Source organism: Saccopteryx leptura, chromosome 11 (genome assembly GCF_036850995.1).
Source record: "Saccopteryx leptura isolate mSacLep1 chromosome 11, mSacLep1_pri_phased_curated, whole genome shotgun sequence".
Taxonomy (NCBI): domain Eukaryota; kingdom Metazoa; phylum Chordata; class Mammalia; order Chiroptera; family Emballonuridae; genus Saccopteryx; species Saccopteryx leptura.
This window is the reverse complement of record NC_089513.1, coordinates 3705990-3776770: the sequence shown is the minus strand read 5'-3', so window position 1 is coordinate 3776770 and position 70781 is coordinate 3705990. Positions and strand designations below refer to the sequence as shown.

General features: G+C 50.8%; 2 protein-coding genes across 4 annotated transcripts; one reads left to right on the top strand and one right to left on the bottom strand.

Moving 5' to 3' along the window:
• Nucleotides 1-23676: 23676 nt before the first annotated feature.
• Nucleotides 23677-62951, bottom strand: FBXO15 (F-box protein 15). 3 transcript variants are annotated; one of them, XM_066352354.1, is made up of 11 exons: nucleotides 62823-62951; nucleotides 58577-58687; nucleotides 55728-55832; nucleotides 51771-52013; nucleotides 51227-51436; nucleotides 49993-50055; nucleotides 46681-46807; nucleotides 45249-45331; nucleotides 44181-44323; nucleotides 28766-28887; nucleotides 23677-24063 (listed from the first exon to the last, which is right to left on the bottom strand). In XM_066352354.1, the coding sequence occupies exons 2-11, from the start codon at nucleotides 58588-58590 to the stop codon at nucleotides 23794-23796; spliced, it is 1380 nt and encodes a 459-aa protein (XP_066208451.1). In that variant the 5' UTR covers nucleotides 58591-58687; nucleotides 62823-62951; the 3' UTR covers nucleotides 23677-23793. The 3 variants fall into 3 exon arrangements, with proteins under 3 accessions (XP_066208451.1, XP_066208450.1, XP_066208452.1); XM_066352353.1 differs by having other exon boundaries at nucleotides 62719-62932; XM_066352355.1 differs by lacking the exon at nucleotides 49993-50055 and having other exon boundaries at nucleotides 62719-62932.
• Nucleotides 62952-63040: 89 nt separating this feature from the next.
• On the top strand, nucleotides 63041-68194 carry TIMM21 (translocase of inner mitochondrial membrane 21). Its single transcript, XM_066352356.1, has 6 exons — nucleotides 63041-63585; nucleotides 65316-65378; nucleotides 65475-65572; nucleotides 67316-67389; nucleotides 67475-67580; nucleotides 67727-68194. Exons 1-6 carry the CDS (start codon nucleotides 63294-63296, stop codon nucleotides 67820-67822), a joined length of 729 nt encoding a protein of 242 aa, XP_066208453.1. The 5' UTR covers nucleotides 63041-63293; the 3' UTR covers nucleotides 67823-68194.
• The last annotated feature ends 2587 nt before the right edge of the window (nucleotides 68195-70781 follow it).

The following is a 70781-nucleotide window of genomic DNA, read 5'->3' as shown; positions in this document are numbered from 1 at the left end:
AGGAAGCCCCTTTGGTTACCCTCTCCATGGGCTTCAGTCTCTCTTGTTGCCTCCTTAGCGCTCGGCGCTGCCTGCACCACAGTGTCTCTCTTCTTCCCATCTGCAGGTGTGTGGCCGGGGCGACAGGGGACACGTGAAACACAGTGTTTCTGTCCCCAAGAGCCTTCAGGTCAACTCCACCAAGCAGCTGACAGCATTTATACTGAGAGCCTACTATGTCCCGAGCCCCTGTGAGGAGGCAGGCTCAGTTTCTGTCCCCAGGTTCACGTGTTAGAGGGGAAGGTGAACCATACACGTGGAAACAAGCAGAGACACAACAAGGAACAATGAGTGTGAACCACTTGGAGTGTCTGGCAGCGGACAGCACACGCCCTGACGTCCCATGAATTACCACCCAGGGAGGTCCACCCTGAAGGTCTTGGCCAGCAGGGCACCAGCGCCCGGTGGGTGGGAGCACATTTCAGGAGTCTCTCTTCCCTTATGAACACGATTAAGGAAACAGAAGGCTGAGATCCCTCCATTATCCTCAGTGAGAGTCACAGCCACCTCGCCTCCTGTCCTGTTCTCCGTCTTTCGCCGCAGAGGCTGCGTGCGGACTGAGAGTCAAGGTACTGCGTCTGCACGGGGCTCCCAACCCTGAGTCCATGACACTTGCTTGAATATGGCTCCGCCTCACCACAGGCCGATGAGGAGTATCAGCCCCTCTTCCAATCACTCAGTTTCATTTCCGAGAGAGAGGTCCCATGGAGCTGGCTGCCCACAAAGCAATCATTTCTTTCAGGGCCATTAAGGAGTTTCCATTAAAAGAAATAGACCAAGCAGACATCATTTTTCTAGGATGAAAAGGGGAACTGTCATGCCATGTGGCTACAGGGGCACCCGTGGGCATAGGTGGAAGGGATTCCAACATCCCCAGGCTGCCTTTGCAGGGGAAACCACTGTCATACTCAAAGCCAAGGTCTGAGCCCAGGGGCTTTGGATGCCGAGTCCAGACCTGTCCAGTCACGCAAGTCAAACAGTGCCTACTCTCCCTCCAGACAGCCTCCCCATTCCCCTCACTCAACTAAGTGACCAGTTCCTTGGACAACATCTATTTGGTGCCCATGAGTCGGCATTGCGCTAGGCACAGGAGACCCAGAGACAAAGTAGACATGCAGGTCTTCTGTGTTCCAGTGGAAAGGGTTGGTTCATGATGACATAAGCAAATAAGAACAAGACCATGTCACTAACGACAGGGTTGGCAAAGCAAGGGGTCCTCAGAGTGTCATGGGGTGTGGGTGGACTCCTCAGGTGGGGGTTTGGGGTCACCTCTATGGGTGTGCTGCTTGCAGGGATCTGAGCAGCCACCTAAGAAGACCATATGTGGACCTTGGAAGGGACATCCCACGCAGGGGTCCATCCATCTTTCGCCTCCACTCCCCCAAAGGCCTGGTGGAACTGTGAGGTTGGAAAAGTGAGACCCCAAACAAGGTCACCTTCACCTTGCCACACGATGGTGCGAGCAGTCCTGGTTTATGCCTGTGGTGGTAAGACAATGTTAATATGGACCCCCACACAGATGCTCAGTCCCTCCTCGGCCCGGTGTGCCTTGTTCTAGGCCTGTCTCTACCCTCCCCCTCCCCTACACCGGTCCTCCAGAGGTGACCTCAGAGAGGGTCTGGTTCCACATCTAGGCTACTGGGACTAGTCTCGCAACAAACGGGGAGCGCTAATAATACCTCCTGAAGATCCTGATTTTAATTCTTTGGAATAAGTGTCCCAGAAGTGGGGTTGCTGGCCCATGTGGTAGTTCACATGGTATCTAAAAGGGTCAGGTTTATCGAAGGGAAGAGCAGAATGGTGGCAGCTAAGGGTGGGGGAGGGGCACTGGGGAGTTGCTGATGGATGGGTATAAAGCCTCAGTCAAGCAAGAAGATGGAGTTCCAGGGACCCTAAACAGCACACCCCTACTGTCAACCATAAGGTATGTGCTCTTACCAGAACAAAATAAAATTTAAAGGAAAAAAAGAAAGGATTGGACAACTAACTCATGCAGAGGTGTTGGTACCAGTAATGACAAAGCCATTTACCGCGTAGATGCACTTGTACGAACACCAAGGAGGGGCTCTCGAGAAGTGGAACGGGAGGGCCGCAGCACGGACCTGGCACTCCTTCAAACCCCTGACAACGTCCCTCCCGCCAGCAGAAGCATCCCCAGCAGAGGCTCAATCAATGGACATTATCCCTGCTGACAAGGAGCCCCATCACACAGCCTCTTTTTTTTTTTTTTTTTTTTTTTCTGTATTTTTCTGAAGCCGGAAACGGGGAGAGACAGTCAGACAGACTCCCGCATGCGCCCGACCGGGATCCACCCGGCACACCCACCAGGGGGCGATGTTCTGCCCCTCCGGGGCATCGCTCTGTTGCGACCAGAGCCACTCTAGAGCCTGGGGCAGAGGCCGAGGAGCCATCCCCAGCGCCCGGGCCATCTTTGCTCCAGTGGAGCCTTGGCTGCGGGAGGGGAAGAGAGAGACAGAGAGGAAGGAGAGGGGGAGGGGTGGAGAAGCAGATGGGTGCCTCTCCTGTGTGCCCTGGCCGGGAATCGAACCCGAGACTTCTGTACACCAGGCCGACGCTCTACCGCTGAGCCAACTGGCCAGGGCCACACAGCCTCTTAATGGGAATTTACCCCAAGCCACCAAGAGTTTGAATTCTTTTTAAGTCAATCGGTCAGCTGGTCAGCAAGATTTCCTGCCCACCCACTCTGGGACACAGATGTTATCAGGCATGGTGTTTGACCAGTAAGCGGTTACGGACATGGAATCCACCGAAATGCATGGTGAATTTCAAGAAGCTACACTGTACCTACGTCCTGGGAATGAAACATGCTTCCGTGTGGTGTAGAAAATCTGCCTAATTTATTTATCTTTCCTTTCAGGGCAATTATAAGGAAGCAAACCTGTGTGAAGGCAGAGGGCTCGGGTCTAGAGGTAATTAATCAGACTTCACACTAAGGACAATAAAAGGCAGTAAATCCTCGACCAGACAAACTCAGTGTCAGGGAGCCTCAAAATTTATTCTAGCCTAAATCAGCAATGATTAAATCACAGTGGGATCTATTTTGAAAGACAGTGATTTTTCAGTACTGCGTGTTTTAGAGTATTCTGTTTCCCCTCAGCCTGAAACAAAGGACATGACTCCTTCCTTTTACTCCACAATAGTGCTTAGATTTCTCTTCCCCTCCACAGCTGACAGAGAGCTTTCCAGCCTGGGATACAACGTCTGCCTCCACCAAGCAAGCAAACGTCTTCTGTAACGACACTGCAAGAGAATAGACCTGATTTTGCAACCTCGAAACTTCCTGTGCATGGAATGAGGACCCAAAGAGCCATCTGCATAAGCAAAGCTGACAGAGGAATCATGAATGTAGCAAACCAGAAAAGCGGGGTACAACCCCTCATCTCCTCTCGATGGCCCCTCCTCGCCCCATTTCTGCGGGCCGACACCACCCCCATGCACAGGCGTGGAGGACGAGACTGGAAAGGAAAAGGAAGCAGGGCCTTGTGTCCTGACGGCCCATCCCCAGACCAAGAGATGACGGCGTTGCCGCGGCCTGTCGGCTCCCGTCTCGAGTCCGGGCATCCTCCCAAGCCCCCCTCCAGGATGTCGTCCCCGTGGTGCTACTGCCCCGGCAGCCTTGGTCACCGGCACAGTTCCAAAGGCAGCTGCTCAGCAAGCATGACTGAAGTCACACTCATTTTCACCTGATACACATGAACCGGAGACTAGCAGTCCCCACATCTCCGTGCGTACATTAAAGCAATGTGTCAATTCTCAGTTCATTTCATGTCGGCATGTCCATGAGACACATCGCACACGCTCATTACACGTGATGCCATGCACTCAGCATGGCCCGGGGTGCTCCCCCCCCCCCGCCAAAAATGTACACGCAATGACCCACTGCCACTCCACATATGTGCGTAAGGCCCGATTTGTGGTAATTAGGGGAATGACATTCTATCTAGTTCTATCAGAACCCCACGGAAATCCCTATTGTGCTCTTTAGATCTCTAATAGGTAGTAAATTTAAATAGTTCTTATTTTAGAATATGAGTTTAGTCATTCTCAACAAAGCTCGGTCCTTTTTATTAAAGTCTCAACATTAATAAGCCTCATTTCAGTACTGCTAACAGATGGACGCCTGGACCACGTGGGTTCTGACCTGTCGGCGGCAGTGGAGACAGTGAGCCCCAAAAGAGCAGCAGGTACCCAACAAGGCTGTTGTCCCTGGATTTAATATCATTACCGCTGCAGAGCGTGGCACTGAAGGCAGACCCCAGTGCGGAAAGACTCAGTGGAAAGCATATAAACCATGCAGTTCTCCTCAGATTGTCTTCAACATCCTATCTCCTTTGTCCAAAAGCACGTGCTAAGGCAAGGATGTCTGGTGACACATGAGAGGATACTAAAAGATGTATTTCATGGAAAGTTGTACAACTAGATATCTGAAATGACTTAAATACAACTCTTCTTAAAGACAGGAAATGACTACGGTTCATTAAAATAACTCTCCCCTGGGTGCAAGGATAGTTCAACATATGCAAATCAATGTCATCCCTCCCACTAAGAAAATGAAAAAAAGAATTATATGATCCAGCTCAATAGATGCAGAAAAAAAGCATTTGACAAAATTTAACATCCATTTGTGATCAACACTTAACAAATTAGGCATAGAAGGACCAAATCTCAACATCTGAAGGGCCATATAGACCAGTCCACAGCTAACATCATATCCAAAGATGAATGGTTGAAGGCTTTTCCTCTGTGATCAGGAATAAGACAAGGATGCCCGCTCTCACCATTCCTATTCAACATGGTCCTAGAAGTCCTAGTACTTACAGAGAGAGCAATCAGGCAAGAAAAATTTTAAAAAGGTATCAGAATTGGAAAGCAAGAAGTATAATTGTCTCTATTTGCAGATGATATGATTTTGTATCTAGAAAATCCTAAAGACTCCACCAAAACACCGCGACTGTGGTTACCAGATGCAGAGGCTGGGGGAGGGAATTGGAGGAATGTGGTCAGACGGTACAAACTCCCAGGTATGAGATAAATTCGTGCTAGGATGTAATGCGCGTGTGATGACTACAGCTAACACAGCAGTGTGACGTGTGGGAAAGTTAAGAGAGCAAATCCGCCAAGTCCTCATCACAGGGAATTGGTTTTCCTTTTCTTCTTCCTTCTCTCTTCATTGTGTCCATGTGAGAAAACGGATTTTAGCTCAACCCACTGTGTTAGTACGTTCACAATGTGTGTCAGGCAAACCATAGTGCAATATGCCTTCAACTTATACAGTGATGCATGTCAATTATCCCTCAATAAAACTGGGGGAGGGGGATCATTCCCTACAGTAATGTAGATAAACCATTTCGGACAAAAACATTTCATTTATTTATTTATTTATTTATTTATTGACAGAGACAGAGAGTGTCAGAGAGAGAAACAGATAGGGACAGACAGGAAGAGAGAGAAATGAGAAACATCAATTCTTCGTTGTGGCATCTTAGTTGTTTGTTGATTGCTTCTTCATTGATTGCTTTCTCATATGTGCCTTGAGAAAGCACATATGGGGTGGGGGGCTACAGCAGAGTGAGTGACTCCTTGCTCAAGCCAACAACCTTGGGCTCAAGCCAGTGACATTGGGCTCAAGCTAGCAACCTTTGACCTCAAGCCAGTGACCATGGGATCATGTCTATAATCCCATGCTCAAGCCAGCAACCCCCACACTCAAACTGGTGAGCCCGTGCTCAAGCTGGATGAGCCCACGCTCAAACAGGCAACCTCAGGGTTTTGAACCTGGGTCCTCCACATTCCAGTCCGACACTCTATCCACTGCGCCATGGCCTGGTTAGGCTAAATGCATTTTATTTTTTAAATGTCCAACAAAGAAGATCCTGCATACTATTTTTATAAGCTTCTGTAGCATTTAACAATCCTGCCTGGTTCTTCTGGTGGTAGTAATCAGAGTGGTGATGGTGGTGTTAGTAGTAACAATAGTACTTCTAATAGTAGTGATAATTGTAGCAGTAACAATAGAAGTAGTAATAGAATAGTGATAATAGTAGCAGTAACAGTAGCAGTCATAATAGCATAGTAGTAATAGTAGCATTAGAAGACCACCTGTCCAATTCACAGGCTGTACTGAGTGGCTCCATCACTGCACAGGTAACACCTGGGAAAGAAAACCTCTGTTCTCTGGCCAGGTCTACACAGACCTCAATAAACAGCACTTAGGGATAGAGACTGAAGGATTTCTCTCCAGGCAAGAAGTATTACATTAACAAAGAAATTTTTTTCTGTTTGAGCAAAGCCTGAGAGCAGAGAATCCCACGTCTGACCACCAGCCAAGCCCGGTCAAGCTGCAGAACCATGAGAAATAGTAACTAGTTGTTCTCCAGCAACTGATAACTAAGAGTTCATCCTCAGACAGCTCTGGGCGTGAGTGTATGTTTGTACCCATGCTCATAACCGTTTGTGCTCTGCTTTGCCCACTTTGCGTTTCCATTAACTCTTCACGTTCCCCTGTCGTGATTTTCTAATGGCCACACCCTTTCCCCCTATGGGTCCACATCGTAGTTACTGTGATGACTGTGATGATTCGTGTGGCTGGGAAGTTAGCTGACTTCCTCATTGGCATTCTTCCACAGGACATCCACAGCATCCACAGTGAGCATTCTTGCACACAAACCTGTCCACGAGTATCTTTCTCCATCCTTCGGATGAATCCGGAACATGTGATGAGAACACCCAAGGCTTAAATATGTTTTAAGGTTCTGGTTCAAACTGCCCTGAACAAAAACGGTCCGAGTTCCACTCCTGCTGAGAAAGGGGGTGCTCATCTCTGTGCCCCGGTCTCACTACACAGGAATGTTTTATTCTTCTCTTCCAGTCTGTTCGGTGACAACAGTGTCTCACTGCTGTTTTCATTTGCCTTCCGTTAACAGAGGGTTCGACCTTTGTCCGTGAGCATGAGAGGCCCACAGTGCCTCGCTCTGCTGCCTCCACCCATGTGATAACATCATCCATGGTGTAGTCTGACCGTCAAGGTGAAATGGACAATGCTCCCAGGAAAACTACATGGGGAGCGTATTTTTAACGCATGGATGACAGGAATAATATTTTAGTGGGGACTAAAGAGTTCTAATCCATTTTCCTGACAGACCAACCTCACAATCCATTGATTTCAAGTCACAGGGATGGATGATAAAATTTCCAGACCATTCGTACCTGCCACTTATATTTCTGACCTGTTTACAGGAAACTGTAAATCATTCTTGGGCAAACCATTAATTGGGAAAATACATTTCCATCTGATCAAACCCCTAAAACAACCATTTTTGTACTATGAACTTTTAGAATAGGAACTAATTCTCAAATTCCTCTTCTGCACAAGCTAATTTTTAATTAAATTAAATATGCTCAGCCATCAACAGACGTTGTAGGGGAAAGTTACGCTTGGCACTAAAGGCAAGAGATATTGTCAAGTAAAGAGCAGATCTGAGCAGAGGTCACTCGTGCGACATGCGAGGCAGAATTTTTTTAAATTACAATTCCATCAAAAATATTTCTCTAATTTTACCTCATTTGAAATATAATAGGCCCTGGCCAGCTGGCTCAGTGGATGGAGCAATGGCCCGGAGTATGGACATCCCAGGTCCGATCCCCAGTCAGGGCACGCAGGAGAAGTGACCATCTGCTTCTCCACCCCTTCCTCTCCCACTTCTCTCCCTCTTCCCATCCAGCAGCCATGGCTTGAATGGTTTGAATGTCGGCCCCAGGTGCTGAGCATAGCTTGTTGGTCTGAGGGTAGCCTCAGATGCTAAAAATAGCTCAGTTGATTCAAGCATCAGCCCCAGATGAGGTTACCAAGTAGATACCAGTCAGAGTACATGAGGAAGTCTGCCTCACTATCTTCTCTCCTCTCACTTAAAAATATATATATATGTGTGTGTGTGTGTATATATATATATATATATATATATATATATATATATATATACACACATATGTATATATCTTTATTATATGTGGCTTAAGTGTCTGTTTGTCACCGATAGCTTATTGGTTGCTTGCATAACTGTACTAGCCAATGGGGTGAAGTTGCCATGGCATTCAAATAGTCCCGCCTTCTGGCATGCCACCTCACAAATTGAGGTTAAACATTGGAGCAATTATTATGCTGTTAAGAAATCTTAACACCAGAAGGGGTCTTTGCAATGGTACAAGACTAGAGGTTCTCCAATTGAAAAATAATGTCATAATAGCTAAGTCTTTGGCTCCTCTAAAGGTGAAATACATGTCATTCCAAGAATTGATTTGGCTCCATCTCAAACAGGGTTGCCGTTTCAATTGAGACGTAGACAATTTCCTGTAAAACTTGCCTTTGCTATGACCATCAATAAGTCTCAGGGCCAAACACTTAAGCGTGTTGGCATTTTTTTACCTGAGCCTGCATTTGGACATGGTCAACTTTATGTTGCCTGTTCAAGAGTTTGTGAAAGAACGGACGTAAAATTAAAAATAATTGATGATCCTCTGCAAGGCAAGCTTAAAAATGATGGAAAGATCTACACAAGAAATGTTGTGTACAGAGAGATCTTTGACATGTGAATTAACATTTTATTATTTAAATCACCTTTATTTATTGAGCTTGCGGTGGCTCTTAAGAAATGTACCGCCAGTGGTTTCCTTCATTGCACTCTACTTTAAGCAATTAAGCAAGTAGAAGGGGGAAACCTCGTGGGGCACTAAGCAAACGGGCGTCCTCGCCGCCTGCCCTGGGTAATTCAGTTTGAATTAGCAGACACCTTTGCACAAATCATTTTAATTACAATTTATAATATCTAGAACAGCGGCCATTTTGTATGACCACCGGGCTTTCTAGTATGTACATATGTATATATATATATATATACTGACAACAGTATGTGTATATATACATGTATGTGTGTGTATATATATATATACTGACAAAATATATATATATATATATATATATATATATATATATATATATATGACTGTTGTCCCACAGACGGGTACCCTGCCCCGCTAGGGAGTCAGAGGTCCTTGGTCAGGACAGTCCTGGGCAGACACTGGGCATGTCTGTGACTCTCCTACTCCGGGCTTTCTTGGGCTTTTTATGCAGAAAGGGAGCAAGGGCAAGAACACACCAAGGCCCGGGAGAGGGGTTTTGACCCAGCTTGCTGAGTTCCAAGACTTAAAGGCACAAAAGTCCCCTGGCTCTGAGGCGAGTCCCAAGGGGGCTTAAAGATGAGGGTGGGCTTGCATGCCGAGGTGGGGACCCCAGGCTCCAGTTCAGACTCACCTGCCACCAGCCGAGCACCACAGAAAGGAGATAAAGAGTCACCCCACCCTCCCCACTACTGAGTTTATAAACCCCACACACACCCCCACTGAGAAAACCCACCCCCTCCTCCAGGGACACATTTCACTCAGGGACCTCCCGACTCTGGCCACACTGAGTTCTGGACCTTGGTTGGCACCACAGCATTGGTATTGGTGCCACCCGTCCTGGTGAGCGGGTGCAGGATGCACTCAAACCCCATCGGCAACACGGGGTGCAGGTCCTCCCTGGTGCTCCCATCCCTGGGTCTGCACGGACACTCCGCCAGCTACCCCCTGGACAGCAAGCCCGGGACATGTGAGGACGAAGAGCATGGGCACGGGGTTTGATCCCTGTATCCACGGATCCCCTCTGCTGTGCTGAGTCCCGAAGAGTCCCCAAAGAGCTCCCTGGGCCCCGAGTGTCTAGACGCTGCCTTGTTGCTCAGAGAGGACCTCAGTTAGGTGGGTCTGTCTGGGAGTGGCCCTGAGCACAGAGCAGACTGCCCCCTCCTCTGGGCACATCGCCGCAGACTGCACTCAGTGCCGCTGGCTGGAGAGGACCAGGGACTGCAGTGAGCATTCAGTAGCCCCGGGACAACTAACCCCAGGATCTGGATGGAGAGGAATGCTCCAGAAGACAGAGGCTAGCCCTCCGTGTCAGAGAGCCTGAGTGTCACACATGACCCCTGTTGTTCCGTCTCCTGTGTAAACGGGGAACAGCAATGCCCACACTGCAGGGAAGTGGTGAGGAGGAGATGACCACACGGTGTGAAGGCACCTACACACAGTTGCTGACGGTTCCTATTTTTCTATTTAGGTCTGTGCTGTGTTAATAATAAACAGAACACGGGTTTTTTAAGCTGCACAGTCAATCCAAACAGCAAGTTGTAGAATCTTCACAGAGAACAAAGGGGCAGTTTTTGACTCCTGTATAACTTAAAACAGATTGTGGGGGAAGAGGGGGGGAGTAGGCAGATTTTCAAAAGTTTCAAATATGTCAGCAACTAGAGAAAACTCTGAATCATCTCAAGGCTGTCAACTCTACAGCAATATCTAATTGCTCTAATTACTCGCTCCTATGGCGAGGCCCAGTTATCTTCAAAGGAAATGCTATCCTGTCCTGTGAACGGTTTACTAATAACAACTGTGTTCTTCCAAAATTGATGTGTAAGACAGAATTCAATTGGTTCAAAAAGATACAACTTCAGTGGTATCATTAGGTTGGAAATGTTCTGGTCGCAAAACGTCCATAATTGCTGTCATTCTCTGCCTTGTTGGAATCTGAAATTACACCGCTGACATCCCTTTTAAGCGACAGAAAGCACTTTCAACAGCCGAAACATTGCAGCGACGCCGGGTAGGTCTCCTTTGATTGGGGGTTTGTTGAGTGCAGCTGCAGCAGTTTCCTGAGTTAAGCTACGTTCTCCCCTGTTCTGGTTCCGGCTGGGACATTTCAGTCCCCATCGCTTTGATTGCAATATTGTCCACCAGACTGGGCTTGTGACTGAGTCACGTTATTAAGATGACACGCGTGCCTTTCCGAGGGCCGTTGGAAACCCACAGCCCTGACAGCGACTTGACTGCAGATGGGAAGTGGGAGGGGGGTGGAGGCCCTGGACCCCTTCCTGCTACAATTCAGCAACACGGATGCAGGCTGTGTGTCGTGTCCCACAGGCCGCACCGCTTCTCCAGGACCCTGCAAGTGACCGGGGGCGAGGTGGGGGGGTCACAGTGGCAGTACCCCCCCAGATGGAGTGCATACATGCTGGACAGCCATCGATCAGAGAAGCCAGGTGGAGGCCCAGGCACAGACAGACAGACAGACAGACGCAGGGCTCTTGTAGAAAGCAGAGCTGAGACGCCTGCTTTGCCCATGGCGTTCCCAGAACACCACCCGGGCTGTGTCAGGGTAGCTCTCAGAGACGCCTAGCAGGCCGCCAGTGTGGGCGCTGACCAGTGGTGGGCTCCAGGATTTGTTTTGCCCTAAATTTCAATTGAAAGTAAAAAAAAATACAATAAAAACCCACCTGGGTTAGATTGCGCTGGGTGCTGAGGAGGTCAGCGCACGTGGAGGTGAGGGCTTGCCTTGAGTGCAGCGAGCAGGGAGAGCCCATGGGGAGTCCGGTCTCCAACAGGAACGAGAAGCAGATGCACACGGGAGACAGGCTGCTTGGGGCAGGGCACACGGGGCATGGTCCAGCGCCCCCAGGCACATGGGCTGCTACCAGGAGCTACAAGATGTGTATGGTCACCACTGATCCCCACTCACCTAAAAGGGAGAACTGGGAAACCGTAGTTCCAAAGACGAGAGCCACCGCTGCCCGCCCCGCCACCACAGGGACAGCGTGTGGGCACAGGGACAGCAGAGGGAGGCCTGTCCTGTCGGGACTCTACAGTGACCAGGGACAGCAGAGGGAGGCCTGTCCTGTCGGGACTCTACAGTGACCAGGGACAGCAGAGGGAGGCCTGTCCTGTCGGGACTCTACAGTGACCAGGGACAGCAGAGGGAGACCTGTCCTGTCAGGACTCTACAGTGACCAGGGACAGCAGAGGGAGGCCTGTCCTGTCAGGACTCTACAATGACCAGGGACAGCAGAGGGAGGCCTGTCCTGTCAGGACTCTACAGTGACCCTCCCCAGGCTCTTGGCCGCTTAGGGTGTAACTGAACTAAGGCTTGAGTCACAGTCTTCCTTTAAAATTGGAATGTTCTTTCACGATCTCAACATATAATTCTCTCTTAGACTTGCTTGTTCTGGGTAACGTGAGGAGGACAAAGTTTGAAACCAGAAGACGTGGGCTCTGTGCCTGGCTTGATCACTGCCTGTGTGTGATGGAAATCACGTCATACCCTAAATGTCTGTTTTCTCCTTTTACGTAAAAGATGACAGTCATGTGTCTACTGTCCCTAGCGCTACCAACTGCCCAAGATAGACTTGGTTGAATGGAACTTGGTGTACAGCTCCATAACAACAGCGGACATCATGACACGTGACTTCATGTGTCGACTAGTCTGGGCATGGGTGCGAAGACAGCTGGTCAAACATGATTCTGGGGGTGTCTGAGGGTGTTTCTGGGTGAGAGGGACATTTGAATCAGGGCACTAAGAAAATTGCCCTCTCGAAGTAAGTGGGCCTCACCCAACCAGTTCAAGATCTGAAAAGAACAAAAAACTCACACACACACACACACACACACACACTCCAGCCAGACTACCTTCACACTGGCATGTGCTTCTCCTGCCTTCAGATTCAAACTGAAACATGAGCTTCTCCCGAGTCTCGAGCACATTGGGCCTGAACTAGAACAGCACCGTCAGCTCACCCGGGTCTCCAACTTGCCAATGACAGACCTAAGGACACATCAGCCTCCATAGTCACATGAGCCAACTCCTTCCACGTATGTGTACATCCTGTTGGCTCTGCTCTCTGGAAAGTCTGAATACAGGCACATTGCGCTGTGATTCTCCGTGTGCACTGGCTGTCTCCGTCAGACTGTGAGACCTATCATTGCAGGCAGGACTTTGCGTCTTTGTAAGCCTGACACAGCACAATACCTGGCCAGAGTTCAGTGCTCAGCAAACGTCAGGTGAATGAATGACCACCTTTCAGACTGGCCCTGTGGGCTGTCGGGCAGTATAAATAAAATACGTGTAAGTCCTTTGAAAACGGTTCAGCTCTATACAGAGATTAGCTATTTCTCCCTATTAGTCCCTAAATCCATTATTACTGGAGAAAATCAAATCAAATGAGGACTCACGTATTTCTAACCTCTCTCTGCTTCCCATTCATGTTGATGCATTTAAAATGTAATTGACGACTGCCTCGTGTGTGTAGTATTGTTCTTGGCACTGAGAACAAACGATGCAGACAAGGTCCCTGATCCCCCACTCTAGTTGGGATGGGGGGGAGTAACCAGGAAACAAGATGATGACCCCTAATAAGAAGACCAGGGAGAAAGCAACCAGGACCATCCTGGGAGCGGGAGCTCCGTGAAACCGCACCATCTTCCCCAGAGGAGGCCCCCCTTTCTGTGCTCTTCCACGGTCTTCTTAGTTCATTCCAGACTGCGTTCAGCAGACTCTGAGTTCACCCAGATTAACTTTCCGGAAACAGAATTATGAGCGCATTCTTCTTGTGCTTCAAAGCCTGTGTTCCGGCCCTGGCCGGTTGGCTCAGCGGTAGAGCGTCAGCCTGGTGTGCAGGGGACCCGGGTTCGATTCCCGGCCAGGGCACATGGGAGAAGCGCCCATTTGCTTCTCCACCCCCCTCCTTCCTCTCTGTCTCTCTCTTCCCCTCCCGCAGCCAAGGCTCCATTGGAGCAAAGATGGCCCGGGCGCTGGGGATGGCTCCTTGGCCTCTGCCCCAGGCGATGGAGTGGCTCTGGTCGCAACAGAGCAACGCCCTGGAGGGGCAGAGCATTGCCCCCTGGTGGGCAGAGTGTCGCCCCTGGTGGGCGTGCCGGGTGGATCCCGGTTGGGTGCATGCAGGAGTCTGTCTGACTGTCTCTCCCCGTTTCCAGCTTCAGAAAAATACAAAATAAATAAATAAATAAACAAAAAAAAACCTGTGTTCCCTTTTCTTACAAAGTGACGTTCAGACAACTTATTGGCAGCCAGGGCCTCCTGGGGTTTGGCCTGGGCCCGCCCACACCTGTCCCTGGAGTCACTTTCTGGTACGCCCACCCATGTTCTGTTTCTTCCACAAGCTATGCCCCCTCCAACCTCATGACTTTGCTCACTCCACCGCCCAAGACGTCCCTTCTTACTTCCTCTGACCTCCCTACCTGCCTGTCAGCACAGAGCCCATCTCTGAAGAGCCAGACTACGTGGACAATGGGTCTTCGGCGCATTTCATCGGCTATAAAAATATCAGTTCTATCCTTCCCAACTTGAAGGAAGCATCTGCACCTCCAAGTCCTACGGAGCTGGGTCCAAAACTCCCTGATGGCATTTCTCTGGCTCTGCCCGGTGTTGTCATTCCTTAGGAACATGTCACATCCTCCATCTGGACTATTAGCTCCTTTGGAGAACAAATTGTCTTATTCAACTATGTTTTTCCTGCAGTCCAGTACAAAACGGCGTCCAACAAGTACCTACAGCCTGGCTGAGCCTAGTGAGTACACAACAGCCTGGCCCACAACAACGAGGCCACCCCAACTTCTCTGTGTATTCCTGCTTCGACCACTGCTGCCACGTGGATAACAAGTCCCACACGGACATGTCCGTCACTCCTTATGGAATGTGCTCATAGGCAGTCAGCATGGAAGTGCTGGAAGTCAGAATAATTTCTTTTCACCAAGAGTGACCATTATGGTGACAATTCAGAAAATTATGCGCTGGGTGTAATTATGAACCCTTTCAAAAACAAAAATGAGTAATTTTAACGTTCTCTTTTACAGAACAGTCTAAGTCCTTGACTCTGGCATCTCTGCTACACAATGACCCCATAATAATGCTTCCTGGCAGGAGGACCCGCAAGGCCCTCGGTAGCATCTGGGTTTGGATGTCCTGCCGAGATGCTGAGACCGTCCCTCACCATCCGAGACATCTATTTGCTTCTCAAATATTAAATAGCAGTTATCTCCTTGACCTACATAAAGCAGGCGAGTGTTAGAGAACTTGCCAAGTGTGGGACAATGGGCTGCTGCCTTCTAGAGAGAGCAGTCGCTAAGGAGTCACCAATACCAATCGGCTACAGTGGCAAACAAATAACGGGTTTCATTCATCTGCTCATCAAGCTAATTGCATTTTTATTGGGCCTCTATTGCTTGCCAGACAGAGAGCGGATCAGTGTTGGGGGGGGGATAAGAGGCTCAGGCAACTGTCTGCCTCCGATGGGAGCATCGCCCTCCATCAAGCCATTGGGCGGGACCTCCAGCCGTGCCCGGACACAGAGGTGGCACAGGAGCCCACCTGGGTGACCACACACCCTGCTCCACTGCCGGCGGACGCAGTGCTTACCATAGCAAACGAAGATGAACGTAAAAGGGAAGCTTTGCGAGATTTAGCAAGCTCGTAGCACACAGTAGGTTAGATGTTTTCCAATAGTTTCACTTAAATTTCCATGGGTCTACCACAAGGGAGCCTCGTCCTGTTTCCAGACCTTTTCCTGAGAGCCCCACGCTGAGGCCAAGGCCCTCCACATGCATCTCTGACAGGAGTGTGGCAAGAACAGAGCCGCAGGCGCTCACAGCGAGCCCACTTGACGCCTCGGTCACCTAGAAGGACTCTGCAAATTGGGGCAGAGCAACGCCGGGGCGCTGGGTGGCTCCACGGCCATCGTGGCCTGAACGGAGCTCCACTATTCTTCCCAGTCCCATCCGGAAGGGACGGCAGAGCTCTGCGGACCAGAACTCAGGGCTCAGCCGAGCAGCACCAGCCCCCATCCCAGCAGAGAGTCTGGGCTTCACATCCATCTCGCACAACATAGAGAAGCTGCCTTCATGACACAGAATGAGTCACTGCTGACTGCTGGGGTCGGAGGCATGGTCATCTTGTGTACGAACAGATGCACCAAAACAGACGAAAGTGTTCACAACCATGTTGTTCTCTTCTTGGCCTGATAAGTGTGTCTCTTAGAATGCATATGACATGAAGTAGGGTGGGTCCTTACTAAGGAATACTGGGGATCTTAAATTTAACATACACAGAAGATAGAAGGGTAGGGCAGGCATGTAGGTAGGTAAGTAGGTGGGTGGGTGGGTGGATGGATGGATGGATGGATGGATGGGGGTGGGTGGATGGATGGGGGGTGGGTGGATGGATGGGGGGCGGGTGGATGGATGGGTGGGTGGGTGGATGGGGGGCGGGTGGATGGATGGGTGGGTGGGTGGATGGATGGGGGGTGGGTGGATGGATGGGTGGGTGGGTGGATGGGTGGGTGGGTGGGTGGATGGATGGATAATGAATGGACAGATGGACAGAGAAATAGGAATGAAAAGGTTGAAGATGAGTAGATAGAGGGATGGATATAGAGGAATGAAGATATGATGATAATAAATGTTAATGATAGTAGTAAATTCCACATGAAATATTTCAAATACAGTTACTTAGTCACTTCTTAGTATGTTGCCATGTTGGCTTTATCTCACTTTTCTAAAAAAATATTTTCAGTTCCATTACCCCTCCTGTCCCTGCTGTCCCCAAATTTAACCACTTACTTGTTTCTCATTCCCACAAATGTTCTTAATGCCTTTACATGCACTCCAATAGGCGCATGTTTTAGAAACATACATGGGAGTTGGTTTCAAAAGTTTTTAACCTTCTTCCTTGCTTGCTGGCTTGCTGCACTGCCCCAGACCTCTGTCTGCAACATTGACGCCAAGTTCACAGACAGACAAAGCTGAAGCATTTAGGGATGCACACTTAGATCATTAAAGTAGGAAGAAAAATAAAGAGATGGTGACCTAAAAGTCAGGACAGTGGTTCTCTTTCGGGAGAACAGTGGGCACTGCGATTGGAGATGCACATGAGGACCGATGGGTCGTGGCAGCACTGGGAAGGGGACACAAGGTTTGGGAGGACAGCAGTACATCCATCCATACACTTGTCCTTCACGCAAGTTTTCTACACATATTATACTTTACGGTTTTTTGAAGATTCAAAATTGTTTTAAAGTGAGTTTAAAAGCATTCTTTTTCATATGCTCTAGAACAGTCGGCAAAATATTATCTTGTCCCCGAATAGAAGGTTAAAAAAAAATCAGCTTTCAACTCTTAGAACTTGGTGGGATATTATTAATATATGGGCGTTTGATGATCCATTTCTTTGTTATAGAAAAGCAAATGTTCATATGCACCACTTTTTATTGAAACAAGGTTTGGTATATTTTTCTTAAAAATTATTTTCTTTTTTCCATTGAAATAGATTCGTGTGTACGGTCCCCATACTGTGAAGTCCCTACTAGATAACTACCTTCGCCTTTTTTTTTATTGCTAACATTACTGACATCAACGCCTTTGAGGGCGATTATTTTTTGCACTTTGTTTTGTACTTTTAAAACGTCTTACAAAAAAAATCACATATTGCCTGTATAAGTCATAATAATCAAGGAAGTCTATTTCCATTTTTGGAGAAAAAACAATAAGGCTTCTGGGAATTATCTCCTAATTTGAAGAGGTACCTCATGAGGCAAAAAATTCGCCCCTGATGGAGGTCAGGAGCCACCTAACATTTCACAAATCAGATTTGTTTATTTAAGGCAGTGATTTTCAACCTTTTTTTTTCATGGCACAAACACAGACTAATTACTAAGGTCAGTGCCCCTGACTAAATACAACCATTTTCATCTCATGGCACAAATAAATTAGTTACTAAAAAAGAAGAGGTCAGGGCCCCTTTTTCTTTAGTAATTAGTTTATGAGTGCGTGAGAAACAAAGGTTGAAAATCACTGATAAGGTATGCTTCCGTAGATGAAAATGGCTGTCACTTGGCACTTAAAAAAAAAAAGTGGTACTACTAATGTATGTCGAGGTGACTGTCACCATCACACCTGCACCTCTCCCCATGAGCACCCCAATGCAGTGTGCCCTCCATGTCCTCAAAGCTTCTCACTGTTTCCATGACCACTGGCCAGTGGCATCATCTGAGTACTGGAATGATATTTTTGGTGACATACTAGGAAAAGTCACTTCCCTCAGTGGGAAGGAAGCAGATGTTTTCTCACCGACGCCTACCATTCTGGGTGATGGCCACAGGGACACACTGTACTAGCAACAGTGCTTCATTTCAGGACCTCGGGCCATCTATCCATGACTCAACTTCGTCATTGTCATGCCCTTAGCTGCCTCTCCGTTTTTATTCCAAATAGTGGTGCCATGTGATCTCGGTGTATCTTTATCTTGGTATTTCAGGCTGTCAAACTAATCTGTGAGAGCGTCCTCCTCACGGGTATTTAACTGGCAATTTCTTTTTTATTCCTCAGCAACAGACAGACTCTCCAGTGCCAGATCTCTCCCTCCCCGCTCCACACGCAGGGCTGGTAGACGGGGAGGTAATTCTGCAAGTGACAGGCATGGTGATTTGCCAGGCGGGAGGTTCACGGATTGCTGAAAAGGGGGCTGGCCCCAATGTTTCTAAAGTGAATTCCATCGCAATTATATAATATCTTCCAGAATCTGGCTCTGGCTGAAGAATTTTACAAAAGCTACGTTCCCCAAAACGAAGCTCTTAACTTCTCTGGAAATACACAGCCGTGACCCCTGCCATGAGCAGACATGGGCACCGTTTCCAGCCTTCACCTGCCTCTAAGAACAGCCCACCCACTCACAGAAGCAAAGCACTGCTCTGCTCATGGACAGCAGCGGTTTAATTCTTTGAGTCAAGCCAGGAAAAGGCTTGAGATCACATTCACCTCAACAGATGCACCTGGGCTGGACTTTGCTGTCTGCCTACTGCGTGAAGGGGACATCAGCTCATGACTGTACTCTCTTCCCTCTCGCCAACGTTAACAAAGAATAAAGCTTGACCAATTCAACATGGGCTTTATTTAGCACATAATCTTGGTCAGCAAGATTCGCTTCTAAATGACCTCCTAGCGGTCACTCTGAGAGTGAGCCACCAAATTAGAACCGGGACACAGCATCCTCCATGCTGGCATCGATGCCCCAACGGCGGCAGTGGTACCTGGAACCTCTTTGCGTTCTAAAACTGAAATGCCCAGAGCTGCCTCCAGCCAGGCTGGTGCCTATGTCTGCCATCTGCCTTTAGATGCACCCAGGCTCTGGCACTGAGCAGGAGGGACGCAGGGACACTGCAGCCTGGCCCCTTCTGCAGAGTCCCTCAGCGATGGATACCCGGTCTCTAGTCCCAGGACAGGTGCAAGGAACTTCCTGTCGTATGCAGCAACTGCTCCAAGATCCCAGGGCAGCAGGTGGGGAACAGGCTGAGGACTCATTCTCCATTCATGGGGCTTTCAATGTCCCACTGAAAGGTGCCCAGGAACTTTCATCAGAGCTCTGGAAATTTAGGAGTATCTTCCAGTTACATAGACACTGAAATTTTAAAAACAGGGAGACCACTGTTGAGTCACAGACAGGTTTGTACTATAGATCATGGCTGAGTAAATGTTTTAAAAATCACTGGCACCTGCTGTGCACTCAGGAAGTCTTTGCTGTGTTAAATGGAACGGCCAGCCAAGGAGTGGCCTGGACAGGAGTGGCCCTCTGGCTGTCACTGCTGGGGGTCCTCCTGCTGCTCTCCCTTTCCTCTCCCCACACCTTTCCATGGCCTCTGACTTGTCTCCCAACTGCCCACTCTCTTACTCAAGTTCATCACCTTCCCTTGCTGGTCCACGCTCCCTATCTAATGTGAAGGGGAACTGCTGTTTCATCCCACGCTCTTCCGTTCTCTTCCCCCCCTCTGGGCCCTTTTCTTGTGCTTTTCTCCATGTGTGGGCAACCTCATTCTTGCAAAACAAAAATCAAGCCATATTTTAAGGTCCTTGGTGGCTTTTTCGTTGACTGCCCCGACCTCCCCTCCCAGGGCACGGGGCATGCTCTGGGGCACAGGGCACGGAGCACGGGGAATACGGCATGGGGCACGGAGTACAGAGCACGGGGCACAGCACACGGGGCACAGGGCATGGGGCACGGAGTACAGAGCACGGGCACAGCACATGGGGCACAGGGCACAGAGTACAGAGCACGGGGCACAGCACATGGGGCACAGAGTACAGAGCACGGGGCACAGCACACGGGGCACAGGGCATGGGGCACGGAGTACAGAGCACGGGGCACAGCACACGGGGCACAGGGCACGGAGCACGGGGAACACGGCATGGGGCACGGAGTACAGAGCACAGGGCACAGCACACGGGGCACAGGGCATGGAGCACGGGGCACGGAGCATGCACTGGGGCAGCTTTAGGATCGGTTCCACCAGGTAGCGGATCCATCTCCTCATGTCCGGGCACACAGCACCCAGAGCAGTGCCTTGTGCTGAGTGGGTGCACAATTAGTGTTTGCTGAGCGTTGTTCTTGGGGTCTCTGGGCACCGTTGGGGGGATCTCCTACCCACCATGGTATAGAATGAGTGCCATGAAGCATGAGCAGAAAGGTGCAGCTTCAGGGTGCAGCGTCAGAAGCAGCTCACGGAGGAAGCCGTGCCTCAGCCCCAGAGCTTCTGTGCAGCTTAGACCAGGGATTGAAGTTTGTCTGCTACCTGACAACCTCACCACTTCCACAGAGCCCTGTGAACTCTAAAGAAGTGTAGGCAGCCCCCGGTGTTCTATGCAGGAAGCCATATTTAACTCCCAATACAGACCCGAGTCTCGGGACTTAACATGGAAAAGGAAGAAAACAATCTCCTCCCGCCACCCAGCCATCCGCAGTCTGGGGAGAGGCACACCATGCACTGAAATAATGCTCTCTCTTGCCATTGGGTTTTTACCATAAATCACAGAGATCAAAAGGCACGGTTATACTTCCTCATTTAATAACACCCTTGAGGGGTAAATGGGAAAGGTGACATAAATCCCTGAGATGGCAGGTGCTCTCTGCCTCCAGAACGAAATCTTCTTTCTCCTAATGCCAGCGTGGAAGGTTTTCCATCTTTGCCCCTCCAGGAAACCAAGTTTTGCCAGTGGGGGACTTTTTCCTACAGACAGCTTTGAGAATGGCTTTTGAAAATTGTTATTGAGGTGCCATAATGTATCTCCTGGTGAGAGAGAGGAGAGGCCACAGCTCACGGGGTAGCAGGGAGCCCGCGGGAAGCAGGAACAGCCGCAGGGCCACTTTTGGGGGATGGCGGCTCCAGGACCCTTTTCTCTTCCACGGCCATTCCTTCCACACAAGCAGAACGAACGACAGGGCAAATGGGCGACTGAGCTGTGAAGCCGCAGGGTAGAGGGGGCTGAAAATCCGTCAGCAGACACAGCTCAGAGTCTCATTCTGTGAAAGGAAGCTGCCCTTCCTGGTGCCCCAGGCAGATGCAAGACATACTAGTGTGTGCTGCAAAACACAAGGGGACGCAGAACCAGGGGCAGCGGAGGACTCATGGGGGCGGGGGCTGTATGTAACTACGAGATCAAATCATGTCTACTGCAGGCTCCACAGTCTAGTGCCATCAGAATCGAACAGAAGAGTTAATGCCACTGCAAAAGAAAAATCCAAGACGACGCTGGAAAGTCGTCTTGTATGGTGCCTGGCATGCAATGAACTACCAACCTCAGAAACTATTTCATGGTGAGCTTCCCACTCCGTCCCCAGACAACATTCAGTCAGTGAGCGCTCACCGGTGCCCCATCTCAGGTCCATGGGCACCTACTCAGGGTGGACATGTGTTGTCACGGTAAGCCCAGCCCACGGGTTTCCCGTTGCCGTCACAGAGGTACCAGGCTTCCCATTCTTCCCAAACACCGTCAGACTGGGAGGTAAGGAGAACAGCACTCCGTTTTTCTTTACTTATTTACATTCTTGTTGAATTTATTGGGGTGACATTAATACAGTTATGTAGGTTTCAGGTGTACAATTCTAGAGTACATCATCAGTAGACTGCACTGTGCCCCCCCCCCGTCGAGTCCCCCTCCATCACCATCTGTCCCCGCTTTGCCCTCTTCTACCTCCCCCACCCATCCCCCTGGTAATATGTCCCACCATACTGCACTGCTGTCCGTGCCTATGAGGTTTTTTGTTTTCTTTGCTTAATCCCTTCACCTTTCTCACCAAGCTACTAACTCCCCTCCCCTCTGACAGTTCATCCTGTTCTCTGTATCTCTGAGTCTGTTTCTGTTTCATTTATTTTGTTCATTAGATCCCACATATACATGCAATCATATGGTACTTGTCTTTCTCTGACAGGCTTACCTCATTTAGTGTAATAATCTCCAGGTCCCTCCACGCTGTCACAAAATAAGATTTGATTCTTTTTTACGGCTGAGTAGTATTCCACTGTGTGAATGGACCACAGCTCTTTCATCCACTCGTCCACTGATGGACACTTGGGCTGCTTCCAGATCTTGCCCATTGTAAATAACACTGCAGTGAACATGGCGGTGCGTGTACTCTTTCAAATCAGCGTTGAGGGCTCTTTGGATGGATTTCCAGAAGTGAAGTTGCTGGGTCATAGGGCAGTTCCATCACCCATTTTTTGAGGAACCTCCATACTGCTTTCCGCAGTGGCCGCACAAAGCTGCTCACCTCACACCTGGCAGAACGGCTGTCGTCAACAACAGCAGGTGTGGGCGAGAACACGGAGGAAAGAGAACAGCCCTCTCTCTGCGGCCCCGCCACAGCCTAACCCAGTGAGCTCAGGGGTCCTCATACACTGTTCTGTGGCTGCTTTCCATCTCAGTCCCACAGGTGGCACGTGGCTTCTGCCACCTGCCTCCAGAATCTTGGCTCACTGTTCAAGCCACTGCCCCCCACACCGCCGCCCAACCCTCCCCAGGTGGGGCTGGTGCCCTGTGCCCACTCCACACCCGCTCTCTGGTGACACCATAGAAACAGCCCTGTCCCGTGTTCTACTTCCCCAGGGCTCTTCCCATGGCCTGGGGGTCTGCAGGGCAAGGGCGGTATCAGCAGCAGGGACCTTCCACCACCGTCCTCTGACTCTTTACTCCACACTCACACCACACGCACACCTCAGAAGAGAACACCTGTCAGATCGTCAGAGGGAGAAGAACAAAGACAGGGAGGAGGGGACGGAAGCACACGCGCCCCCTGCGGGAACAGCACGGTGCAGCAAGACTCACTTCTAACGGTAACTTGGAGATGAAAATACAATAGAAATTTAAAAAATCAGTACAATCTCAAACAGATGCAGACACAAAGCCCTTGGCACCACGGCTGATGTCAGTGTTCCCTCCACGCGAACGCCAAGCACCTACCGAGGAAGCGTTCCCGACGCGCTCATCCACCTCCATCCCCACTAATGCTAGGCCTGCGCTTGCGCCACATGACCCATCTACAAAACGGCATTCCTTCTGATGACTTCAGACACGTCTGTCCTCATGAAAAAGGCTACCTGTCTTACCCTGTCTCTTTAAACACTAACACGGCCGCTGAATGCCATTGTATGGCACTAATTGTAATGAATGCCACGGAGTTCACATTTAAATACATTTTCTCATTCAAGGTTCCAACCAATAAAGAAACAAAATGTGTCTACACGCCTCCCCACCCACACACACACACTGATCACATGCTTAAGCAGAATTACCTGTGTTTAAATTGAAATGGCAGAAGAGAAGTATCTTTTCTCTTCACTGGGATGTGCTCTTTCTGTGTTTCTAAAATTTAGCTTGATCCTCTCCACATTATCTTGAAAATGACTCATGAATCATAATTCCGAATATGAAATAAGAAAGCATCGAACAGCCTACTGTTTTATTTTCATTTCACACCAAGAACAAATCTTCTTCATCTGAAACAGGTACACCACAGTGACACCTTGCCTCCCCCGTGAGCGGTCAGTACTGCGTCCCGAACCAGCGGTTTACGCCCGCAACGCTGAGGTGGAGCTCCAGGCTGACGACGAAGTATTCCTCCGTCTCCTCGAGCCACACCAGCTCCACTCGCACAGCCCCCGACGGGTCCTGGTAGTCGATACAGTAAGTCTGTCCCACGGAATGAGGACCATCGCAGGGGCTGGGGCAAGGCCGCATGCAGACTGGGGAACTGAAACACCAAAAGGGTTTCCCACACTCGTCCAAAAGAGTTACGTCCATTATAGAACAACTCTACAAAGCAAGCACAAACATTGATGGGTGTGAGGATGAAACGGCCAGTTCCATCAGGTCTAACTAACAAACGTATAAATGCGTGAGGGGACAAACAAGAACGAAGAAGGAGGGGGGGAGGAGGAGGAGAGGAGGAGGGGAGGAGGAGGAGAAGGAGGAGGGGGAGGAGGAAGATTAAGGGGAGAACAATGAAAAGAAGGAGGGGGAGAAGGAGGAGGGGAAGGAGAGGAGGAGGAGGGGGAGGATGAGGAGGAGGAGGGGGAGGAGGAGAGGGGGAGGGGGAGGAGGTAGGGGGAGGGGGAGGAGGTAGAGGAGGAGGGGGAGGAGGAGGATAAGGAGGAGGAGGGGGAGGAGGAGGGGAGGAGGAGGGGAGGAGGAAGAGGGAGAGGAGGAGGAGGGGAGTAGGAGAAGGGGAAGGAGAGGAGGAGGATGAGGAGGGGGAGGGGGAGGAGGATGAGGAGGATGAGGAAGAGGAGGGGGGAGGAGGATGAGGAGGAGGGGAGGAGGGGAGAAGGAGAAGGAAGAAGAGGAGGTGGAGGATGAGAAGGAGGAGGAGGAAGATGAGGAAGAGGATGAGGAGGAGGAGGGGGAGGATGGGGAGGAGGAAGAGGAGGAGTGGAGGGGGAAGAGGAGGGGGAGGAGGAGGAGAGGAGGAAGAGGGGGAGGAGGATGAGGAGGACGAGGAAGAGGAGGGGGAAGGAGGGGGAGAAGGAGAAGGAAGAGGAGGAGGTGGAGGATGAGAAGGAGGAGGAGGAAGATGAGGAAGAGGATGAGGAGGAGGAGGAGGGGGAGGAGAAAGAGGAGGAGGAGGAAGAGGGGGGAGGAAGAGGGGGGAGGAAGAGGAGGAGGAGGGGAGGAGGGGGAGGAGGAGGGGGAGGAAGAGGAGGAGGGGACGGACGATGAGGAGGAGGAGGAGGAAGAGGAGGGGGAGGAGGAAGAGGGGGAGGAGAAGGAGGAGGAGCAGGAGGAAGAGGGGGGAGGAAGAGGAGGAGGAGGGGGAGGATGATGAGGAGGAGGAGGAAGGGGAGGATGAGGAGGAGGAGGAAGAGGAGGGGGAGGAGGAGGATAAGGAGGAGGAGGAGGAGGATGAAGAGGAGGGGGAGAAGGAGGAGGAGGAGGAGGAGAGGGTGAGGAAGAGGGGGGAGGAGGAGAATGAGGAGGAGGAAGAAGAGAAGGATGAGGAGGGGGAGGAGGAGAGGTGGAGGGGGAGGAGGAGAAGGAAAAGGAGGAGGAGGAGGAGGAGGAAGATGAGGAAGAGGATGAGGAGGAGGAGGAGGAGAAGGAGGAGGAGGAGGAAGAGGATGAGGAGGAGGAGGAGGATGAGGAGGAGGAGGTGGAGGAGGAGAAGGTGGAGGAGGAGGAGGAGAAGGAGGAGGAGGAGGAAGAGGTGGAGGATGAGGAGGAGGAGGAGGAGGAGGGGGAGGAGGAGGAGAGGCGGAGGAGGAGGAGGAGAATGAGGAGGAGGAGGAGGAGGTGGAGGATGAGGAGGAGGATGAGGAGGATGAGGTGGAGGATGAGGAGGATGAGGAGGGTGAGGAGGAGGATGGGGAGGAGGAGGTGGAGGAAGAGGAGGAGGAAGAGAAGGAGGAGGAGAAGGAGGATGAGGAGGAGAAGGAGGAGGAGGAGAAGGAGGAGGAGAAGGAGGAGGAGAAGGAGGAGGAGAAGGAGGATGAGGAGGAGAAGGAGGAGGAGGAGGAAGAGGATAAGGAGGAGGATGAGGAGGAGGATGGGGAGGAGGAGGATAAGGAGGAGGAGGAGTAGGAGGAGGATGAGGAGGATGAGGAGGAGGAGAAGGAGAATGATGAGGAGAAGGAGGAGGAGGGGAGGAGGAGAAGGAGGAGGAGGATGAGGAAGAGGAGGGGGAGGAGGAGAAGGAGGGGGAGGAGAAGGAGGAGGAGGGGGAAGAGGAGAAGGAGGAGGAGGAGGAGGAGGAGAAGGAGGAGGAGGTGGAGGATGAGGAGGAGGAGGAGGGGTGGAGAGGAGGAGGAGAAGGAGGAGGAGGTGGAGAATGAGGAGGATGACGTGGAGAATGAGGAGGAGGAGGGGGAAGATGGGAGGAAGAGGAAGAGGAGGAGGGGGAGAAGATCACAGGAAGAAGACACAGCACACACAAACAGCGTGACAACAGGACACATGGGTGGGACTGGACACTGCTGGGCCTGGCTGGGAGGGGCAGCCACTCTGCAGCCACTCCCATCACTGGTAGTAGAGACGTGGGCTAGTCTTAAATAAAGAAGGTCAGCAAGCTGGGGAAGCGAGAGAGCAGTAGTGGCGGGCCATTGTGGTCATTGCGGACCATCATGGAGACGGTGAGAGTCCTCAGTGAGCAGCCTAGCGACTCCAGCACAGAGGAGACAGGAGATATACCACAAGGGGAGCGGGAGCTGGTATTGGAGGTGAGTGAGGGAGAAGGGGTCTAACTCCCTCCCTCTCCCATCACCAAAGATGAGGGTTTGGGGAGTAGAAGCATGTCAGGTTCAGACACACTGGATCTGAAACACTTCTCTATACGGGGACTCTACTCAGGGGTGGGAGTCAGAACTGGACTTGTTAATGTTATTAACAAGCTATATTTCAAATTTATTTTTAATTGTGGTAAAATATACTTAACATTTTGATATATTTACACAGTGGAATACTACTCTGCTGTAAAAGTGAAGGAAAGCTTACCTTCTGCGACAGCATGGATGGCCCTGGAGGGTATCACGCTAAGTGAAATAAGCCGGTCAGAGAAAGACAAGTGCCGTCTGATCTCACTTACATGCGCAATCTCACAAACACAATAAGCTGATGAACAAAACAGAGACAGAGGCATGGACACACAGAACAGAAGGACAGCTGTCAGGGGGGGTGCGGCTGAGGGGACTGGAAGAAAGAAGGGGAAAAGATGAGACAAAAATCACACACACATCACACACAGACACAGACGCCAGGGCGGCAATGGCCAGAGGAAAGGGGGTGTCAGGGTGGGGGCAGGAGCAAGGTGGGGGCTAGCAGTGGGGGATGGAGATGGAAAAGGACCTTGCTTGGGGTGGAGGGAGAGGAGGTGGAGGGAGAGGAGGTGGACAAAGTGGGGATGGAGATGGAGAAGGACCTTGCTTGGGGTGGAGGGAGAGGAGGTGGACAAAGTGGGGGTGGAGATGGAGAAGGACCTTGCTTGGGGTGGAGGGAGAGGAGGTGGACAAAGTGGGGGGTGGAGATGGAAAAGGGCCTTGCTTGGGGTGGAGGGAGAGGAGGTGGAGGGAGAGGAGGTGGACAAAGTGGGGATGGAGATGGAGAAGGACCTTGCTTGGGGTGGAGGGAGAGGAGGTGGACAAAGTGGGGATGGAGATGGAAAAGGACCTTGCTTGGGGTGGCGGGCGCACGATGCAGTGTGCACAGGGGGCTATGTTGAGTTGTGCACTTCAAACCTGTGCAGTTTTGCAAACCAATATCACCCCAGTAAATTCGATATTAAAAAATTTCAAAAAAAAGGTCAGGTCTGTGGTCTTTAACATTATTTTGTATGCAACAAACAATCTTTAAAACACTTCATTATACCAAATAGCCAGGGGCTCAAGAGATAACACAATTTACCTTGGACAACACAGGTGTGCACTACACAGGTCCACTTAGATGCAACTTTTTCAATAAATACTGTAAATGTATCTTCCTTATGATTTTCATCAGAACACTTTCTTTTCTTTAGCTTACTTTATTGTAAGAATGCAGTATGTAACACGCATACTATACACAACACGTGCTAGTCAACTGTTTATGTTGTTGGTAAGGCTTCTGGTCAACAGTAGGCTGTTAATAAGTTTTTAGGGCCAAAAGTTATATGTGGATTTCCAACTGCACAGGGAGAAGGGGTCAGCACCCCAACCTCTTCGAGGTACAGGGTCAATGGTACTGAATAGTAATTAAGTCCTTCTGATGCTCAATGGTAACAGTGCTGCTCTTGGTATCAGTCATCATCACTAACAGTCCTAACAAGATGTCCACACACATAAGGCAGAATAAAGCCATGTTACGGGAGATCGTCCGAACTCACAGATCGAGCCCACTGAAGGCTAAATCCTAGTCATCCCACAAAATAAGGATGGAGAGTAACGCAACCCAGGGGCAGCGATGGGCACGAGGACCACACAAGGAGAGGACACTATGTAAGAGCGTCCCTCCTCTTCCTCATCCTCCGCCTCCTCCTTCTCCCCCCTTCCCTGCCAACTCCCAATCACTATATCAGCTTGCCCATCCACATGGCTCATTTTTGATCGAGATATAAATTGATTTCACTGCTCAAGGAAACAGCTCTGTCCTGAAAGTCGTAACTACAATAAATTTTGAGTTCGTGGCTGAGTAAATAAAATGACTTGAGTCAATGCTACTTGTCTGCTCCTACCCATGGCTCCAGTCTTTCTCCACAAAACAGACGGATGGACAGACGGACAGAGGGGCTAGAAGGGGCGCAGGGTGCCATCAGTGGGGCTCTCCAATGCACCACAGGCCACCCACCCCACCACCACACTCTGCCAGAGGACGGGCGCTCAGGGGGCACCAATGAGCACGGCAGTCGACGGCAGTGGCTAGAGAGCGCACACAACCCTCCAGCCACCAGAATAATAAACCTAGGACGTGAAAAGCAGCAGTGTCCATAGACATCAGCGGACACTTTTAACACGCGGAAACCAGGTTACCTGAAGAAAAGAAAAGAGCACATTACCTTTATGCAGCCATCAAAAACACCTGCTCTCCAGGACAGACCAACATCCCCGAGAGGCAGATGCTCTGTGGTGTCTTGAGAATGGATCACCATGAGCTTCACATACCCATTCTCAATGTCTCCTGAAAAGAAGCAATATTTTTTAGATTACTACGTCGTAGCCTTGCAGGACACGGAGTCGGCCCCTCCGGTCTGCCGCTGCACCCAAGATGCCGCCCCGCTGGGGACCGGGGCCCTGACGGAGGACAGCCGGGTGCTGCTCATCCGAGCGTCCAGCTGGAGGACAGGGCAGTGCACCTGCATCCCTGATGGACAGACGAGCGGTGCTCCGAGAAAGTGGCGAGGAGCGGCCCCGCCTGGGTGCCCTTTGTCACTGGTGCAGAGGCTGCTGGGGGGCAGAGTCCTTCTGATCCGGTAGCAGACGGCAGTGGAAACAGAACAAGAACTGAGGACCCTCCAAAAACAGAGCCCAGATGTGGCCCAGACAGGACACTAATGTGGGAGCAAGGACAGAGATGTCCGGGGAACCAAGGCGCTGAGGACAGGTGCATATGAACACACACGTAACAAACACTTCTGCACACACTCCAAATACGCTCAAAGCCTCAAAGCCTCGCACGTCTTACCGACAGCAAGAGTGAGACTGGAGGCCCTGCCCTCCTCTGACCAGCCCAAAGCTAAGAGCAACATGGCCACTAGGGCCCATCCGAGCCCGGGCACATGCGCGTCCACTCTGCAAACCACTGCTGAGCCTCACGTAGCTGCCCATGTCATCACAGCACAGGAAGGGACAAGAGCATCACAGCTCATACATAACAAGAGCATCTTCCCTCCACGAATGACTTCTTCAGGGACAGACACCTGACTAAGGTAAGAAGCAGGTCACAGGGAAGAGCAGACAGAAGGAGAATCCTTCCCTCTTTGCCCTCTGACCCCTGGCGGGTGAGTCCGCAGCATAAAGTAAAGCCCACCTAAGCGGTCTGGGGAGCCAGACCCCAGCCCAGAAGCTCGCGCCTCTCACTCAGGTGCAGCCCGCAGATGAGACCAGCACTCCCCCAGCCTCTGCTGAGACACAGGGCGCTTTCCGGGATGGGTCTCTTGGGGCAGAGCCGGGGACCCTGCAGGAGGGCACCGTTAGTGCAGGCGACACCATGGCTGCTGTGGCCCAGTCCTGCTTTTGTTCCGAGGACAAAGGCTGCTGACTAATTAGCAAGAACTGTGCAGCTTCTCTCCTCCTGCCCCAAGGTGGGGCACGAATGCCAATGGCACTGCCCTTCCCAGCAAGTGCCACTGTCCCCTCCGCAGGGCTCAAGGGACATGGGAGGAATTCTGCAACGTGTAGTCTCAGCGAAGGTGCCGTAACGATGCATAGGGACCCACTGTGACGCTGCCCTGCTGGTCACTGCACGGCCTCATGTGGAAGTGGGAGACCTCCAGCTGGTGGCAGCCAGGGCTGCAGGTGGACTGGCAGCCAGACGTGCAGGACAAAGAACCCACTGCATCTTCCATGTGGCTTGTCCTGGGGACACTGCAGAAAATGGACCCCCAAGTACAAGAGCCAATAACATCTCAATGGCATGTCTGAGCTAATGAACGTGAACTCTCGGCAGGAAGCAAGGATTGCTGTGACTCTGTCATTACCAGATGCCGCCCCTGCCCCACCACCTCTGTAACACTGTAGCATCCTGAAAGGTCAGCCTCGGTCCACCAGTCCTCTGTGTCTATGCGTCTGTGAGAGAAAACAGTAGCACTCTCCCGCCAGTGAGACCATCTGCACACGACGTATGTGGGCGTATAGAACACGGAACAGATCTGAGTACTTATTGCATAACCACTGCATTCAGTACTTCATGCACAGTAGCTTAAAAGACTGCTTTTAAAGAACACCTTAAAACAACACAATTAATTAGGTATTACAGTTTTCAGAATCCACAGGTGAGAAAACTGCAAAGAGAGGTTAACAGTGCCTCATGCAAGGTCAGACTGCTAGTAGGTGGCAATGACACAATTTGGACATTGTTCTGTGTCTAGAGTCCATGTTATGACAGATTAAAGCACATACCAGAAAGAAAACAACAACCTATGAGTGTAAACACTCGCTGACATTTTATAACATGGATTAAATTCTCATCAAGTTGTGCTTTTGTATCACTGCCAATAGAGGAAAATCTACTCGTTAGCAGACTGCATGCAGGAGATCACGTGTGGTTCCCCAAAATGTTTGGTAATTTCTCCATCTGTGTCTCATACTCACCCCTGCCCACTCCCAAGCCACTGTATGAATAGCTCCTGACATAGTTATGAGTGAGTGACCTGGGTCCCTTCACTATGAGCTAACTCACCCTCCCCAAACTCCTGTGCTCCTGCGGCCATTCAGAATAAATCCTAACCTTAACCTGTCAGTAAGACCATCCCCAAAGGGCAGGGAAACGCCATTCAAGGCTCACGCCTTGGCTCCCAGGGACATGCACTGACCAGCATGGCCGTGTGAGCAGAGCCCTCACTCCATGCCCTGCCTGGCCTTTCACTGCTGTGCAACTGCTCAAGCTCTGGGCTGAGTTACACAGGGACACAAATAGCAATTCATAAAGCTTTATGGTGATTAATGGAACTAATAATAAACAATGGCAGTGCAGGATAGATTATCATATATGCTCGGTTAAGTGTGCCAAGCACCTTACATGTGTTATCTCAACAACAACAGTCTATCTTGGGCACCAGTCTACTGCCAAGCTGAAAGCAGAGATGTACCATGTTCATGGATGGCAAGACTCACCATTGTTAAGACACCAACTTTTCCAAATCGATCTATGGGCTTAATGCCATCCAGGCCACAATCCCAGCAGGTATTTTAACAGGTACTTTATATATAATCAGTATAAATAAATAAATAAATAAAATTTGACAAGCTGTTTCTAAAATTTATATGGAAATGCTAAGGACCTAAAATAGCCACACAATCTTGACAAGTAGAAAAACGTTGACATCAAGATTCACTACAAGCTACCACCATCGAGACAGTATGGTGCTGCTACAAAGAGACACACGCAGACCAAGAAGAGATGGGTCCAGAGGCTGACCAATTCTTCATAAGCTACTGATTTTAACAAAAAAAATAAAAAAAAAAACTCAATGAGAAAAGAAAGTCTTTTCACAAATGGTGCAAAAAACAACTTGTTATCCCTATGGAAAATAAAATGAACCTCAACCCCTACCTCATCCCACACACAAGCAGTAAACTAGGATGGATCACAGACCTGAACATAGAAGCTAAAATCATAATACAGCTGGGAGAAAAGAAAGAGTATCTCCATAACCTGAGGGACGGCAAGTTCTAAGACAGGAAGGAAAGAAGGCAGCAATAACCATAAAACAAAATGCTGGCCAATCACATTTCACCAAAATGAGAAATTTATGATCATTGAAAGATACCGTTAACAAAGTGAATAAGCAAGCATAGACTGGGAAAATGTGTTTTCGAAACATACCTCTAAAAAAGTACTGGTATCCAGAATACACAACTCCTACAATTCAGGGATAAAGAGACAAACAACACACTTATTGTTTTCACAAACGCAAAAGATTTAAGAGATAATGCAGAAAAAGAAGATGTGCAAATGACTGATAGGCATGTGAAAAAGTGTGGGGTCGCTGGCTTGAGCAAGGGGTCACTCGGTCTGCTGTAGCCCCCTGGTTAGGGCACATGTGAGAAGCATTCAATGAACAACTAAGGTGCCTCAACTATGAGTAGATGCTTCTCATCTCTCTCCTCCCCTCCTTCCTGTCTCTTTCTCTCTAAAAAGTTAAATCCCATTAAAAGTTAAAAAATAAATAAAACAATGTACTTAAACTCTTTATAAAGTACATTATTAGTTCAACAGTGTTTGAAAATAGCTTTATCTATTAATGTATTGAAAGGTTCATCTCAAGACAGATTTATTTCCCATGCATGCCTTTGGACCAATTTTCTGTCAGTCCAGTCTACTTCAGTATAAATTATTTTTTCTACACTAGTCCTTCCAAAGACCTTTTAGGGGAGTGTACAGTTGTTTTGAGCTCTCCAACACCTGTCCTGTGTCTCTCCAAGGTTCCTGAGAAGCACGTCCAGGTCAGCCCCGTGCTTCGGGGGGCCAGGCTCAGAGGTGCAGCACCCGATAATCTTGCCACAGGGCTGAGTCAGGGCTGAGGACATGACCCAACCAGGGCCAAGAAGATGCAAGGAGGCTGGGCAGGGAGGCGGTTACTCTCAGAAAGGGCAGCCCCAATGGACATGCAACTGTAATTTTCCCCAAGGAACTGTGGACCATCCAAGAAGTTATTAAAGCAATGTCAAGGTGACTGGTGGTGTAATTACCAATAGAGGGGAGCCCAGAAGAAGGAAAGGGATTTTGTGGGGCTTCAGAGGAAGAGAGAGCTGTCAGCACAGCCCAGGCTGTGTACCAGAAAAGTGAAACCAGAAAGAGAACAAGGACCCAGAAGAGAAGAAACCTGTCAGTGCAGGAGAAGGAAGGCACAGGGACCACAGGGGGTAAGGAGTCTAACCTGAGAGGTGGCTTTAGGCTCGGTGTGCTGGGACCTAGAGTCCTAACACCAATGAAATTCACATGGGGGCAAAAATTACCAAGTCCATTTCTGCCCTGGCCAGACAGCTCAGCTGGTTAGAGCACTGTTCCAAAGCACAGAGGTTGCCGGTTTGATACCCGGTCAAAGCAGATACGGGAGCAGATAGATGTTCCTGTCTCTCTCTCTCTCTCTCTCTCTCTCAAATCAATACAATAAGATTAAATTTAAAAAGTGCATTACTTATGTTCCTTATGAGACTTATACTCCTCAAACAACTTGATTTGAGTAAGACATTCTATTTCTACAATCACCTTGATAAATATCTATGAAAAGGTCACAAAATATTATTTAAATATCTTTGAGGCACTGGCCGGCTGGTTTAGTGGTAGAGCGTTGGCCTGGCATGTGGAAGTGCCGGGTTCTATTCCCAGCCAGGGCACACAGGAGAAGCGCCCATCTGCCTCTCCACCTCTCCCCCTCTCCTTCCTCTCTGTCTCTCTCTTCCCCTCCCGCAGCCGAGGCTCCATTGGAGCAAAGTTGGCCCGGGCGCTGAGGATGGCTCTGTGGCCTCTGCCTCAGGCACTTTGGGTCAGGCTCATGTGAGAGTCTGTCTCTCTGCCGCCCTGCTTCTCACTTCAGAAAAATACAAAACAGTATACTATATGGAGATAGATATATATGGTCTACCAGAAAGTTCTGTCCATTTTCGGAATAAAAATACAAATTTTTCTTACCGTCAGTAAACTTTATTAAATAATATAATTGCCATTATTATTAATGATTTCTTGCCAGTGTGAGGGCAATTTGTATATATCATTTTTGAAAAATGTTTTATCTTTTGATGCAAAAAATTGAACCAGTGCTTATTTGATATCTTCTTCATTTTTGAATTTTTTGCCCCTCAAAAAATTTTGTATGGACAAAAACAAGTGATAGTTGGAGGGTGCTAAGCCCAGGGAATATAGTGGATGCGACAGACATGCTTCTGTAGCATTTCTTCCTTGTTGAAATTTGTAAAAGTTACAGTGGCGTAAATGAACTTTATCAGTAGCCATGGGTACACTATCACTTCACACATAAGACTAACTAGAAAGCCCGGCGATCATATGAAATGACCGCTGTTCTAGATATTATAAATTGTAATTAAAATGATTTGTGCAAAGGTGTCTGCTAATTCAAACTGAATTACCCAGGGCAGGCAGCGAGGACGCCCGTTTGCTTAGTGCCCCATGGGGTTTCCCCCTTCTACTTGCTTAATTGCTTAAAGTAGAGTGCAATGAAGGAAACCACTGGCGGTACATTTCTTAAGAGCCACCGCTAGCTCAATAAATAAAGGTGATTTAAATAATAAAATGTTAATTCACATGTCAAAGATCTCTTTGTACACAACATTTCTTGTGTAGATCTTTCCATCATTTTTAAGCTCGCCTTGCAGAGGACCATCAATTATTTTTAATTTTACGTCCGTTCTTTCATGAACTCTTGAACAGGCAACATAAAGTTGACCGTGTCCAAATGCAGGCTCAGGTAAAAAAATGTCAACACGCTGATTAGTCAATAATTTATTCAAGAGTGGTGGATAATTCTCAATTAGTGGAACTACAATGTTTCCGTACTTGCAACATTGAGAAAATCCTTTCTTGCCACAGTCAAATCGATTAGTTTCTAACTTGAAGTTTAAGGACTGACAGTGTTCACATTTAATATTCATGTCACCAGAGGAATGCTCAAAAATTAAAGTTTCTCTGTTTGAAACTGTTTTAATCCTTTTTGCGTTTCGGTCAGCATTCCTCTGTCGGTTTTTTTTTGCATTTCCCTCCTGCCTTTGTTCAAGGGACTCATTTTGTCGAGACAGGCTTTTTTGTCTTGCATCTGAGGCAAGCCTTGTTTCTCTATGCTCATCAGTCTCATTTTGCCGAGAAAGACGCATTTGCTCTGCAACTGAAGCAAGCCTTGTCTTTCTCTGCTCAGTGGTTTCTTTTTGTCGAGAAAGCCGTTTTTGTGCAGCTTTAGCTCCTTTTCTCTCCTCTTCAGTGCTGTATTTTCTAGGAGGCATTCTTAAAAGAAATTACGTTAAGACGTAGTTTTTATGTAAAACAAATGATTGCCAATGCAAACAAATGTTCACCTTCCCCCTGACCCGCTCAATTTGCGTTCAGCCGTGGCAACTTCACCCCATTGGCTAGTACAGTTACGCAAGCAACCAATAAGCTATCGGCGACAGACAGACACTTAAGCCGCATATAATAAAGATGTGAGCCAACTTTGTTTTAGTTAATTTGCTAAGTCAGTATGTATACATTAAGTGATAAAAATAGAGAGGCACACATGTGCCAAATAAACATGCTTACATGTCGAAACTTGTTGTGATAGAAACGGACAGAACTTTCCAGTAGACCATACATATATATATATTATCTTTGAAAACAAAAATCTAATCAAAATATAATACTCGTGTTCTTCCTTTTAAATTATTAAAGGAAGTCAAACCACCAAACATAAAGAACCCATCAAAACTGGAATCAGAGGTCAGAGTCCAGAAACACATGGAAAGATGAGACAGGCTAGTTAATGGTCTTCAGGACGAGGAGGCTCCTCCTCGCGTGTCCTGTGTCACGACAGAGCCAGCTCCAGGGGCATCCCGTGCAGCCGCCAGGGGCCCTCAGCGCCCCCCACGCTGAAATCCCTCGCAGCACCCCATACGAGTGTGCCCCTACACCCCGCAGGGCCCCGCGAGCCACACAGCCTCCCCCACATGGGAGGCACCACCCGGCCCAGCGCACTCTGACCGTGTGTGGAGGCCTGGGCTCCCAACTCTGTGAGCAGGGAGCAGTCACGCTGATGTTTCACGATGCGTCACCAGGGGTGCGAAGCGGGCCAAACGCACTAACCAGCAGTGACGAAGATTCTGTGAGGAGTCAGCCTTGCTGGGCGTTCTAGGTAATCGCCACCCAGACAGGACTGGTCTGTTTCTAGGGCCTTCCTGTTCTGTCAGTGCTTGGGAGCCCAGGCTGCCCTAGAAACACAGAAAGTAATTAGTACCAGGAAACACAGGGAACAAAGAAAGTCATCTATTTTTGGAATCAATTAAAATGAGATAATATGCTATGTGCAAAAAAATTAATACAAACAAAAATTTTAAGAGAATTTGTGAAAGAGAGATCACACAGGCTTATCAGGCTCTGCTGCTGACAAGTGGAACAGTGCCCATTTTTTGATAGGAAAACAGAAGTTTGCAAGACTCACAACTGCTTTTATCCCCTCAATATTCCCTATCCTGCCTTAAAGAGCAAGCACTAAATATTTATTATTTAATCAGTATTTTAATAAAAAACATGTTGTAAAGACTCTGTAGGACACAGAACAAATCAAAAAACAAATAATAGAAACATGATCTGAAGGAATGTACTCGCGACGGCCACACAACAAGGTGAAGGACCTTCAGAAGGACTACTTCTCCCAACTTCAACAAATGCAGATAGCTCAAAGCTCTAAATGAAAATATGCCGATTCCTTCCAAATTAATGTACATATTTAATACAAATCTGATCAAAATGCAAATGAGATATTTTAAAATCTGGACAAGTAATTATCAAATACATCTAAAAGAATAAATGGATGAAAATAACTAAGAAGTCTTTGATAAAAGTTCATTAGTAAGAAGTTTTATGTTAGGAGAGGAACATGTATTTCCATAATAAAATACACAAGCAAAGCTTGAAGTATCTTCCCTCATGGGGACACACACAGAAGGCCTGGCCCTCAGCAGAGAGAAAGAGCCCTAGGGGGAAGGATGGAACCTACAGTCTCGACACAATTTTTATGTTAATAAAAGGAGGATAGGTTTACATACAATTCAAAAAACCTTGGAGAGATCCAAAACAGGCCCTGGCCGGTCGGCTCAGTGGTAGAGCATTGGCCCAGCGTGTGGAAGTCATGGGTCTGATTCCCAGTCAGGGCACACACAGATGGCCACTAGACATACGAAAAGATGTTCAATGTCACTAATCAAGAAATGCAAATTACAACCACAATGAGCTACCACCTCACACCTCTCAGAATGGCTATCATCAATAAATCCACAAACAACAATGCAGGTGAGGGTGTGGAGAAAAGGGAGCCATCGTGCACTGTGGTGGGAATGCAGACTGGTGCAGCCACTGTCAAAAGCAGTACAGAGTTAACTCAAAAAATTAAAAGAGGAACTACCTTGGGGTTGTGAACACACAATACAGCGTATAGATAATGTGGTATAGAATTATGCACCTGAAACCTGTACAATTTTGTTAATCAGTGTTACCCAATAAATTCAATAAAATGGAAAAAAGAAACTGCTTTATGACTCAGGGATTCCACTTCTAGGACTATATACAAAGAGACCCTTAACACTAATTCGAAAGAATACACACACCCCTGTGTTCATTGTAGTGCTGCTCACAAGAGCCAAGATTAGGAAGCTGCCCAAGTGCCCATCAGTGGATGAGCAGATAAAAAGCCATGGTACATTTGCACAATGGAATACTACACAGCCATAAAAAAGAAGGAAATTTCACTTTTTGTGACAACATGAACAGACCTGGAGAGCATTATGCTCAGTGAAATAAGCCAGTCAGAGACAGACAAGTATCATATAATTTCACCGATTTATGGGAATTAGTTAACACAATAAATTAACAAACAAAATAGAAACAGACTCACAGAAACAGAGAACAGACTGAGAGCTGTCAGAGGGGAGGGGCTTGCGGGGTTGGGTGGAAAAAGTGACAGCTTAAGCAAACAAACAAACCAAAACCACAGACACAGACAACAGCGGGGTGATTACCAGAGAGGAAGCGGGGGGGGGGGGGGGGGGGGGCGGTGGAGGTGCAAAGGAAGTCAAGGGGGACAGATGATGATGTAGGAGACCTTCCTTGAGATGGTAAGCACATACTATAGTACACTGATGATGTATTATACAATTATATACCTGGAACCTATATAACTTTACTAACCAATGTCACCGCAATAAACTTAATTAAAGAAAGGAGGGAGGATGCCACAAAAAAAAGAGCCCTGGCCGGTTGGCTCAGTGGCAGAGTGTCAGCCCCGTGTGTGGAAGTCCCGGGTTTAATTCCTGGCCAGGGCACACAGGAGAAGCACCCATCTGCTTTCCCACCCTTCCCCCTCTCCTTTCTCTCTCTTCTCCTCCCGCAGCCAAGGCTCCATTGGAGCAAAGTGGGCGGGGCACTGAGGATGGCTCCAAGGCCTCTGCCTCAGGCTCTAGAATGGCTCTGGTTGTGGCAGAGCAACGCCTCAGATGGACAGAGCATCGCCCCCTGGTGGGCATGCCAGGTGGATCCCAGTCGGGCACATGCAGGAATCTGTCTCTCTGCCTCCCTGCTTATAACTTTGAAAAAATACAGATTATATATATACATTATATATACATATATGTATATATATAAATAAAATATGGAAACTGAACAACAGCAGCAACACATGCTAAGCATCCTGGAGGCCCCCCATACTTCTTCACTGTCACCCACCAGTCCTGATGTCAACACATGCTGCAAGCAAGGATACTTATGGCTGTGGGTCACACACCCCTGAGAGGCAGTGCTGAAGCAGGATTGTACAAAATGCCCCTTCAACAGCCAACCAATGGCCACTGTATGACCGTAAACCTCAGGGGTGGTCGATGTTTTTAGTCAACCTGGCGTTCAAAAACACATGCAAATGTAAAACAGATGCCTCTTTCATTGCACAAATCATCAAAGATTTTCTAAGTAATGCTCATGACAACAGTGCTACAATCATGAAAACTGGAGGCCTCGATGCCCAACATTAGGAGCATGGGTCAACCAAGCACGATAAAACCAAATGATGCAAGGTCTTACAACTTTTTGAAACCAGATCTCCAAAGACTGTTGATTGGCGTGGGAAAACGCTCACAACCCAGTTGTCAGGGGAGGAGGGGGTGCCGTTCACACGGTGTGGCCCATGGACACACAGATCGGCAGCTGGGTCAGGGTCTAGACAACAGTTGTCCTGCAGTGATTTCCATTGGCTGACGAATAAATGTCTACACATTCAGAGATTCAAACCACATAAGGAGACATTAGTTTTAAGCACATTTTTATAACAACGCAGGTAAAAGTCAAGTGACAGAGGTAGTGCACTGTTACTTCAAACTGTCTCCTCCGCTTCTCGCATCACGCTGCCTAGTCCTGAGCAAGAATGAGCATGCTGTATGTACTGAGCAAACTTCCCACCTCCGGTTTCTGAGAATGGGTGAGAATCAGCTTGATACGAAGGTCAGAAAATACACACTCCTCGGAACTCCGCGTGGCTGAGCGTGCCCTCCTTCAAGCTCCACTGACACTTCACAGGCACGGAGCCTCCCGTCTGCTGTCCCTGGGCTGTGCCATCTCTTGCCCAAGTGTCCGCGGACACTCAGTGCAGGGGTGTTCACACAGTGGGCCCAGCTGCCTGAGGTCAGAAAGGCTTGCTGGCCGGGGCGCCCGCTGGTGCGAGGGAACCTGGACCCGTTCTTGAGTGGCAAGCTGGCTCGCGGCACCTAAATGAGTGGTATCACAGTGAGGTCTAGGTTGGACAGCTCTTTCCCTCTGGGCGTCTGGGAGCCTGGGAGTCCAGGAAAGGGTGCCTATGTGACCAGCACCCAGTAAAAACACTAGGCCAGGCTGGTCTCCAACAAGCTTCTCAGGTGCCTAACATTCCTCACGAGCTCTCACATCTCATTCCGGGAGACATCAGCCATCCTGCGTGACTCTGCGGGGAGAGGGCTCCCAGGAGCTCACCCCATGTCCTCCAAAGCTGCCCCAGGCACCATCTCCCTGGGTGCGTTTTGCTCAGTGCCCCATTGCTGTGACACCTCTGTACCCTGAGTCCTGTGTGTCTTCCTAGTGGATCACTGAGCCTGGGCTTGGTCTTGGGGACCCAATGCCAAGGACACAGCCACATTTCCAAAAGAAAGGACACAAAACATATACAGACAAAGCAAGCAGGCATGGCGGCGTTTCCCTCAGTGTTTGCTCACAGTCACTCTCCTAGCGTTTCCTGTCTGTCCTCCCCTCCTCTTGTCTCTCATAAACTCGGCTCAGTGACACACACTTCCCCACCCACACTTTCTTTCAGCTTCACGCCCACGGCCACACACACAGGAGTAGGTAGCAAACGTGCCAGGCTCAGGGGTCTCAGGTTCTTCTGAGGAAGAGAGCATCAGGATGCTTCCACGAAAACCCCTGATGCAGCCGTGACCTCAGAGTACACACAGGTGCAGAGGGAGAGAACACCCAGGTCCAGAGGACATGGCAAAGGTCCAGAAGAAAAAGTCAACAGACCCTCCGGGAAGAGAGGAAAGGACACAGAGCCTTCTTCTTCACGGTCAGGTGGTGCTGAGAGGTGGGGCCCGTCCCTGGACTCAGTGGCCGGCTGAGAGAAACGCTGTCAGGCGCTCTGACAATCTCGTATGAAATGAGGCCCCGGCTCCCCCAACATGCACGCCATGCTAGGCCTGCTCTCTCTGGCAGGGCCATGGGGGGGGGGGGGCCCAGACCAACACTGGAATCCAAAGCAGGGGCTAAGCTATGGCCTCTGGCAGACAAGGATAGGGCCATCGGGCACAGGGATGCTTGTCCCTGAGTGTCTCCCCAGGTCAGCCCGGCCACCACCCGCCCTTCTTCAGAACCCGCCAGGGATCCCGGGAGCACCCCACCACGTGCCCGGCTCCTGGCTCAGCAGGCTGCCCTGAGCCAACCTGCTGGAGGGTAGGCACCGTGTCTGCCAGGCCCCCGTCCCCCCAGTGCCTGGCACAGCCTGTCTCAGTAACTGGTTGTTAATGAATGACCCAAGTAAACACGCAGACTCACTCCCTCGACGTCCTGTCACCCTGAGTCAGGCCAGGTTTCTCCCTGCCCCTGGTGACACATGGCAGGAGAGCCTGCTCAGTTCCAGAGACCTGATGACAAAACTTTCTGCCTGATGGAGAGAAAGTGTGCTTTACAAACAGGGCAGAGCGCTGCCACGGCAACGGCAGCGGCAGAGCTGAAGCTGACTAAGCGTGCCACACAGTGCCACAGGAGAGCCCCGCAGAGGACGTGTCTGCACCTCCATCACCCATGGCAACGACTCTGCTGGCAACAGCGCCCTCTGCTGTCCCCTAGCCGCATGGCCACATGCGGAGAAAGGGCACCTGAGTCTGCAGCCTTCTTACTGGGGGCACAACAGGTACAGGGGTTGACCCCCATCCTGGTCTCCACCACCCTGCATCCCCTCGCCGTCCCGCGTGCCAGGACAACGCCTGACCCTCTGAGGGTCAGCAGCACTGACAGAAGTTGGCTCAGAGGCAGCAGCAAGAAGCAGAGAAAGGCCCGGCTGACCACCCTTCCGATGACAACCCTCTAAAAAGGCCGAGTCCCACGCACGCGAGGACGGACTCCAGACGCGCATCCCTGAGAAGCACAAACGCACGCAGACAGCGCAGCCCAGGGCTAGGACTCCACTCTGGGGAGTGGCCCAGGGACGCGGAGGCCGTGCCACAGGTGTGCCGTGTGGAATCCGGGCCCTGGCCACATGTGTGCATGGCTTCGTCAGCACCACCACAAGAGATAGCGTGCCCGGCTCATAGGCTGGCTGTGAGGATTAAATAATTAATGTAACTATGAAACACTCAGCGAGAACCAATGGCGTACCCGTGAATGTACTCTGTCGCCGTCCCCTCCACCATCACTAAGGGCACAGCTCAGTGTGAGGATGTGTGCAGACTAGGGGAGGTTGCTTCACACTAGGGGAGGGCAAGCCCCTCCTCAGAAGTTCCAGAGGCCTCCCCCACCCCCAGATCAGCCCAACCCCACACCCAAACCCCGCAGGATGAAGGACAGAGGACGGGACAGAGAGGCAGAGGGGAAGGGCTGGGAGTGAGCAGTGCCTGAGGACCTCGCTCCGTGACTGGGAGTGGGAAACACTAGCTGTCGAATAATAGAAGCCCGTAGCTGAAGAACCAGTGCCCGCTTGACAGGAGGCGCTCACTTTAGGAGTAGTAGGATGTTTACCTTGGAAGACACATTAATAAAATTCACTGCATGGCCAGGGTCAAGGAGAGCACACCGTACAAAGCATCCGTAGTTGCCCAAGACATAGTTAGTAACACCGAACAGCTGTTTGTGAATTAAAAAAACAACTAGTCAAGGAATAGAAGCACCTTCACTTGTAAGAACACATAACAAACCTGGTTAGGAATAAAGCATCCGATTAACTCAAGATCCCCATTAGGTTGGAAATACAAAATGGTCCGGCCTCGTCAGCGGAAGCTGCTGGTGTCTCTCAGGAACATACGTACGTGCCTTCACCCCCTGACCTCACCGGCCCACTTCTAAGAAAGCATCCCCACGACAAGCTGGGAAACTATGAAATGAGCACGAGCCAGGCCGGGCCGGAACCAGCAGGCAGAACAGCAACGGCTGGAGCCCGTTTACCAACGCCACACGCTGCTTCACTCTGTTAACACACTTAACATGTAGAAAGGCAAATACGACATCCTTCTGATGAATTCAATAGGAAGTGCAGGGTGGGTGGAGGAATTGAGCAAAAAAAGGGGTAAAAAAGAAAACCCTCATGGACACAGACACCAGTGTGGTGACTGCAGGGGGTGGGGTGTACAGGGGGAGAAATGGTGATGGACACAGACACCAGTGTGGTGACTGCTGGGGGGTGTGGGGTGTGTACAGGGGGACAAATGGTGATGGACAGAGACCTGACTTGGGGTGTGAACACAAAGTAGTGTGTAGAGATGTGCTGTAGAGTTGTGAACCTGAAATCTGTATAGTTTTTGTTTACTATACCAGTGTCACCCCAATACATTCAATTTTTTCTCAAAAAGGAAGCACAGGTTACCACATATGAAGTATTCTTGCCAAGAAACTAAATACCCAAATCAGATCAAGCTAGAGGGATACGTTAATAACTAGAAGCAACCATCCAAAATACAGAAATTGTACAGACAGATAACAGATTCAGTTCCCTCAACAGATAAACAGCAGAAGAGCAGGGGTGGGTGGCCACAGATCACAGGGCCCCGAGCAGGTTTATAGGGCAGGGATGGGACGCAGACCACACAGCACACAACAGAATACACGTAAACCTGGAGCGCTGTGTTTAACAGATGGAACAGATCTCAGAGAAAAAACTGTTACCAGGAGGTCACCTCATAAGTGACAAAGGGGCCCGCTGGTCAAGAAGACATAACAGCCTTCCACGTTTATGAATAAAATAGCAGAGCTTCATATTCCATGTGCCAGGAACTGAGAGAATGCCAATGAGAAACAAGCACGGGGAAAGCTGGAGGTTTCGATACCCCCCCCCACCACCACCTGTCCCGGTGACTGCTAGACCCAGCGGCAGAACACCAGCCAGGACACAGCGGACTCAGCACCCTGGCCCGCCCAGCCTGGCCCAACCCAGAACACTGATGGCACCACGCTCCATGCACAGCGTGCATTCTCCGTCAGCATGCACGGGGCCCATTCCCACACGGACTGTGTTCTGAGACAGGAAGCACGTCTCAATGGACTCAGGAGGGGGCGTGGAGGGCCAACGACAGGACAGTACCAGTGGAGAAGTGATGGTGAATGCTCAGAAGGTCGAGAACAGACACAGTGAGGGACAGGGACAGGGCCAGGGTCAAAGGGACTGGATCTGCCTGAGGGATTGCATAGGCCCCAAGGGACACAGGAGTCTGGGAGGACAGAGTGCCGAAGATAGAGTGGTCAGGGAGGAGGGCGTTTCTCAACCCAGATATAAAATCGGTCCCGTTTTCACCACTTGATTTCAGACTGAAACAAGAACTCGGTGTCACCTCTGTTGGTGAAGAGATTGCGAAATGTGCTGCACAGGTAGACGTCGCCACCGCCGTGCATGTCGAGGTGGAGCTGGTAGCCACGTAGTCCGTACTCAGGGCTGTCGTCCAGGAGGGGCGCGTGAGTAGGGTGCTCGTAGGGGCTGAAACGCAGAACAGAACATGTATAGCAGTGTGTCAGCCCCACAGAGAAAGTGCTGGAACCGAGTGCTCTTCACGAAGGAGCAGGCGCTCAGAGCACGAAGTCACCGCCCAGGGCCCTCGAGACCGCGTGTCCGCAGAGGCCACTCTGCTCCTCAGCAGCACAGTGTCCAGCACCCGATGGCCCCACAGGAGCAGGTCAGGGACCGGGGACCAAGGCCCACTAGGGACTGGGGCAGAAGGCCCAAAGCCAGGTGAGCCAAGTTTTTTCCAACAAGAAAACCCTTCTCGCCTAAGGCAACAAAGGTCCACAGGTATCAGCTGTCAAGGTAACATTTCAGTGAGGAAGACCTCTGCAGTGAGGGGGGCACATTCCCCACCAGAAGACCCTCAGATTCATTGAAAGGCACATCCCGACAGCCCACGCAGAAACCCCTCAGCAGGCCAGACTTGGTGGCGCATTCAGCATGCCTTCCAGGACACGGGCACTCACATCAGTGCACAGGACACGAGGCCTGGACGCGCCGGCCCCTTCCTGCCCTCAACACAGCCTCCCACGGGGCACAGGGTCCTTCCTCCAGAGCAAGGAGAGCAGATGTGCGCACAGGAATAATCCCACCACTGCAGCAACCACCACGTGACTATGCCTGTGGGCTCCGCCTACCGCTTACAGACAAATCTATGCAGCTATCCCCAGGGTCCGAAGGTGCAGCTATTCCCTGGGTACTGTCCTCAGGGCACGAAGGTGCAGCTATTCCCTGGGTACTGTCCTCAGGGTCCGAAGGTGCAGCTATTCCCTGGGTACTGTCCTCAGGGTCCGAAGGTGCAGCTATTCCCTGGGTACTGTCCTCAGGGTACGGAGATGCTATCAGCTTGCAGTTGTTCACACTGACCGTAGGAAACCCAGACACACACAGGGGTACGTACGCGGCAGCCGAGCCCAGCGTACTCCTCTCCAGCAGCTGATGGAAGTGGAGACTCGCCATGATGAAGGCCAGCTCCCCTGTCCTCTGCAGAGTGAGTGAGGATAAAACACGGGTCAGCTGGAACGCCTTCACTCCCCCCAAGGTGGCCGTGCAGGGCGCAGCACACTCAGCTCACAGACACGCCATCTCTCACAGTGGGACGGGCCTGTGGCCGAGGCTCATTACTGCTGACACAGCGTGGCCGTCAGACGGGACAGCAGGGCCCGCTCACCCACACACACAGGGCAGGCGGTGACTGGTCCATCCAGCACCTGGGACACAGCACAGTGCTGCAGAGTCGCACAGTAATTGTGAAAACAGAGCTGGTTAGTTCCGGGTTGTTTCACACTCTTTTCAAAGATAAAGACAGTTCTGGGAAGAGCTTCCCAGATACAAGGTTAACTGCACAGACACATAATGTTTGTGGCATGACACTACTCTCTCGAGTACCGGCCTCCCGGGCAACCCAAGTGGGAATGACTAGATTTCATCCCTGCTCTTGTCCATCAGGCTGGGGGACACAGACAGTGTGACTATAGAGAAGCCGACACCCACGTCTCCCGACTCACAGCCAGCAATGCCTGGTGTCAGTAACCCAGTGGCCAGAGGACAGCCAGGTCAGTCAGAGTCCTCCTAACTAGACAGCTGACAGAGGTGGACGACTTTGAGGCAGGCCGGTGGTGGCCTGGGCCACTGGCCACCTTCACCCAGGAGGGTGGGGGGTCACCAGGGCCTGGGCCGGCTGAGAAGAGAGGGTCACCAGAGGGTGGCACTGGGGACCCCGGTCCTGGGAGTTGTACACAGACGCACACCACCGTTCTCTGATTCAAAGTTGGGAACGGCTCTCTTCAAACATCCACGGGCCACGGCCACAGAGGAGCCTGTGCTGAACACCGGGCATCAACTCTGTGCTTCTCACAGAAGTGACCGCCCAGGAAATAAGCCCGGGGAGGGGCTGGTCAACAGCCCAACCTGGTGTAAGGAGCCTCACCTGGTGGGAGAGGTAAGTCCTTACCCCTTTCCCTGAAAGGCAGGGACACCCAGCGCCACATCCCCGGGGCCAGGGCCACCTGCGAGGCAACTGGGTTCAACGCACACAGAGAGGGACCTTGGCAGGGACAGAATCAGGGATCAGCCAAAAGGGCACAAGGGCACAGGGACATCCCATGACAGTAAACGGAGTCTGTCACCTGTGAGAGCAGAACAGCAGGGAGTCGCTGCGGAACTGAGAGTTGTTCTGCTACAAGAATGTAGCTGGTGTGATGGCAAACGGGGCAGAGTCGGTGAGAAGCCCGGAGACTGGGCCCTCGGCAGTTGGTGTGGTAAGTAGGGTGGGGTGGCGTCAAAGGGAGGCTGCCCCCCCAGCCCCCCAGTCCCCCAACCCCCAGCCTTACCTTCCACAGCCCCACCAGGAGGCCAGGGCTTAGGCGGAAGGTCTGCACGAGTCTGTCACTGCCCATGGCGGTGGAGTCGGTCAGGTCACTCAGGCTGTACTTGGCGAGCAGGGAATGCCAGCGAGGTCTTCACACGTGCGCGCCAAAGAGAGGGGAGAGAGAAGTGAGCGCGCGCGTCTGCAGATGATGGCTCTCGTCCCTGTGTCTAATGCTACCTGGGAAGCACATGACCATCCAGTGCACACTGCTAGGACGTGGTGTGCTGAGGGATGAGGGACACAAACTTTACACATTAAAGACAAAACGGCCACACCCAAACTTCTGACCCAACCCTCTGGCCTTTCTCTCCCTGGGGCTCCTCCTGCAAGCTTAGCACCCCGGCAGAAGCTGGAGAATCTTGGGGGTGAGGAGGGAAGTACCCGTCACTCTGTGCCCCTCACACTAGCGCCCGCCACAGTCAAGAGGGACTCTCAGTGTGCATCCCTGGTGAGTGTAATGCACAAGCAAAGATGAAATGCTTTAAACAATAAGAAAGTAGTTGGCCTCATGGGCCCCAACAGGAAGTGCATCTGTTCACGTGACTATCAACATCACTCGGGTAGTGAAAACTGCAACATTTGAAAATAAACGTAAACCAAAATCATAGTTTTCATGAAGGAGGCGCACTGTGAGCTCTGTCAGAATCGGTGCTAAGAGGAAACAGTCGTGTCAGAAAACACAGATCAGCTCTGGCACTCATCATAAGACTAACATCGGGAGAGGAAGCAGTCTGCCAGCACCACCAGGGGAGACGCAGACGTCCGTCACTCCCAGGAACCTGGAGGAAGCTCAGAAAACCACAGTGGACAGGAGATCTCAACGGCCAACTGACAGCTCAGCATCAGACCCGACTTGCCAGTAGCTGTGGCCACACTGCCATTGGGCCTTCCCCTCCGGCACTTGGCCAGCAGGGGACAGGTGTCCCAGCGTCAGCCCCACAGGGCCCTGTGCAGAGCAGAGGGGCTGACCGCCTCCAGCTTTCAGAGAGGCTGTGCTGAGACCCATGTGCGTCAGGAGAGGTGGGTGGGGAGCAGGGAAGTCCCCACTCGCCCTGGCCCCCCAGCCTGTGACAGGGGCGAGGCTGCTGTCTGCTCCCCGCCCCGTCCTCACACACCTGGGGAGCCCCAGCACACAGGCAGCTTGGACAGCATAGGCAAAGGGGACGACTCAGTGAGTCTGTCTCGGAAGGTATAAATTACAGGGAAACTCACGTTGCAAATCACGTAATTACGGCTTTCATGTTCTGAAAGAAATTCCCGCAGAGGAAATAAAAAAGCTGCAGATGGAAGTGACCATGTGAATCCTTGGCTGCCACCCAGCTGCAGACGGGACGTGCTTCTCCAACAACGCAGGCTCCTGACACACACGTGGCACGTGTCAAACATGGGCTACTGCAGGCTGGCGGGAGTCCGCGGAGTTTTAACGCAGATGAATTCCATTAAAGGAGCTCCCCCAACTCCGGCGTTCCTGCCACCGTGCTGTGCCGGCACTGTCCAGGGCCGTCCATCCACACCAGCCCTTCCTGACCGTAAGGAGCTCCCCCAACTCCGGCGTTCCTGCCGCCGTGCTGTGCCCGGCACTGTCCAGGGCCGTCCATCCACACCAGCCCTTCCTGACCGTAAGGGGGCCATCCATCCACACCAGCCCTTCCTGACCGTAAGGAGCTCCCCCAACTCCGGCGTTCCTGCACCGTGCTGTGCCGGCACTGTCCAGGGCCGTCCATCCACACCAGCCCTTCCTGACCGTAAGGAGCTCCCCCAACTCCGGCGTTCCTGCCGCCGTGCTGTGCCCGGCACTGTCCAGAGCCGTCCATCCACACCAGCCCTTCCTGACCGTAAGGAGCTCCCCCAACTCCGGCGTTCCTGCCGCCGTGCTGTGCCGGCACTGTCCAGGGCCGTCCATCCACACCAGCCCTTCCCGACCGTAAGGAGCTCCCCCAACTCCGGCGTTCCTGCACCGTGCTGTGCCGGCACTGTCCAGGGCCGTCCATCCACACCAGCCCTTCCTGACCGTTCACTGGCGCGGACAGCTTTATCCCGATCTTCTGTGATGTGCTGAGCAAAGGAGTGGGGCTCGTTCTCCAAACCTATCTCCATGCCTGAGACCGGAGTGCTGCATTAGAAACCTGGTGTCCTGCCTGACCAGGCGGTGGCGCAGTGGATAGAGCGTCGGACTGGGATGCAGAGGATCCAGGTTCGAGACCCCGAGGTCGCCAGCTTGAGCATGGGCTCATCTGGTTTGAGCAAAGCTCACCAGCTTGAGTCCAAGGTCGCTGGCTCGAGCAAGGGGTTACCCGGTCTGCTGAAGGCCCACGGTGAAGGCACATATGAGAAAGCAATCAATGAACAACTAAGGTGTCGCAACAAAAAACTGACGATTGATGCTTCTCATCTCTCTCTGTTCCTGTCTGTCTGTCCCTGTCTATCCCTCTCTCTGACTCTCTCTCTGTCTCTGTTAAAAGAAATAAAAGAAACCTGGTGTCCAGCGTCGTTGAACGGAATCTCAGAGATTCACCAAAATAAAGGTTCCATCTGAGCAGGAACGGAGTGAACGAGATGCCTCAGGAATAGAACTGGGAGATGATTCGCATGGTGTCTGACAGAGCATCAGGGTGTTGCTTTCAGAACACCACCACGCCTGGTCTCTGGCACTAGGAAGCCGACAGTCACACCACAGCAGGGCGCCTGGTCGGTGCTCGCTGGCACAGCCTCAGAGAGCCAGCCTCACAGGCAGGAGCCAGAGCAAGGTCCCAGGTATGAAGTCGCAAAACTGTGACGGCATCCAGGGAAACCAGGAAAGAATGCTGCCCCTCTGTGGAAGCAGCAGGCTGACATGAGAGCCATGCCAACATCTTCCACAGCAAGGGTGTGTGTGAGGAAAACCGGGCACCGCAGCGCGCAGTGACGTGGCAATGCCCCCACGATGACAAAGGACACGGAGACAGTGGGGGAGGCAGCCAGGGTGGGAGAACAATCCCGCAGGAGGCAGCCAGGAACCTCACATGGCCATAAGTGCTACACAAAGATATGGGCACGTGCACAGAAGGTCAGAGTGCTACACGTGCCACAGCCCAGCCTTCAGGAAGGAAGGGCTAAGGGTCAGAACAGTGAGCACGGGAGCCTCAAAGGGGAAAGCAGAGAGGGCGGGCTCGGAGAGCGAGGACTCAGTGAGCACCTTGTGTGAGACACACGCATCCAACATGTGCATATGACAATGAAAGCGCATGAGCGTCACTGCCACACATGCTAAATACAACTTCACCCTCATCCTCACCCTGCTCCATAGATGAAGAAAGGGAGGTGCAGAACCACTAACAGTTTGCACAAGGCCACATATCTGGAAAAGCACATAAAAATGACTGATAATTAAGAGTTGATGATCCAATGTTTAAATGATGATTATTATACCATTTACTAAAGAAGGAAAAACATAATAGCTTTATATACCCTTCTGTTAAAATAGGTAAAACTGGCCCTAACCAATGTCTCAGTGGATAGAGCATCAGCCCAGCATATGGACGTCCCGGTTTGGTTCCCAAAGGTCAGGGCACACAGGAGAAGCAACTATCTGCTTCTCTCCCCCTCTCTTTCTCTCTTCTCTCTCTTCCCCTCCAGCAGCTAGTGGCCCTGGGCACTGAGGGTAGCTCCCTTGGAGAGCATCGGGCACTAAAAATAGCTCAGTACTTGAACATCGGTCCCAGACGGGGTTCACCGGGTGGATACCAGTCAGGGCACATGTGGGAGTCTGCCTATCGCCTCACCTCTCACCTAAAAAAAAAAATAATTAAAACTAAAATCTTCAGGTCAGCCACCCTTCATCTAGGAAATTTTTTTTTTTTTTTGTATTTTTCTGAAGCTGGAAATGGGGAGAGACAGTCAAACAGACTCCCGCATGCGCCCGACCGGGATCCACCCGGCACACCCACCAGGGGGCGATGCTCTGCCCACCAGGGGGCAATGCTCTGCCCCTCCGGGGTGTCGCTCTGTTGCAACCAGAGCCACTCTAGTGCCTGGGGCAGAGGCCAAGGAGCCATCCCCAGCGCCCGGGCCATCTTTGCTCCAATAGAGCCTCGGCTGCGGGAGGGGAAGAGAGAGACAGAGAGGAAGGAGGGGGGGAGGGGTGGAGAAGCAGATGGGCGCTTCTCCTGTGTGCCCTGGCTGGGAATCGAACCCGGGACTCCTGCACGCCAGGTCGACGCTCTACCACTGAGCCAACCGGCCAGGGCCTCATCTAGGAAATTTTGTGAACTAGAGTAACATCCCCTCACCATCATACATAGCCAAGATAAGAGGAACCTAAACTCAGACTAATCATATGTGTGGGGAGCCCCACTCTCCACAGTGGTCCAGGATGAAAGGGAGGTCTTTACGATGCAACCCCATTCAAACACACTGGTGTGATTCCTGAATTACAAACACTGGTGTGATCCCTTAGTTACAAAATGCAGCCCACCACTATTTACATAGAAGATGTTCTCACCCAAAAGTTACACTGAATTAGCACTTACCCATTTTTGGCAGGGGACTTGGACCGGTCCATAAAAATGGGCGTCACACCACACAGATCGAAGGAGGCAAGTGCAGCCAGCCGTGGCCAGTCCTTGCCATGCCACACAGCCATGACCGAGGAGTCATTCATGCAAAGGTCAGCGTGCTCCAGGACGTGCTCCTTCCCGCCTTTCTCCCTCAGTAGAATGACCCAGCTGAGACCCGACAATCTGGAGGGGAAAAGCAAGCCACAGATGTACAGGTGTGCGCCACCGCGTTGAGAAAAGAAACGCACACATACATCTCACAGGTCACAACCCTAAAGCATCGAGCGCCCTCACAGGTCGCACCACTCATCTGGAACAAGAAAACACGACGTGCTGGAGAGCAGCACAGACACATGCAGACCCCAGGAGACGGCCCCTCTCAGCACGGAGTGCACACGGGTCCTGCGCACACTCTCATCAGCACTCGGGCCAGCCTTCCTCTCGAAGGGGACGCCCATGTCAGCATGCAATGGTGCTCCAGGAAGTGGGACCCCTGCTGCTGGAACAGACGTGATACCTGAGGGCCTCCTTGGTTTTCACGCGGAGGCCCGTGCAAGGGTTGACAGGCGTGAGGAGCTGCGCCACGGCCGCCTTCACAACGGCGACCTGCCTGGCGATGTACTCCTTCTTCCAGTAGCTGGTGTCCTTGTCCTCCACCGACAGTGCGTGCAGGGACACAGCTGTCCTCTCCATGGAACCAACTGTCCAATAACAACGTTTCGGTGCAAAGGCCGTTGCGTAGATTCTGACCCAAAGAAAACTGAGGGAAAAGAGGAAATAAGTAAACAGCAGAAGAGACAGAGACCCTGCCATGTACCTGTAGTTAGAATACATATAGTAATCTGAAGATGCACGATAACTGTGAAATAGTCTAATCCCAGGAATGAGTCCAGCCAAACATTCACAGTAGTTGGTGTTCAGGCAAAGCTGCAGTCCGAGGTACATGGTTTAGGTTCACCTACCCCAGAAACACTTACTCAAAGGAAAGGCTTGTTTCCCAGGGTCAGGTTAAAATGAGTGATCTCATGTAATTGGGATCGTCCACACCACTGCCCTCATTCACAATAACTGAATAGAAGATCTATCATAGAAAAATAGCAAGCAGTGTACACAAAAGAGGAATACACACACATGCACACACAGAAATGTCAACACTAACTGACCTGATTGATGCTTCTTTTGCTCCTACATCTTAATTTTCCAGCAGTGAACATGCTGCTTACACAGAGACTGATGAGTACTGATGACAACCACCAGTGACAGTCACCGCCGCAGAGCACGGCGTGTGAACACTGGTTCAGCACCCTGGGCATGAGTCCATTTAATCTTTCAACCAATCTGTGAGCCAGCTGCTACTCCTGTGCCCACTGAACAGATGGTCTGACTGAGGCCCAGACGCACAGGAAGCGGCCCCGGCCCGTAAGTGTGAGTCAGTGTGGAGCTGAGACTGACCCCACGCAGCCCCATCCAACCCCCACTCAGAGCCCTTGCTCCACAGTCTCGTCAATAACACACACAGATGGGCTCACGGAAATGGAGAACTGATCCAATGACAGAGAGCCTGTCAGTCACGACGCCAAATGCCAATCCAGCTGCAACCAGAGTCTGTGGTCTGAGCCCCACGACAGAGGCCACAGGAGCAGCCCTCAGCAGGGGCCGAGACTGGGCCCGGGCACCTCTCTCCCAGGCAACGCTCTCCTTCAAGGAAGAGAAGCAAACTTCTCTCATGGGAAACTGAGGCAGAGGTTAAAATCTATTTCCTAATGTAAAAGGTGAGGTTCACACCAATAAACTTAATTACTTTCCAATTTATGTCTGCACATCCTGTCTCATGCAGACTGGGACAAAGTGGCTGGTGGCCAGGCAGCAGGCAGAGGGACTCCTCGCAGACGGGAGGGCCTGGTCTGCGGGACATACGTGGGTCTGAGACCGCGGAGCCCGGGGGCAACGGCTGTCTCGGCCGTGCAAGTGATGACCACAGCAGAGAAGGAGCACTTCTCAGACATCTCCCTCGGGACCTCGGCCCCGGACTCAGGCGTCACACGGACTCCCCGACACACTCACACACTCAGACCCTACTGCTCTCCCTTTCTAGTGGGGGTTTTCAAGTAACGTCTCACACCCCGTGAAATCATTTCACGCCAAGCTTATGGCCCTAAAGTACGTCCATTTCCATCTCGGAAGTCTGACTCTGTTTCTCGCTTGCCCTGCTCCCTGGCTACAGAGACAGACCCGGCCGTGGAGAGGTTGAGCAGAACACGGACCCCACACCTTGTTGCCATAACTATGCCTACACGCGTGCCGTGACCCACTGTCACCCGCTACCTTACTTAACTTAGCATAAAGGAGCCGGAAGAGAACAAAACATCCCATAGCACTGAAGTCTGGTGTAGACTGTTCCCAGGGGTCATTTATAAAATACAATGGTCAAGTTTAAGAGGCTTTTATCAGTCTCCAAAACCCACCACGTCACCTCTTGCTCACAAATGCTCCATCCTGTTAAAATGCTCCAGTGCACTTGCGAACAAGAGCGTATTTATCTAACCTGACTCCCGGTCAGGCCCAAACAACTTCAAACGAACTGCTGAGAAAGTGGGGCCAGTTTAATGTCCTGACGAACAGTGTTTCCTGGAGTGCTGGGACGTAAACTCCCGAGACGAGGCCGAGGCCGAGGCAGAGGCAGAGGCAGCCTGGGCCCGGCTCCAGTGACCACGGGAGGCCGGCGCTCACGCTCGCGGCTCAGGATGCACAGCAGCGAGGCAGCCCGGCTGCTGGCCTGGGCCCCAGGGAGAGCCCCCCCTCGAACATGACCCCCAGAGAAGTCCTTTGTGCCAGTGGCTAAGATACATCCTGCTGTCTGCTGTTCAGAAGCAATGCTTAGAAAATACCCTTAATTTTCCAAAAACAGTGATTGTTTACCCATTCAATTATTTATACATTGTCTTAATGAAGACTGATGCAAACACAATTACGATCATCCTTTGAAAAGAAAAAAACAAGCACTAGAGTACCTGCATCAAAAGCTCAGATTTTTAAAGGACAACTTCCAAAAAAGGTGGGATGGGCACATAAGTGAAAATCCTGTGCACAGAGAACGTGACCAGTGCTCCGGCCCCAAACCCACTGAACGGCCCAAGCCTCCACCACATGGGCCATGAAGGCAGCTGGGGAGGAGGGGACAGTTACAGAAACTCAGGACTTGTCATTTATCAGTTTCTGTAAGTAATCTGAATTCTATCCTTAAAGGTAAAAACCCTGCCCCAAAAAAAGCTACAGTCTGGGACACCAAGTTGAGCTCTTTCTTGAAAACTCCCTCACCACACTCAGGGCACAGCCCCATCTCTTATCAAGAGTCCCTGAGAAAGAGACCCCTCAATGGCTTCACGCTTGCTCCAAACTATTGTTAAGAACGTGATTTCACTTGGTGACTGTGTTTAATGATAGAAATGGACTGATAAACATACACTCCCCCATAGAGAAAACATCCTTTTAAATGAAAAGATTAGAAAACCCAGCCTTTCCACCAGAGACTGGATCGTGACCCCTTCTGATTTCAAGAACTTGACTGTGTATTACTATCGCCCGGACAAATGTGGACTCCAGAGCACAGAAGGGAAATCTCCAGAAATGCAGGCGAGGGGTCCATCCTGTCTGCCCACCCGGCAGGCTCCAATGCAGCCACTGTACAGACGGGCATCAGAGAGCACTGCCCAGGCACGGCACTGCCCAGGCACGGCTGGAGAGAGCTGGTCCTGCCGCCCTCCCCTGCCATCCTCACTCCCTATCTATTCAGCCCCCCCCCCAGGTCTGCCTCCTTCTCTGGTCCTTTTCCTGGCTGATCTGTGGGTTCCTTGTGGGATCGGCATCTGTCTGCTCTCTTGATGTTGAAGGAGCCAGGGACCTAAGAGCCAAGATGCTCAGCTGTAGGCCCAAAAACTCCCCAGGAGTTTGGAGGAGTCCACCAGCTCACCCCAAGGAAAAATTCTGCATGGCAGATAAAGATCAGAGCAACAACACAGGGAAGGTTTTGTCCTATATTCCTGGGCTAGCTGGCTCACCCTCATCTCCTCTGGCTTCCTGCCCACGGGGGCCAAGTCTCCGAGGGAGCACACGCTCGGCCTCTCCCACCCCTCCTGCGTGCCGGCCCACGAGGCAAGGGTCCACGGTCAGCAAGTCCAGGCTGCCCCACCACAGCTGACCAATCCCCTCCCCCTGCCAGCAGACTGGAAGCCACCCTTTCCAACAGCTACCCCAAACAAGTCTGCTCTGTGTCAGCTCGTGCACAGAACAGTCCCTTCTTTAAGGACAGAGATGCAACTCCTTGAACGTATTGTACAAGTACTTAATGTATCAGAAACATTATGTCTAAAAATACTCTTGAGATTCTTTTAAACTTTAAAAGATGGACTGAAAAGGCCTTGCTAGTTCTCGGAACTGCCTTCAAAACAGGCCGGGACACGCAGGCTCTCCTTACTTGTCGTTGGCCAGGTGGTAGAGTCGCCTGTTCACACAGCCGGCGCACAGCAAGGCCGCAGCATCCAGGTAGGACAGGATCTTGAGCAAGACTTCGGAAGGCATGCTGTGGAGGGTGTAGTCAGAGCACCGGCTGTCACCCCGCAGCCCCCCGCTAGGACGATGGACCCTCCCTGCGCACAGGGCTGCCCGCGCCCGCACCCTCAGTCAGGGTCTTGGTAGGTACGCTCTGACTATCCCGACCCTCACAGCCTACCCCACTACCCCGGGCACGAAGAGCTAACCCCCTGGGCCTTTCCATCAGGTTCCCACACTGACTCCAGCAGGTGGGACCTCACTGCCTCGCTAAGGGAAGGGCCATTATCAGGAGAGAACTGGGAATAGAAGGCATGACAGAATGTGTGCCTGGCTCTCCACAAGAAGTACAGAGTCCGCCCCCTCTCTCAAAACAGGATAAGGACCTATCAGGGCAGCTGCCCCCCCAGGGCCCTCCCCCCACCACGTCCTCAGGCTCCGTCCCTTCCTCTGGGCTTCCAGCAAACACCAAGTCTGGGAAGCTGCGCTCAAGTGTCAAGTGTCTTGAGAGGGACAGGAAGTCAGGAGTGGGCGCTGTGAGCCTCAGGGAAAAGCAGCAATGAGAGGAAGCTGCAGAAGACTGCCCTGGGGGTGGGGGGGGCGTCTGGGGATAAAGGGCAGGAGGGAACAAAACCCTCTGGCCAATTGAAAAGCGTTTGCCCATACTCTTTAACTGTGATTTTAACTAGTTTAAATATTTAAGTTATGATGCAAACCAGGTTATCAAACATGTCACAGGGACACACTCCTAAAGTGCTGCTGACACTAGGAACGAGGAGGGAGGCAGACAGATGTGAGGGGCAGGTGCCCTCCCCGCACCAGAGTTCTCAGGTCTGGAACCAAAGACTTCCCCAGAGCAGAGAGTGAACCAGCAGCGTGCTCAGGTGTTAGTGAGATCCCGCCCCCTCCCCAGGGGAAATTCCTTACGGTCAGAGGCCAGAAGCTAGATGCTTTTAGTGAGAAAAGGCCTCTAATACTCCATGGCAACATTGCAAGCAGCACGTTTTTGTGACCATCTGGATTACCCATCGCATGTCATTTTTTCTGTAGTTTGATTCAACTAATTCCCAGCTCATAGTTATTTTTTAAACCGGTGTAATTTTTTTAATGTAGAGCTGGACTTAAGAAAAACACATCAAAGAATTAACCAGCAACTGTAACGACCGGAGTAGAACCCCATTCAAGAAGGACTCGAGGCAGGTTCAGCCCCCTGCGCAGCAGACACGCACTCTGAAGGGCGGGACCTCTCCACGTCCTCCAGCAGCAGGAGAAAGCCTCCACCATATCGCTTAAGCAGCTGAGATCAATGATGGTCTTAATCATCCCTCGTGAGGTTTCCTCAAAGCCGCACAGTTCCTGGGACACCCATATAGGGTGACTTTCTGTGTAGACACGACTATGGGAGCCGCACACTTCACTGAGAAATGTCTGGTAATTCCAAGCTGCCAGCTCCACACAGACGGAGCTGCGTGGATAGTTGGCACTCCATAACCCTTAGAACAGTGCGGCTCCGTAGCTCCTCAGCATCAACTTCAAACTAATGGTAAAAATAAAATTCTACATCTCTTGTATAGTACCTTGCCAGCACAAAATGGGTACCCCAAATCGTGAAAGCGAAGAAACTCAAAGTCCCCCTGCAGGTTTAGAAGAAGACACTTCCATCTATTTCTCCTTTTTCAAGGGTCTCCGTGAACTGGAAAGTTTATCACTTTAAAGCAGGGGTCTCAAACTCGCGGCCCGCCAAACAATTTTTTTTTTTTTTTTTTTTTTTCATTTTTCTGAAGCTGGAAACAGGGAGAGACAGTCAGACAGACTCCCGCATGCGCCCGACCGGGATCCACCCGGCACGCCCACCAGGGGCGGTGCTCTGCCCCCCAGGGGGCGATGCTCTGCCCATCCTGGGCGTCGCCATATTGCGACCAGAGCCACTCTAGCGCCTGAGGCAGAGGCCACAGAGCCATGCCCAGCGCCCGGGCCATCTTTGCTCCAATGGAGCCTTGGCTGCAGGAGGGGAAGAGAGAGACAGAGAGGAAAGTGCGGCGGAGGGGTGGAGAAGCAAATGGGCGCTTCTCCTATGTGCCCTGGCCGGGAATCGAACCCGGGTCCTCCGCACGCTAGGCCGACGCTCTACCGCTGAGCCAACCGGCCAGGGCTCCGCCAAACAATTTTGTACTGATTTTTTTTTTTTTCAACTGCAGTGAGAAAAGTGTTGCGTAACAGTTGCCTTTTGTAGACCTAGTGCGGCCCGCCGAACGGCTGTGATCTTGCTCTGCGGCCCACATGCTGAGTTGAGTTTGAGACCCCTGCTTTAAAGGATTTTTTTTTTAATTCATTTTAGAGAGGAGAGAGAAAGGGAGAGAGAGAGACAGAGAGGGAGCCAGAGAGAGAAGGTGGAGAGGAGCTGGAAGCATCAACTCCCATATGTGCCTTGACCAGGCAAGCCCAGGGTTTCGAACCAGTGACCTCAGGATTTCCAGGTCAATGCTTTATCCACTGCGCCACCACAGGTCAGGCAAAGGATATTTTTTTAAAAGGAAAACTAAGTTGACTTATCACTTTTAGAACTTCGGCTTCATAAACTAGTCTAATAACAATGGTGGTGGTGACAGGCTGATGGCTCATATCAAACCCTCTGGGTTGTACGTTCTTCCTGCACGATTCTATTGTCAGAGCTCAAAATAGAGTGAGCAACATTCTATGCAACACAACAACCTTCTCTCACAACCGCGTCCCCAGAGCCTCCCAGAGAAGCGGCCGAGGACCCTGGCCCCTTACCTGTCCAGAGGCATGGCGCAGGTCGGGGCACACGTCCCGTGGTGCCCTTCGCAGGGGGCATGCTGCTTCTGCGGGGCACAGGCTGCTGTAGGCTGCACCCCTAGCCCCGTTCTGAAAGGGAACGTGGGAAACTCAAGTTACTACAGTGCAAGGGGAGCCGTCTGCTCCCCATGACAACACTGGAAAGGACTGGGAACTCCAAGGCTGCTGCCTGGGAAACCTCATCTCTGCAAAGAAAGGAAGAGGGAGGGAAGGGTGACTGGGGACGCCACCCAAGTCTGAGTCACTGAGTCCGCAAACTGGACTTGCTCTCATGTTCAAAACTGACATTGAACTCTCTCTCTTCTTACGGGCTGTCAGCATCAGAGAGGGTCTGGGAAACGTACTTGATGGACACAAACAGATAAAATGTACGAATTGTTCAATCACTTTACTACAACAGGACCTAACAAAGACAGCATGGGCAGAGGGAAAATACCTTTAGGTTTGCGGGCTGGAACTGCCAGCATGCCCCACGCCTGCGCTGACCAGTGGAGAGGGTGACTGGCTCAGCCCAGCCCTGGCGGTCACAGCCACAGAAGGACCAAACACTCGCCTGCAAGCCTCTTCACATTTTAACCCCTCACATTCAATGGCATATAACTTTCATCGCCTTTTTTTTTCCTTTTTAGTGCCACGTAAAATAATAATGAATTTTATAACTAATGGCTTTTAAGATTGAGTTGATGAAGCAGTGTACAATATTTTGTGCAATCAGTCCTTCTCACAAGTTCCCAAACTTTTTTTTAAGCTCCGCCCTCAACAGCAGCAGTGCTCACTGGCAGCTTGGTAGGGACCTGGAATGCCCCAAAAGTCACTGAACCCACAGCCTCCCGTTTCCGGGCGGCAGTTGGCAGAGACGCCCCCAGCGAACAGGCTGGTCCTCAGGGAAAGGTTTGGCAGTGGACTCTTCAACCCACACGACCTGCCTCCTCCTGCCCAGTGTGCTCTTCAGGAAGGATTAGAAATCTCGAGGGTGTATATCCATGCACTCGGTCCACCAGCACCGTCACTCCAAGTCTGTACTTCATTCACCAAGTGTTTAACCAGCGTATTTTTTTTTCCACCAAGCTGATGGCTTGGACATATTTGGCCTGTCACTCAAAGAGGACGTGGGCAATAACTGGGGGTAAAATGAGGGGTCCCAGGAACTTGGAAGGAAGGGCCATCACGTCTGGGGAGGCTGAAGAATGAAATTCATGTGAACAGGCATGAACAGAGCATGGCCTAGACCCCAGCACAGCTGGCACTCAGGAGGCTCAGGCAGGGCATCGCCTGGGGACCTGGCGTAGCCCAATGCTGACTGTGCAGGCAGTATGCTGCAAGCGTTCAAGCCTCCTGGCTCTGCCCCGTGCTTCCGAGCGACACCTAGCAAGCCCTCAGTAAACATCAGCTGTCACTCACACACTGGCATCCCAATTTAAGTGAGTGGGAACAACAGAGGCCTCTCCAGATCCTGGAGGGTAACCAATGCAGGCAGGAGAACAATGCTGACTACCCACACCTCTCCAGTCCACGGCAGCATGGCATTCGGCGTGCCTGGCATTCAGCAAGCCCTTGTCTCATCTGACTCGTGAGCGGCGTGCCCTGGGGAGACGGGAAGCCATGAGGGGCAGGGGCAGAGGGACAGAAGCAGGAAGACGCTAGCTGGGAAATCTGAGCCATGCCCGCTCCACCTGTACTCAGATAATTCCCTCTGTGCACTACATTTTAGTACTTCTGTTGGAATTTTTTTTTAACCAAAGATTTCCATAGCAGAAAGGCTTCAACGTCCCTGGTCTGACTCTAACACCGCAGTTGGAGGAAAGATACAATCTCCTAATTGTATTCATTTCCCGGGGGCTGCCTTAACAAAGTACCTCCAAGTAGGTGGCATAAAACAACAGAAAGTTATCGTCGTCCTCCCCCTCCCCCCCTCCGTCCTAGGGGCCAAAAGTCCAAAACCAAAGTGTTGTGAGGACAATGGTCTCATAGAGGTTCTAAAAAAAACTCTTACTGGCCTCCTACTAGCTTCTGCTGGCTGCCCATAACCCGTGGTGTCCCTTGGCTGTGGCAACATTACTCCAACCTCCGCTCCACCTGTACAAGGCCACCTTCCCTCTGTGTCTGTGTGCCTCCTTATGAGGACATCAGTCATGTGTGATTGAGGACCGACTCAACACCAGCATGACCTCATCTCAACTACATCTACAAAGACCCTATATGCAGTCACTTCCTGAGGCTCTGGGTGGACAAAGTTTGAGAAGATGGGGTACATGATCCAATACAATACACAGTTTTTAAAGTTTTTTATTGAAGTGTAGTTGGCATACAATATTATACTAGTTTCAGGTATACAAGAAAGTGATTTGACGTTTTTATACCTTACAATGTGATCACCCCACTAACTCTAATATAATCATCTGTCACCGTGCCTGCTGATCACAATATTAATGACTAAATCTTCTGTCCCCTCTCACCCACCTCCCCCATCCCCTTCCAGTAACCATCGTTTTGGTCTCGGTTTCCATGAGTTTGTTTTAGTTTTGTTCATTTTCTTAGATTCCAGATATACGTGAGACTATACGGTGCACTTCACAGTGATTAAAAGCATTTCTAACATGATTAACTGCTCTTGAAAGTTACATCCTACTTATCCATTAAGTAACTGAACCCTTCTTATCCTTAAGAGTAGCCCTATCTGGTGTATCAGAAAGCATAATATGAGTGACTTCTTTTATCTGTAAACCAAGAAGCATTACAAGCAAAAGGAAAATCCTCAAGTATGCTATCTGTCCTTCGAATTATCCTTCCACCTGTAAATTAATTAACTGGGATGGTCGGGACAGAGCCAGGAGCGCTCACAATAACGTGGAAGGGATTAAGGTAGCTCCTGACATACTGGATCACTGGCCTCAGGACAAAAGCCATCACCCTCGGGCTAACTAAGCTGAAAGTCTTCTGGGAGGCAGTTGCAGCCTCCTGCCCGCTGCCCCTTCCCCATCTCCTCAGAGCTGCCAGTCCGACTGTGGAAGAGGACCACTCTTCAGGTCCAGGGTTCCCCAGAAAACTGGGGGGACGAGCCTCTAAACACAGGAAGGAGCTCACCACAGGCCCCAGCACTTGAACAGGAAAGCCGACAGAAGGGGAGGTTAGCACCTGAGCCCCGCGCGGTGACCACCCAGAAGGCACCCCTCCGTGGCTGCTAGGGACTTGGTCTCAGCCTGGGAAGGGGCGCTCCCAGCCTGCCCCAGGAATCCCCATAGAAGCGGGGGTCTCGCGTCCTCCACTCAGGGAGGGTGGGGCAGAAAACCAGGGCGTTTCTACTTTTCCAAGTTAAAAATTATACAAAGACGCAAGGTGACTCCTGCTCTCGAAATAAGTAAGAACTTGGGGGCGATGCAGAGCGGCGCCCTTTCAGGACCCGCAGGCGGAGGCCGCTCAGGGGCACCTGTCCCCGCAGGTGCAGCTCATTCAGGGAAAGAGGTCCCCGCGGGGCGCTGCTCGGGGGGAGGCTTACCACGCTCGCGTCCCCACAGTGTCCACTAACTGACCTAACGGAAGGAGCCGCTCTCCTTGGGCCAAGACTTGGGGGGCGACCCCACGCTTCCAAGTTCAAGACACTGCCTCCCTCCCGCCGTTTCCCCAGACCTTCCCCGCGGGGACGCGCCGGACACAGAGCAAGACCCCGGCGGGGTGGGCGCGGCAGGGGACCGTCACGAGAGCCCGCCGCTCCCAGGAGCCACGCCGATGCCCCCGCAGGACAGGCTCAGCGCCTGCGCGCCCAGCCTGTGCTGCCCCAGCCGCGGGCCGCCGCCGCCGCCGGTTGCCATGGAGACCCGGCCAGGAAGCGTGGGAGCGGGGGGGGGGGGGGGGGCGGAAAAGCACCACCCGCAGCTCGCCCACTAGAGGCCGGCAAGCCGCCTTTCCGCCCGCTCTGGGGGCGCTTCCAGAAACTTCGAGCGCACACAGTTGGTAGCAACCGCGCTGCAATCATGGGGACATCGTTCCTTCTTCCCCGCACGGTGGCCCTGGGGTCGTTCGCGCCACTTTGGAGGGAAGAAAAGTGAAATGGAAAGGCTACATCACGTGCCCTTAAAGGAAAGGCAGAGCCACAATCATACCAGAGAATTTCTCGGTTTACCGCCGTCCCCAGGAGAGGGTCGCACGGACACGCACTTCGCACCTGCTAACTGGACTCTCGCAACGGGGACAACTAGGTACTTGCCTCCAACGGAGGTGCGAAGCCGACCCAAACCCGCTACCTCCTGCGCATGCGTGGGCTGTCGCGCCGGGTCATCCGCGAGACGACGAGAGGCACGCGTGCGCTCTGGTCGCCTTGCACTGTGGGAGATATAGTACTTGCGCCTTCCCCGCTACGGCAACTCAGTGAGGCGTGAAGGCCTTGGACTACGATTACCAGAATTCCTAGCGGTTTCCCATGCTCTCCTTCGCGAAGGCATGGCGGGGAGAGTGTGAATGTCAGCCTAGGTTCAGAGCGCTTTAATGCAAGTAAAGAGAGGACGGAGCAGCAGGGGAGGCGCTCGGCGACACGTTATTTTATCAAGCGCGCCGTGCAGCTTGACCGGCGTGGATGCGTGCGCTTGAACGCGCGTCCGGCGGAGCGCGGAGGGGCCTGTGAAATCCGGCTGGCCGCGGTCGGCCTCGGCCCGCAGCGGGGCGGCTGTCCGCGCGCGCGATGTGTTCTCTTCTGCGAGCCGTGCAGTACGTGGAGAAGCTGCACCGGTCCTCGGGGAAGCGCCTGGTGCCGCTGCCCTTCGTCCCCCGCGGAGCTGGCGTGAAAACCGAGCCCGCTGTGAGGTGGGGGCTGCCCGGGCAGAAAACGGCGCGACCTGGAGGGTTCCTGGGTGGCAGCGCAAGGACCCTCTGGACGCAGGCACGGGGCCCCCAGCGAGCCCAGGAGGACAGCCGCAAGCAAGTGTCCGTGCACCGCCAGAGCGGTGAGCCCGCCGTCTCCACCTCCCAGAAAGGTGAGCGGGAGTGCGCCCATCGAGTCCGGTCTGGGAGCAGCAGCGGCCCCCGTGCCCTTCGGGGCGGGCTCGGCGCTGGAGGTGGGAAGACCGTCCACACCCATTCCGGGGCGGAGCCGCCGAGCAAGGGGCAGCGGGCAGGTTTACTGTCGTCCTCACAGAGTCGGACTCAGATCTGAAAGTGGATCTTGATAGAACTTTGTTGCATTGTGTCTAGACAGTTTTTCCTAACATTTGTTAGTTCTGGCGTGCAGAGGGTTATATAAAACCACCACTGTTTAGTACTTGAAAAAGTACAAGTTGCCCTGATGTTATTTCATCCATTGGACTCTTCTGTTCAACCTTGCAAACTTTAATGGCCCAATGTAGCAGGTGTACTTTCCCAAGTTCACACAGCTGGAAATTAAACGCAGATTCCCCAGATCTCGGTTTTCTAGCATCCAGCCCAGTGCTCTTTAGGACAACCACTCGTAAAAATTTCACGGGCTTCTTTTTTGTCTGTGCTAATCCCCTGATCAGTTGTTGATAGTTGTGCCAAAGAAATCCTAAACTCAGACAGTTTACCACTTAATTAGGAGGAAAATAGAGTGTGACACAAAGGGTGGAAAAAAGGTTAGTTGTGCTACAGAGAGAAGAAGGGAGCATATGATAAAGAGGAATTGCCTAGAACTGTCTTTGGCTGGGGGTGGGGTGCCCTGCATGCCACTCGCCCACCCACCCCCACCCCGCAGTGTACTAAAAAGTTTTGCTGGTGTGGCTGACCATCTCTGGATCCGTATGTGGCTTAAAAAGTTTTGCTGGTGTGGCTGACCATCTCTGGATCCGTATGCGGCTTATCCCTCACACTCGGAAGTACAAGTGTCTTACCGAGCCTCCCGACACACCCGTACTGTCGGCTCTAACATGACAGCATAGAGTGGACAAATGAGATATTCTGCACGACGTCTGGAGCAGTGTTGTCTAAACAAAACTTTGTGCAGTGATGGGAACGTTCTCTATGTCTCCTGACCCAGGATGCTAGCCACTAGCCAGCCACCTGTGACTATTGAGCACTGGAAATGTTGCTAGTATGAAGGAACTCATTCTTATTTAATTTAAAGTTAGGTTAATTTTAAACTTAAATAGCCATGTGTAGTATATTGCCCCTGTATAGGACATTTCAGGTCCAGAATATCCAGGTCACTTAAAACTATTTTAAAACAGGGTGGAGGCTTCACAAATCCTGGGCGAGATTTTACATACACATTGTTGTTGTCTATTTTGTGTTACTACAAACTAGTACAGTTGTTCCTTGCCTAGAGGTAGAAAACAATGCTTTCTCCACATCAATGGCCGATACCTTGAGGCTGTGCTAATGTAGTCCTATAAGTTACCATCTCTGTCAGGGCTTCTACTTAGGTGAGTTTATAGGGGACCACAGTCATCTTCTAGGGTCTGTGGTTTTTGTAAGAGGAAGACGGATGAATGACATGGGAATAGGATGGGGACCACCACCCTTGTATCTTTAGATCTCTAAGACGAGCTCTGCTGTCCCCACTTAGCTGTGATTTGGTTTAGATGTGTTGTTTATTTGGTTCTGAGTCACAGGGACATTTGAGAACAGGTGCTCCAGGACAGAGACAGACAGACCCAGTCCTTAGGTCCTGAGTCCACACTTCACTTAGAAATACTGAAGGCTCCTGCTTGTGTCCGGCACCCGTTTGACTCAGTGCTCTCTCTACTCTTTACAGTTAAAGAAGCTGGAAGAGATTTTACCTATTTAATAGTGGTGCTTATTGGAATCACCGTTACAGGTTGAAAACAGCAAGTATAAGACCCTTGAATGTCTGTTTCACTTACTGTTCATCTCACCCTTGCTTGGCTTCATCTTCTTTCTCTGTGACTTCCAGGTGGCTTGTTCTACACAGTTTTCAAAGAACTTTTTTCTTCATCCAGCCCTAGTAAGATATATGGGAAAGCCTTAGAAAAATGCAGATCTCATCCCGAGGTGAGTCCTAAAGACAGAGTTCCATACCTCTGGTAATAGGGAGAAAATGTTGGGAGGCAGAGCAGAGTGGGCAGCATTCCTACACCAGTTGTGTGACTAGTGAAATTTATATAATACATAATGTTTGAGTTATTTATGTTGTGATCTCTTTGTTCTGTGCTTGAAATGCCTTAAGAGCACCGAAAGGTCAGTGTAGGGTGTTTTCATTCTAATTATACAAGAGAAAGGCCTTTTACTATTTATCACCAATAACATGCTCAGAATGTACCAGAGTCCTACACTACGACACAGTTCTTAAGTAGCTCTCATGTTACACATTATTCCTTTTTGTAAGAATGTTACTATGAGCTGTGACTAGTCTTTAAAAAAGATCCCATTATCACAATGGTTTAAATAAATGAGCCCAGAGCTGTGCTTAGCATTTCAGTGAATCATCCTTATCAAATCTCAGAAGAAACATTATGTCAGATTCTGCTAGGATCCCGTTTGTAGAGAGGAAAACTGACACTCATAGAGGTGACAATAACTGAGTAGTGGCATAATTACATGTTACGGTGTATCTTTAAGGAGGTGAGAGTCACCGTGTTATTCACAAACTCAGCCTTTCCTGGGTCGTCAGCCTTTTGAGCAAAACAAAATGCACAGGATAATCAGGGATAGTATAAAAGTCGTGACTTGATTTGCTATGTGCAAAAGCTCTATAAATAATAACTGAACTTCAACATTCAATTCTGTCAACATTTAGAAAGGTCCTATTCTTTGCCGGGCATTGCCTGGTTGAAAGTGGGTAATCCTCCCGTTGTGTACTTACGTATTTACGAAGTAAACTGTGAATAGTTGTTGCATTTGTTCAGCTCCACCATTCTAACATCTCTCGCCTTACCTTTATCCCTTTTTATTTATGCATAAAAAATGTGGTACTGTAAATGCCTAACACAAAACAAGAAAAGTTGTATAGACTTGAGACAGTATTTATTTCAGTTTGATGTTTCTTGTTGGGTTTTTTTGGAAAGGTTCCAAAGTGTGAGCATTTTAAATTCAATAAAAATTACATTTCCATTTCACTGTGAGTTTTCCCATTAGAAATAATTGATTCACACCTATACATCTGGTTTGTTTGAAACAGGTCATTTTTTTTTTCTTCACTGTGTTTAATGACTTAAAAACTCCTTTCATCTCATAGCTTTTAGTATTAGACCCCATAAGATAAATTCGCTAAAAATGTTCAGGCATTTAAATATCTAAACACTGTTCCATTGTGCTTGTTTTTTTGTGAGTTTTTGTTTTTAGTGGGAGCATCTTTGCTTCACCTCCCCTGTTCTGAAACTATAAGCAGCCCCATAAAGTTACCTGGATCAGTCTCTGTCCAGGATATATTTATTTAAGTTATGGAATGACTTTTGCATAACTTCTTTTTCATTATTGGAGTTGTCATTTTGAAAGGGTCCCAGGCTTACTGACTCTTTTTCCTTGGCAGGCTAGCCCAGTTGGTTCGAGTGTCATTCCGATATGACACGGTTGCCAGTTTGATCCCCGTTCAGGACACATACAAGAGTCAACCAATGAATGCACAAATAAGTGGAACAACAAATAGATGTTTCTCTCTCTCTTCCTCTCCCCCTTCCCCTCGGTCTCTCTCTAAAAACAAAAAAAAATTAAAAACAATAAATCTCACTTGGTTTTCAAAATACTTCCCTAAGAAACTTGAAAACAACTAACTACAGCGTGGTCTTTGTCCTACAGGTCATCGGTGTCTTCGGGGAGCCCCTGAAAGGCTACGGGGAGATGACCAGACGTGGGCGCAGGCAGCATGTCAGGTAGCACGTGGCTGGCATTTGGGGGCTAGAGGGTCTTTTCTAAAGGAAAGGAATTGAGGCCCGTGCCCTTTGATTTTCTTGACAGCTTCATTGAGTACGTGAAAGATGGGCTGAAACACATGCGAGTCAAGTTCTACATTGAGGGCTCCCAGCCCGGAAAGCAGGGGACGGTGCACGTAGAAGTGAAGGAGGTGTGCGGGGGCGGGGCGGGGTGTGCGTGGCCCCCAGGGCGCCAGACTGGATAGGACAGGACCAGGCACGCGCATTCCCCAGGGCGCCAGACGGAACCGATGCACAGGAAGAGAAGTGACACCTGAAGGGCTCTTTCTTCCCCCAGAACCCGGAGAGTGGCGAATATGAATTCCGGTATATATTTGTGGAGCTGGAAGCGTTTCCTAGGAGAACTATCATCATTGAAGATAACCGGTCCTGAGACCAGGGGATCCGGCACATGTGCGCGTCCCGGTGGATGCTGAGCGCAGACTGCGCGGCCCCCGCCCCGCGGCCAGGTTCTGAACCAGACGGGAAAGACTGGATGGAGCTCATAAAAGCCTCCGTCCCTGCTAGTCGGGGCATTTAAACAAGCTGAATTAGAGATTTTCTTAATGAGTAAAAAAATCATGGAATAGAGCATAGCTTAGGTGATTGCGGGTAGTATATCTGCCCTCGACACCATCTTTCATAGGAAATTTTTGTTAGGAATTTTACACCATGTAAATAAGGAGACAGAGTTCAGTATTTTGTGCTTTTTTTATGTTGGATGGCTACATAAAATCTGTGGAATAAAATGAACATGTCAGAAGCAGCTTCCTTCCACATACTTGAGAGACATGAATATTTGAGAATTGTAGGGACCACAGTTAGTGTGTCTCCCATGCCCCCTCCGTGAATCGCGGGCATTGAAGCAGCAGGGAAGTGAACACTCAGGGCAGAGGGACCTGCCGGGGTCTCACCAGGTGTGTGGGCCTGCTCAGGTACATCCGCCTCTCCCAGCCTCGTTGGCACGGCTTGTTAAGGACGACCTATGAGGTGACAGGTCCACGTGCCTAAAAGGTCCCCATGAAGAGAGACAGCTGTGAGAACCTGCACGGAGGCCCCCACCGCAGGAGCATGGAAATGAGTGACAGTCACTTAGGTGTGCGTGGAATGCCCGTGGCTGTGGACACCCAGTTTTACCTGAAGGAGTTACAGGTTTGGAGAAGTGAATTTAACTTAAAAGAGTGTGACCACCCATCTGTGTAAAGGTCTATGTGTTCCAGGTCAGCTCTGTAAATGCCCTTACTGTGGTGGCTTCAGTTGTAGGTACCCACATGAAGTGTGTTTTCTCTGTCCCTCAGAACTACACAGGAACTTCTGCTGGGGTCTTGAAACTGTAGGATATTTGGGATAGAGAGACTCCAAGGCAGGCAATTGCCAGTGTTTAGTCTGCCTCCCCCTTAATTTAGTTTATACTTTTAACTGTTTCAGTTGTTTTTAAATTTTAATTATGACAAATCACGAACATTTATGAAGTACAGAAAGTTATTTCAGCAGACTCCCTTGTCCTCTGGTGGGCTGTTCAGGATGTCATGTGTTTGGCTAGTAAACACTCAGCTACTTGGAGTTTTCTCAATACTGAAGTCAGGCCGCTCACACACTGCTTCCTCACCAAGTCTGGCGTGGAAGATACAGTTTTACTGCTTACGAGTTCTCCTTCCCTGGGTGGCATTTTCAAAAGCCTCCTACAGCATTCCATAAAATTCCACATAAAAATTAGGGCCACGGGGCATTTTTTTTATGGTCCCTAATTATTGACAGGGCATTCACAGTACTGTAAACAACACAAAAAGAGACAGCCACACCTCCCAGAGCCCCAGGCCACACTTGGCGGAGCCAACTGCTTACCAGACAGTATTTCTGGTCCTCACAGGCTGGCCAGGGGCTCCCGTTTCACCAACGGAAACATGGACCTCTTGGTCCTTGGGAACCAGAAGTAGGATCTCTCACTCAGGCATTCAGTCTCTTGGCACCTTTTAATGCCTCCTGGGTCCACCCGATGAGGGACAAGCTGCTTCCCATGAGAGGACTGGAGCCAACCCCTTCTGATTCCACTTCCATTCATTCCCCCACACATATGCCTCCCAGGGTATAGATGCCACAGATTACAGGCACGTAGAATGGATGGCAGGACCGAGTGAGGGAGAACCACTGAGGAAATGTGCTCCTTCCTATTTGGTGTGGTCATCACTGAGCTGCTGAGCACCGGGCTCATCACCAGAGAGTCATCAGGACAGACATAAAGAAGTCACAGCAAGTGACGCAGCCCAGGCTGAAGCCAGAGCATGCATCCTCAGCTGGCCTAGTTCAAGGCTGAACCAGACAACAGTGAGCTCATCCTCTCAGGACCCTCAACTCAACATTACCATGTCATCAGCCTTGCAAGATGATACCCACAAGTCTGGGGAGGGGAAGGTGGGCATATCTTTTAGCGCCCCATTTTTCAGGAGACAACCAGTCGTGTCTACTAGGCAGTGACTGGCTCAAGGTCGTCCGCTTGGTGTGAACTTGGAACCAGGGATTTGACCCCAGGCTTGTCTGATTCTCCAGTCCTAGGAGTGTAACCATTGTCTGATGGAGTGTTTCACCTTGACCTGTCCACAGGTCAGTTTCCTTGTCTCTCAAAGGAGGATGTTGTGATAACCATGTCATCTTCAGGGTTTCCTGGGGGGGGGGGGGGCCTCTATCTCTAAGGAGGCTGTCCTCTTACTGAGGACAGAACCTTAGCAGGGATTCAGTAAGCACACACCCGTGATATCACCACAGCTCTGAGATGCTGCCCGGAGGGGGGGGGGGGGGGACTGTAACAGAGATTTCCCTGGAACTCCAACGTGACATTATGTGCCCCTGCATGGCTCTGCCACTCTGAGGTCTGCTCCCGTGTGGTCACGCAGCATCTTGGTGATTTAATAGAACCCACACACAGGAGGTAACTTTCTGAAGGATGTTTAACTTGCCGCACAGGTAAATGATGGGACTGTGCCTGGTGAGAGCCAAGAAAGTTGCCGGGAACACAGCTTTACTGTGCTCTCGTGTGTCGGAAGGGAAGTAGGAAGCTGAGGGGGAGACACGGTTTCCAACCTACCACCCCCCCATTTCCCCCTACCCCCAGCTGAGCTGCCCCCTGCTCCAGGCTGCAGAAAAGCCATTCAGGGCAAAGTACCAAAAAGTAAGAGAGAATCCACTGTGTTATAACTAACACGTCCTGCAAAGGAAAAACCTCGCCTTTCATGGTGCTTTTTCTGCCCCTAGACAACCAGAAAACCACAGGTATTAATTACTCTGCAGAGATGGTGCACTGTCTGTCATGGGGCAGATCAGATGTTGGGAGCCTTGGTTAGAAATGACCACAGAGA

What these genes read in the sequence shown, in the direction of transcription:
- FBXO15 (XM_066352354.1), bottom strand. An exon ending in AAAACCAAGGAGGCCCTCAG is followed by an intron (nt 51,437 to 51,770) that starts GTATCACGTCTG and finishes TTTCCCCTCCAG; the next exon opens with ATTGTCGGGTCTCAGCTGGG. An exon ending in CAATCTCTTCACCAACAGAG is followed by an intron (nt 28,888 to 44,180) that starts GTGACACCGAGT and finishes GCTTCTTTTCAG; the next exon opens with GAGACATTGAGAATGGGTAT.
- TIMM21 (XM_066352356.1), top strand. Translation starts at nt 63,294, where the DNA reads ATGTGTTCTCTTCTGCGAGCCGTGCAGTACGTGGAGAAGCTGCACCGG. An exon ending in GGGCGCAGGCAGCATGTCAG is followed by an intron (nt 67,390 to 67,474) that starts GTAGCACGTGGC and finishes TTTTCTTGACAG; the next exon opens with CTTCATTGAGTACGTGAAAG. An exon ending in TGCACGTAGAAGTGAAGGAG is followed by an intron (nt 67,581 to 67,726) that starts GTGTGCGGGGGC and finishes TTCTTCCCCCAG; the next exon opens with AACCCGGAGAGTGGCGAATA.